Below are 72,089 nucleotides of genomic sequence, written 5' to 3'. Positions count from 1 at the left end.
CCATTGCGGTGCTTACTCCGGCAATCGAGCACTAGTCAGATGCCTCATACGATCGGGATACTATTGGCCCACCATGAAACAAGATGCCTCGGACTTCATGAGGAAATGAGAACAGTGCCAAAAGTACGCCCCAATGATTCACCAAACACGCGAACACCTCCACTCAGTCACCTCCCTGTGGTCATTCATCAAATGGGGAATGGACATCGTGGGCCCCTCCTAAAAGGGCGATGTAATGTACAATTTCTTTTGGTTTTAACTGACTATTTCTCTAAATATGTGTAAGCGGGAGCATTCTCCCAAATACAAGAAGAAGAGGTAATCACCTTTATATGGAGGAACATCATCTGCCGATTCGGCCTACCCAAGGAGATCAGCTATGACAACGGACCCCAGTTCACAGGAAAGAAAAGCGTCGAATTCTTTGAGAAAAGGCATATCAAGAGGATACTCTCAACCCCATATCACCCAGCGGGTAACGGGCAAGTAGAGTCCTTCAACAAGTCCATACTAAACACCATGAAGAAAAAGCTCGAGGACGCCAAGAGACTGTGGCCGAAAATATTACCAGAAGTATTATGGGCCTACCGAACAACTCTGAAGACGAGCAAATCAAAGATGCCCTACTCTTTGGTCTATGGGACCGAGGCAGTAACCGGTCGAAGTCGGACAACACGGCCTAAGGTACTCCCACAAAAGCGGTACGAGTAACGATGAGAGTAGAAGGCAGAAACTCGAAGAAATCGACGAACGAAGTGATATGGCATAAATAAGAACGGTCACCCAAAAACAACAAGCAGAACGCTATTACAACAAGAAAGCAAAGGGCCGGCCGCTTAAAGTCGGGGACTACGTGTTGAAAGCCAAAACCCAAGCGAGCAAACAACCACGGGAAGGCAAGCTGGGAACAAACTGGGATAGTCCGTACAAAATAACAACCAAAGCAAATAAGGGTTCATTCAAACTAGAGATAATGGAAGGAAAGCAACTACCAAATAATTGGAACATCAGCCACCTCAAATACTTCAACTTCTAAGAGAAAAAGTGTCCCCCAAGTCGTACTCTTTTTCCCTCACTTGAGTTTTGTCCCATTTGGGTTTTCTCAAGGAGGTTTTTAACGAGTCGACAAAGGGAACACTTCGAGTTGAAGTACCGAAGGAGGGACTGTTGTTACTCTTTCATTGCCCAAATCCTCAATACTCTCCAAGTTAAACAATGAAAGGACTAGGTAGACTGGGACTGGGACTGGAATGCCAGCCATCACCCAAATTCTATAACTCTCTCCAAGTATGTAACCAAAGCAACAATGTCGAAGTAATAAGAAACTTACGTTTATCATGACACCTTTTTGTATTAAGGTTATGTTCGACCCCGCTGGAACAACACCGATCGGCCCTCGGCCATGAGTACGAAAAGGTTATGTTCGACCCCGCTCGAACAACACCTATCAGCCCTCGGCCACGACTACAAAAAGGTTATGTTCACCTCACTCAAACAACGTCACTCGAAAAAACACCTACCGGCCCTCGGCCGCGATTTAATGAAAGTTTACGTTCGACCTCGCTCGAACAAACACCTACTCGATCGCTATTTAATGAAAAGGCTATGTTCAACCTCGCTCGAATAAACACCTACCTACCCTCGACCGCTATTTAATGAAAGGTTATATTCGACCAAGTTCAAACAAACACCTACTGCCCTCAGCCACGAATACGAAAAGGTTAAGTTCGGCCAAACTCGAACAAACACCTACCGGCCCTCGTCCACAACTTAACAAAAGGTCAAGATCGACCAAGTTCAAACAACACTATCGGCCATCGGCCAAGATCAAACACACTCGACCTATATAAACAAAGGGCTGATATGACCCATATATATTTAGCTCCAAGACCACGGCCAGCTAAAAGACAACAACAATGAGAAGGACAAAAAGCAAAATGAGTAAACAACAGAAGCAAAAAATATACAAGTACAGAAAATAAACCACGGGAATGGAAGATGATGGGCCAAATAGGTGTACAGCCCCTTAAACTTGGCTCTAGTTTCCATTTTGACACCTTAACTTAGCTCTTTTCCTATTGAATACTTTAACTGTACTTTGGACTATACCATTTAAACACAATGCATGACCGGGCTGTAAAAACTTAAGCGCCTGTTTTAAATGCTTCCCACGTGGAATAACATACTAATAATAGTCTGACACGTGTTTATTTATCCAGGTCGGATAAAAAAATCCCATTTTTACCTTACCCACATACCTCGCCTCACTTAATCGATCTTCCACCCAAAATCCCCTTTCTTTAGCCTAATAAACCCTAATAAACTACATTGAGACCGATTCCCGGTGGAATCTTCATCGATTTTGAGTTAGATTCAACTGTCCGTCAACTATTTGGCCATTATATTACTAATACGGGTAATCGTTTGCTTCTTTTGACCGTGGTGGTGAGTGGAGCTGGTCGTAACTAGAGCTGGTCGTGACGGGAGTTGGTCGTGACTGAAGTTTCAAGGGTCTAGACATGTCTGCAGATGAATATATTCTTGTTGATTTTCACCATGGTGGACATATTGTCAAGGATCCTATCCCGAGATATGTAGGAAAGAGGGGTGAGGATGGTCACATGATAGACAAGGACCACTTTTCTCTTTTTGAGCTTTTGTCCTACAAAAAGGATATGGGTTATGCTGAGGTAGAGGGTTTTTATTTAATTAATCCTAAATCTAATGACTTTGTCTTGATTGAAAATGATGAACAAATGTATAATATAGTTTGTCACCTTAATCATCTTGATCATTTAGATTTGTATATTAAGCATGTAGTTAATGAGCCTGTGTTGCTTCATGAGACTGTCCCATGTGGCCTTTTATGTGGGCCAGAAGTTGTTGAACCATCTACTGTTCCAGGGGATATAAATGTCCAAGAAAGTGCTGCAAATAACACATCTGTGCCTGAGGAAAATCTAGATGATGTTGGAGTTGCAGGTGAGAATTTACAAGGGGCTGAAGAAACAACAAACATAGATGCTAGTTTGGCATCAGATCTGTCAAGTAGTGAGTCTGAATTAGATAACATTCCTGATGAAGATGATAGTGATGTGAATGAAGAGCTCACTTCATTAAGGCATGAAAGAAGAAAGAAGAAAAAACAGAAGAAACAAAGAAATAAACCTACTCCAACTGAAGAGATTATTCTGGGAGAAGCTGGAATAGATAAAGGCTTTGAGGATATTGGCAGACCATCTAAGGAGGACAGGTTTGCTGGAAAATTAGGAGGGGATGAAGACTACTACACCAGTTCTGATATTGGAAGTGATGATAGCACAGATGAGTTAGATGTTTTAGCTGAACGAGGTATTGACTTACCTCCTAGAAGGAGAAGTAAAAAGGTAAGGTTTGACCCTGACTGTTACCTTGCTATTTTTGAGCTTGGTATGGTATTTGAAAATGCTGTAGAGTTTAGAAAAGCAGTAGCCTCATATGCTGTGGAGAACAAAGTGCAACTAACAATTAGGCCTAATGAAAAGGATAGGGTTAGAGTTAAGTGTAAAGGAGCCAAGTGTAACTGGGAATTGTATACAAGCAATTATGGAGATTCATGTGACTTTACTGTGAAGAAGTACCATCCAGCTCATAAGTGCAACACCAAAAATAAGAACAAATTATGTACTTCTAAGTACATTGCCAATAAGTATAAAGATAGGATTATTTTCCGGCCAAATATTAAGTTGTGGGAGATTCAGGATTTGGTCAGGGATAAGTTAGGTTTGTATGTTGGAAGGACTGTTTGTTACAGGGCTAAGTGTAGGGTGATAAGTCAATTCATGGGTGACTGGAGGATGGAATTTAACAGACTTGCTGATTATGCTGATATTATTAAGCAAACAAATCCTGGGAGTTCATGCTGGATCAGAACAGATAGTGAGACTATTCCTGGCAAGAATCTGTTTGTCTATTTCTATCTATGTTTAGATACTTTGAAAAGAAGATGGTTATAAGGGTGCAGAAGGATTATAGGATTTGATAGTTGTTTTCTAAAGGGAATCTGCAACTGTGAGTTACTTGTTGCAGTTGGTAGAAATGGGAACAATCAAATATTTTCTATTGCATGGGTTGTAGTTGATCAAGAGACAAAACACTCCTGGAGCTGGTTTATCACATATTTGATTGCAGATTTACAGTTGGGAGATGGTGTTGGCTTAACTGTTATGTCAGATATGCAAAAGGTAAAGTTACAATTAACTTTTAATTTTTCTTTTTCTTGCTTTATATATACTGTCCACTAACAGTTATTACTATTTTTTGTAGGGACTAGTACCAACTATAAGGGAATTACTACCAATGGCAGAATACAGAATGTGTGCTAGACACATTTGGTCTAACTGGTCCAAGAACTGGAGAGGTGAAGAAAGGAGGAAACAATTTTGGAGATGTGCCAAAGCATCTTATGAAGTAAAATTCAAGGAAGAACTAGAAGCAATGAATAAGCTTGGTTATAAGATATGTGAAGACTTGTTGAAGTATGATAAAGAGTATTGGTGTAGGGCATACTTTAGAGAAGATTCAAAATGTGATGTCATTGAGAATAATATTGTGAAACATTCAATTCTTGGATAGTAGGTCCTAGGCACAAGTCTGTTATAACTATGTTGGAAGAAATTAGACATAAAATCATGAATAGGACCATTGAAATGAGGAAGTTTGTTGAGACTTGGGTTACTGACATTGCAGCAATGGCTAGGATGATACTGGAAGAGAACAAAGCCCTTTCTAGGAGGTGTAAGGTTATGTGAAATGCAGAACATGGGTTTGAAGTTGATGAAGGTGTGTACAGATTCATTGTTGATTTTAGGACCATGACATGTACTTGTAGATCATGGATGTTGAGGGGCATTCCATGTCAACATGCAGTATGTGCATTCTATGATAGAGAAATGGACCCAGATGATTATGTTGCCCACTGGTATAGGAAGGAAACTTTCCTTAAAGCTTACCAGCATTTCATTCAACCAATTCCCAATATGAAGATGTGGTCGGATTCAACAAATCCATCTATAGAACCTCCGGAACCTAAACCTATGCCAGGTAGACCAAATAGATGTAGGAGAAAAGCCAAGGATGAACCAAGAAAAAATCATGGTAAACTATCAAATAAAGGGGTAAAGATGACTTGTTCAAACTGCCAACAAACAGGACACAACAAAACTAGATGCAGGGAAGGGGTAAGTTCTGATATTTGTAATTCTATCTTTTACATTCTTTTTTTGCAATTCTGATATTCTTTTATTTTACTTCTGTCAGCATGTTCCAAGAAGTGCTACTCAACAAAGTCAAAATATGCCACCACCTCCACCAAGATCATCTCAGAAAATACCATCTCAACAAAGCAATCCATCCTCTATATGTGAGGATACAAGTGTTGTCAAAAGACAAAGCAACAACCAATCAACTGGGCTTGGTAGAGGAAGAGGCCATGAACTAGGTAGGGAAAAAGGAAGAGGAACTACACTAGGAGGAGGCTCGGCTACTGCAGCAACCATTGGACATAAAAGGCCAAGGCATACTGGTTTTGGGATTTTCACTTACACTATGACTAGAACTACTATCCTGAATGTAAGGGTGTATAGTTTATTATAATGCAGTTTTGTGGGATGGAATTGTTCTATTTTTTACTAATTCATTGTATTTTACAGCCTAGTACATCATCTGAGAGAGTTATATCAGTTGGGACATTCAAGGATACATCTGCAACTAACATAGACATTGGATTTAAGTCCCCCGTATTGAAGTTTAAAGGAAGAAATGCAGTGACAAGGTCACAACTTCAGCAAATGAGTGCAGCAAGGAAAAAAGGTTCTTTAAGTCAAACAAGTTCAGATGCATCTACACTGTGAGGCAGACTAGTTTTTATTTATGTTATCTAAGATGTCACTACCAGTTTTTTATTTGGGCAGTTATGCTCTATTAGAGTTTACTAGTTTGGGCAGTTATATGTTTGGAAAAAAAATGCTCTATTTTTTTGTAATTTGTAGACCAAAACAATGCTCTATTTTTGAGCTTGGATGTAATTCTAGTCCATCACATTATGCAATGGAATGTTTAGGCAGTTATGTTTTCAATTCATGAATATGAATTTGCATTTCATTCATAACACATTATGGAAGTGCAGCTGAACTTAAATTTGCGTTAAAAATTGGTCATTCCATTTCATTCATAACAAGATAATGTATATTAACAAAAGGCCAAATTCCTAGTACCTACTTCCAACATATTACATTTTTCTTGAACTAATAGCAGGAACTACAACACTATTAGCACCAGCATATCATAAAAATACTACATTGTTCTTCAAACCACCAGCATCACCAAATCCAAATCCATAGAAACAACACCACCACAACAACAAATAACCACTTCAACCGCACAACTGTTTTCTCAGTTCTTTCGACTCTCTTCAACAGTCCCCGTATAACCCTCTTAGCTTGATCAGGCATTTCATCATCATGCCATCTAAAATATTTGCAGCCACCTCGACCCTACAAAATTCAAAAAGAAATGCGGCCAAAAAAATTAAAAACAAATTTCTTTATTAAGAAATTCAAGGGTCTAACAAAAATAATACGATCGACTTACCAATTTACAACCATAAAATCGATGACCTGGGTTTGCAGATGACCATGATATAGTCAGTGGCGCATTAAATCCATAGTGGCAAACTTCCATTCCATTGCGAGAAATTGTTGATTTTTGTGACATGAAACTAATAAACGAGAAAGATGAGGAAGAAATCACATCAAGATTCAAGCTTGGGTACCTAAGCTTCAGTAGAAGGGAAAAATGGCGAATTTGCAAGGGAATAAGACGAAAGAGGAATTAGGGCATTCTTGAGAGAGAAAATGGGAAAATCGGGTGTTTTAAAATGGGTCTAACGGGTGAGTTTTATTTTTACCGTTGGAATATCCACCTAATCAAATATTAATAACATTCACGCGCTTATCATGTGTTGACATAAGGCTCCTTTTGCCGGACATGCGTTGTGTTTAAATGGTATACACCAAAATAGAATTAAAGTGTTCAATAGGAAAAGTGCTAAATTAAGGTGTCAAAATGGAAACTGGAGCCAAGTTTAAGGGGACGTCTATATATTTGCCCAAGATGATGCAAGGAACAACTTTGATATTTCATACTTCAATTTTTTACAAAGGCTCTTAAAGATGCCGGTAAAAATACAAAAAACAAAAGTTAAAAAGAAAGCTACGGGCCATTGCCATTGCGGCCTTTAGTGCCCTCGCAAGTTCTGTCTTCAACGGAATCACCACCCAGATCACTGATACCCTCACCGACTCGGCCCTCAGCGCCCTCTCAATCCTTGCCCGGAGGGTATATGGAATCATACCAGGCCTCGTCCTCGAGGCGATCTATAGCATCATCATCGTCCTCATCTTCCTCACCAGGACGAGGAGTAGCCGAATCATAACCACAAGCAATCCGAGCCTTACGAGCCTTGACATGAGCACCCTCAAAATCTACAGCAGAAATGGAGCCCGCTACATGCAACTCGCGAAGCACATCCAATTGGGCTTCGGTGTGAATCCACTCTTCGTACAAGTCACAAGGAATGTTAGGAATCTAGAAGCCGTAGATGAAGAAGTTTGTTCAAGTAGTTTAGCCTTCTCGGCCTCCAGAGTAGCAACCCGATCATAAATCAGAGGTCTCTATTTCCAACCCCCCTATCCTTTCATCGAGCCACTCTTCTTTAAGCCTTGTCATTGACAAATCATTCTCTCACTCAGAACAGAGAGTTTGGATCACCAACTCAAGGGACTCCGCCTTCCTCAAAGCCTTCGGCCAAGTGGACTCCGTCTTCTCTATCTCCTCCGTCTTCTCAGCGAACTCGCCACTAAAAGCCTTCGCCCTGAATTAACACTCCTCAAGCTGACCTCGCAGCAAGACTACCTGAGCCTTGAGATCACTGCACTGGGATTCTACCCCCTTGCTAAGCTAGAGCTCTTCCTTTTTGCTCCTCAATATCCCTTCCAGGACGCTGCACTTTCCCACTACCCGCACCAGCTCCTCGTCTCTTTCCTTCAAGTCCTCCCTTAGTTGGCGCACATCGTCGCTTTCGCGGAGCCGGCACCGGAGCTTCCGGTACTTCTCAAGGCATTTGAAGTACTTATCCTTCAACTTCACATAAATATCTTTACGTATCTACTCCCTACGAGCACTTTCAATCTCTAGGATGACCATCAGCAAAATGAATGAAGAGAGTTAGAGCCTACAAAAGAACAAAATGTAAGGAAAATTAGTCTCATGTATAGAATGGAGACAGTGCTTAGTCTCGTGTGCAAGGAAAGGCAATGCTTAGCCTTTGTAATGGTAAAGGCAGTGTTTAGCCTTATGCAATAATGGAGGCAGTGCTTAGCCTTATGCAATATAGCGGAGACAATGCTTAGTCTCATGCAAAGGAAGGCAGCGTTTAGCCTTATATAATAGTGGAGGCAATGCTTAGCCTCATGCAAGAAGAGCAGTGATTAAATGTGAGAGGGTGAGGTATTTCTTAGCTTGATGCGTTTGCGTTTGGTGACCTCTATCAGTGTGAAGATTGTATATGCTTGCGGACGTGTTTATTTTGTCCCTCGTGCCTGCATCCAAAGAAAACTCATGAGTTTTGGGGGGGGAAGGCTGGTTCGTGCTCTCGATTTCTTGCTTTGCCTTCGCTCCTGTCTTGAGGTCCTGTTTGAGTCACCCTAGGTAACGTCTGGCTACTACAGAAAAATGAAATTTTTGATAAACATGCATTTGTGATAAATTGTTTATATAAAAATGCAGTTCGTTCAAAATATGTGATAATGCATTAAAGCAAATAATTTTGTCGAATCGGTGACTGTGACACGCTTTTGAGACATTGCAACCTCCTTAACTCGGAATTTTGAGGATCTTCCTCAAAATTCTGCCCCAGTTTAGATGCATACTTCTGGCAATATATTCCTTGGTGATCCTAAACACGATGAGATTAGGCAAACTCGAGATCTTGCCCCAGTTTCTGACCACATGGGGAATAAAGATTTTATTATGATGCGAACGAACTCACAGGGCTGCCTACATATCCCCTCTTAAATGGGAATTAGGTCAAGCGTAGTTCAGGTTACATCAAATAGAAAGTTCAAACATAATACTAAACATAATATTTCTTGACTGCTTCTGAGTTTATAGGTTTTGGCCATATCTCTCCATCCATATCTGCAAGTATAAGTGATCCTCATGTCAGTACTCGGTGAAGCATGTAAGGGTTTTTCCAGTTGGGTGAGAATTCGTAAGGCCCCATTAAAATTTCCTAATGACTTAAGATTTTAAAGTGCACCAGCGATATTTGGGAATAACGTATTCGATTATTAAAGAAGACCTGTGGGATAGATACACATCATTTTGAAATGAAAATTTATGTTTAAGGTGTGTTGGAACATACTAAGGAGGTTTTTGAATGGCAAGAATTTGTGTGAAACAAGTTGGATATATTAAGTGGAAAGGATGTCTCAATTAGCACAAGACCTGACTTCAAACGAATAGAACTCCCATAATATAAAGACTTAGGTGGTGATATACCTATAAAATTAAATCCCTCTGAGTCTAGTTTCCAATACATCAAATCGTTTGTCATTTGAATATGTATACAGAAAGTTATGACCATTTTACCAGACCTATGCTATATACGTGCCCAGAATGCGCGGTCGCGCATATAAGGGGGTTTCTGCCTCATGTGCGTGGCCGATGCGCGATCAGTTGCCCAGGTGTGCGGCCGCGTACGTAGGAGCCCTATAAATACCCCCAAGGCCGGGTGGAGAGAGGGGTGAAGTCATTTCTTTGAGCTAGGTCTTGCATATCAAGGGGAATCCGTCTAATACTTCCCTCCCATGAACCAAGATTTCCATTCAAATCCCCAAATTGATCAAGAACCCTACAAGGTTGGATTTTCAAGAGTCTCACCACAAGAGATTGAATTTGTTTAGTGTGGTGCAACATCGTAGTATTACTAAGGGGCGAATTCCAGGTATGTTGGCTAAACTACTCTTTTAGAAATGAATTCTATGATGTTCCCGTAAGTTTCAAGTATTGTTGACTCAAGTTCCTTATTCCCATGTTCTGGGTTGTTCCCAATAAATTCGATTGTCCCAAGTAAGCAACTATCGAGAATTATGGATTCAAAAGGTGTTCAAGAATGATATGTGTATTAAAATATTATGGCTTTGAGCTGTGTTTCAAATGAAAGTCCATTATACTTATCTAGGAAAGAATAACCCATGCATCTAAAACTTCTATTGCTCATATGTGTACCTAAAGTCTTGATTTGAAATGACTTGTTGTTGATAATCTATAAGGATACTTGAAAGTGAAAGAAGTGGGTTCGAGATGTAAAGCGTGGCCACCGTACCAATAATGAAAGTTATACTTGTGGCCAATGGTGCCAAGGAAATGAGATGATGTGAGAAAGGTAATGAAATTAACCTTGATTCAATTGTTCCAAATTGACTTCGAAAATAGATTTGCCTAAAAGCTAATGTCCTCAAGTCATGCCCCAATATGGCTGCTTTAACTGATGTTATGCTTTGTAAGTATTTCCAATGTGTTTTAAGCCTTTACATATTTATGAGTTGAAATTGTGCACTGCCCTTTTGGGAAAAATATTTCAAAAACAAATGGTGTATTGCCCGTTTATATTTTTAACGTGTGTATCTGTTGCCAGTCAGTTGCCCCATTCTTTGGGAAGAAACATATTGTGTTTAAAGTTTCCATTACTAATGAACTTGAAGTTGAAATTTTCGGAATATTCTATTTGTTGATATTTTTTATGATGATCTATGAAAGGAAAGAAATGAAAGTGTGGAATATGAAATACGGCCACTGTGCCATGAAAGAAGACTTATATGTATGGCCAAGAGAGCCCATGAAATAATAATGTTGTAAGTGGTTGAAAGTGCCAATATGGCTATATACAGTATAAAATGTTATGAGGTAAATGCATTTGTATTGTTGTTTCCTTTGTATGAAAATCAAAAAGGTTTCCGGGAGTATCGTTAGTCACCGAGGAAGGGTAGGTAGGAATAACCTAACCCCGAAACTACACGTGCCGGTGTAGGGTGCATTGTGATTATTCCCCATATTTGAGATGAAATTGTTGTGATGAGAATATTCCCCTTTATTGGGATGAGGTGGTTACTAGAAAAGGGTGATGTCGATCCACACAACATTGTGGTGAGACGGCCTAGCCGGTCAGGTCGTGATCGGACGCCATGTCGCACACATGGTGGTGATTGTGCTGGAAGTTATGATTGAAATTGTGCTTGAGATTGTGATTGAGATAATGATTGAAGTTCATGGTAGAAATTGTGATTGTGGTTGATGTCTTCGGGGAAGACGGCCTAGCCGATCGGGTCGTGATCGGACTCTGTGCAAAATGCACGGTGGCATATCATATCGGTGCTAATGATCTCCCAACCAAATAATGATATATCAACCAAAAATATATATTATTTTTGTATTTTGAAAATTGTTATGTTTTAACTGGGCATTTGGATATTGTTGATTGTGACTTGCTGTTTCTATGGTTTTCCCTTTCTTATATTGGCATTCTATTTTGAAAGGGGACAGTTAGCTTTACATACTAGTACTATTCCATATGCACTAACTTTCCTTTTGTCGGGGGCGCTGTATCTTCAATGGATGCAGGTGGTTTATCAGCAGGTAGCTTTGGTCCCCGTTAGCAGTCACTCTCTATTCAGCAGGTTTTGGTGAGCCCTACTCTATTCCGAGCTTTATGTCATTTGACGTTGTATTTTGTGCTTTGAGGTATAGCCGGTCGCCGGCACTTCCATTCTTTACTTCTGTTGCACTTAGAGGCTTTGTAGACAGGTTGTGGGTGGTGTTTGATGTTGGTAATTAAACTAGTAAGTGTTGGTATTTGGGCAAACCTATTTTTCATCATATCTATAAACTTGTAATATTTTGGAAATCATAAATGAATATCCTTTAGTAATGGAAAAAGAATATGGAATACTTGACTCTTCTCATGTCTATCACTTGTACTGATTATTATTATGTTGTTAACGGGCAAGGTTGGGTAGAAATCATCTAGCATGCTTGCTTAACCGGGGTATCTTGGTTGAGCGTCGGTCGCGCTCCTCGAGGCGGGGCGTGAAAGAATTTCCCCTTTGCTTCATCCTGATGTGGAAAGATTCGTTTCAGCGAAAATTGCCCTGGTGTGAATTACCTTGATCTAACCTTTTTGTTGAAAGCCCTTGCCATTTTGTTCTGGTAGAGTTGACCGTGACACACTGCGTTCATTCTTTTACCATCAATGAGAGCTAGTTGTTCATACCGGTTCCATACCTATTCTGTGTTGATGAACTCGGCTTCTTGTATGATTCTTAAGGAAGGAATCTCCACTTTGGTGGAAATAACGGCTTCAGTACCGTAGAACAATAGATAGGGAGTTGCCTTATTTGACGTACGAATGGTGGTTCGATACCCGAGCAAAGCAAACGGTAGCTTCTCATTCCATTGTTTATAGGTGTCCACCATTTTCCTCAATATCTTCTTTATGTTCTTGTTGGCGACTTCTACGGCTCCATTCATTTGCGACCTGTATGTTGTAGAGTTCCAATGCTTGATCTTGAATGTTTCACACATAGCTTTCATCAGGTCACTGTTGAGATTGGCGGCATTATCAGTAATGATTGACTCAGGTACTCCAAATCGACAACCAATGCGGTCCCGAACAAATTCTGCTACGACCTTCTTAGTTACAGTCTTATAGGATACGGCTTCAACCCATTTTGTGAAGTAGTCTATAGCCACCAAAATGAACCTGTGTCCATTTGAAGCAACGGGTTCAATTGGTCCGATGACATCCATGCCCCAAGTAGAGAAAGTCCAGGGTGAACTCGTTTCATTGATTTTGTTGGGAGGCACTCGTATCATATCAGCATATATTTTGCATTGGTGACACTTTTGAACATATTTGATGCAGTTATTTTCCATAGTCATCCAGAAATACCCTGCTCTTAATATTTTCTTGGCCAAAACGAAACCATTCATGTGAGGTCCGCAAGTTCCGGCATGTTTCTACGAGCAATCTAGATACCTCCTTGGCATCGACACATCGCAACAATCCCAAATCAGGAATCCTTCTATAGATAATTCCTCTACTTTGAAAGAAATGGTTGGCCAATCTTCAAAGTGTACGCTTTTGAGTATGTGTAGCATTCTCCGGGTATTCTCCCTTTTCCAAGTATTCCTTGATATCGTGGAACCATGGATTTCTGTCGAACTCTTCTTCAACATGAGCATAATAAGCTGGCTGCTTTTGAATTCCTATTGGGATAGGATTGATGAAATTCTTTTCTGGATGTTGTATCATGGAAGACAATGTGGCTAATGCATCTGCAAACTCATTCTGAATCCTTGGAACATGTTTGAATTCTAACTTTGTGAACCTCCTGATCAACTTTTGTACACAATGCAAAAATGGCAATATTTTAGTCTTCTTAGTAGCCCATTCTCCTAGTACCTGGTGTACCAATAGGTCAGAATCTCCGATTACCAGCAACTCCTGAACGTTCATGTCGATGTCCAACCTGAGTCCCAAGATGCAGGCCTCACATTCTGCCATATTGTTGGTGCATGGGAACTTAAATTTTGCGGATACTAGGTAATGTTGACCGGTTTCTGATACTAAGACAGCTTTGATGCCCACTCCCTTGAAGTTTGTTGCTCTATCAAAAACATCCTCCAACCTTCGTATGCCTCGGTAATATCTTCACCTACAAATGACACCTCGTCGTCGGGAAAATACATCTTCAATGGCTCATATTCTCCGTCAACGGGATTCTCCCCCAAGTGATCAGCCAACGCTTGCCCCTTGACTGCCTTTTGAGTTACATAGATGATGTCGAACTCACTTAGCAATACTTGCCACTTTGCGTGAACTTTTTGCTCAGATAATATATCGATTGTTATTTCCTCCCAGTTTCGTCATGTTGTCCCAGAACGCAACCAAAGGCTCCATCCAACACAGACAGGTAAAGTAGCAGAGGTCTTCCTGGTTCTGGCGGGACCAACACGGGCGGTTTAGATAAATACTCCTTGATTTTGTCGAAGGGTTTTTGGCATTCTTCAGTCCATCTTGTTGCAGCATCCTTCCTTAACATTTTGAAGATCGGCTCACATATCACCGTTGATTGTTCTATAAAGCGACTGATATAATTGAGGAGTCCTAGAGAACTCATCACATCCTTCTTGATCTTCGGTGGTGGAAAGTCTTCAATAGCCTTGATTTTGACGGGTCTAGATCAATACCCCAGCGGCTGATGATGAAACCTAGCAACTTTCTAGAAGGGACTCTGAAAGCACATTTTGTTGGGTTCAACTTCAATTTGTACTTTCGAACTCGATCGAAAAACCTTTTCAGGTTTGCTATGTGGTCTGAACTTCTTTTGGATTTGATGATGACATCATCCACGTACACCTCTATTTTCTTGTGTATCATATCATGGAAGATAGTCGCCATGGCCCTTATATAGGTGGCCCCAGCGTTCTTAAAACCAAACGATATCATTTTGTAACAATATATTCCCCATAGTGTGATAAAGGCGGTCTTTTTGGCATCCTCTTCGTCCATCCAAATCTGATGATATCCTGCGAAGCAATCCACAAAGGATTGGAGTTCACGCTTGGCGCAGTTGTTGATCAGTATGTGTATGTTAGGCAATGGGATATCATCCTTAGGAATTGCTCTGTTCAGATCTCGGTAATCGACACATACTCTAACTTTCCTATCTTTCTTCAGAACCGGCACAATGTTGGCTAACCAGGTCGGGTATTCCACCACTCGAAGAACCTTAGCTTTGATTTGCTTGGTGACCTCCTCTTTTATCCTCAGACTCATATCTGGCTTGAACTTTCTGAGCTTCTGCTTTACCGGTGGACACATGGGATTGGTAGGTAGCTTGTGAGCTACTATGGATGTGCTTAACCCAGTCATATCATCATAGGACCATGCGAAAATATCCTCATATTCCTTTAGGAACCTGATATACTATTCCTTCTCTGACGGTGATAGATGAATGCTTATGTGAGTTTCTTTGACTGATTCAGAATCCCCTAAGTTACCGACCTCGGTTTCCTCCAAATTAGACTTCGGTTTGTTTTAAAACTTTTCTACTTCTTTGACAATTTCCTCATGTATTATATCATCTTCTAATTCTTCCGAATCACTGTCCTTATGTTGCATTGTCTCATTACATATCACAGTCGTAGTTTCATCAGGGTATGTAATAATTACGTTGAAACGAATGTAGAAAGATAATAATAAATACGAAAAGCAATAATGCATTAATAAAGCTTAAAACTGTCAACAAGTACGACTCAATGGCTTGAGTAATTATTCCAAAACAAAATACTCGAAATGACTTAAATGCTCAAAATAATTTAAAAACAAGTAATACTAATTTTGTCAGGCTACCCAGGTACTCGGCGAGCTTGGATGGTGTAGCGGTCCAGTTCTTGAGAACAGCTCCTTCTCCCATTGTCTGAATGGTAAGTTCTTCCTTCTCCTCCTACTCAACAATTGCACTGTAGTCCATGTCTTCTTCATCTAGAAGCAACTTCCTCATACTAGCCAAAATCTCATCTTCCTCGGATCCTCACATCATGTTAGCTTGACGGAATGTCTGGTGCAAAGGTGGTATAGGTTGTTCCAGTGGGTAGTAATTGGCGCGCCATGGTGATATCCAATCCTGATACTCTTGCATGGTGTATTCATACCTGAATCCAAAGGTTGTGACCTGATACTGTGGTTGTACGGATTTTGTGATCCCATGAAGATTCCGGCCAAGACCCTTTCCTGGTTCATATCTTGTCCACAATAATATGCTTTCTATCTTGTTGCTCCACCATCAATCCTTTTCAATTGTGTTAACCCGATCAATGCGGTGATATGTTTCTCCGCCCAACTTCCTCTTATTTTATATGACTGGAACGGTCTGGTTGGTGTAGATAGGGTTGATTCCATCTCCATGAATGATCACCTCCTAATGATTCCATTCGAACTTCACAGCCTGGTGCAGAGTAGAAGCCACTGCCCCAGCTGCATGTATCCATGGCCATCCCAACAATAGGTTGTAAGTAGTAGATATATCTAACACTTGGAACTCAACATTAAACCAAGTCGGACCCATGTGTAGATCAAGGTTGATTTCTCCGATAGTGGCTCTGTGAGATCCGTCGAATGCGTTCACATTCATGCTTTCCATCCATATCTCGTGCAGGCCTTTACCTAATCTTTTCAAAGTGGTCAGCGGGCATATGTTCAGGCTTGAACCTCCATCTATCAGGACCCTGGCAATGAACTTGTCCTCAAATTGCACTGTGATGTGCAATGCCTTATTGTGACCCAACCCTTCTGGCGGTAACTCATCTTCGTGGAAAGTAATTTTGTGACTCTCTAGTACCTGTCCGACCATGTTAGCCATCTCTCTACTAGTGATGTCGGCGGGTACATAAGCTTCACTTAACACTTTCATCAAGGCATTTTTGTGTGAGTCTAAATTTTGCAACATTGATAAAATGGATATTTGAGCGGGAGTCTTGTTCAGGTGGTCAACAATAGAGTATTCCCTTGCTTGTATCTTCCTCCAAAGATCGTCACTACCTGTCTCAACAACAGGCAGCTTAGGTGCACCTTCTTTGCTCGTTCCTCCCAGATTCTCAGGTGTGTAAACTCTGCCAGTTCTAGTCATACCTTGCGCAGCACCTGTCTCTTCCATCTTGGCTTTTCCCTTTCTTCTTGCTTTCGCAACATAATCCCATGGGACGGTATCAGACTTATAAGATGGTGTGGGACAACAATTACAGTGAAGGGTGTAGCTACCTTGACCTCAAATGGTGCCTGGGTTTATACCACAACTGGCGTGAGGGTGACCAGAGATGTTTTAGGAGTGTCTCCCTCTCAAACGAGTCCGATGGACCCTTCCTAATCCCATTCCTCATCAGTTTCTATCACATTCACCCCCTCACCCCTATGATCCGGGAGAGGGTTATTACCAATATTCGGTGCGACTTCCTTTGCTTGCGACTTCCTTTGCTTGTATAACCTTAGTGTCGATCAGTGTCTAAATCTTGTCTTTTAATATGTGGCACTCCTCAATGGTATGACCCTTCATGCATGAATGATAGGTACAATTTTTGTTGGGATTTATCCACTAAGAAGGGTTCTCAACAGCATGAATAGGGGTAACGTAACCAGCGACCTTCAGTCTCTCATACAATTGGGCTATGGGTTCCGCAATTGGGGTGAATTGTCTAGGAGTTATGCGGTCAAAATTTAGGCGTGGCTTTGGGTAGTTTTGGCGGGAGGGTAGAGGTGAATGGTAGTATGCAGGCTGAGTGTTATAGGTATGGTAAGTGGTGGCAGGGTATTGCTATTTTGGGGGTGAGGGTTGATATGCGGGTGGAGGTGTTTGGTATGTGAGGGGAGACTTAGGGCCCTGGGCTACCATCACAGCACCCACTTCTTTCTTCTTTGAGATACCTCCTGATTGCAAGGCTTTATTTGTGGCTTGCAGTGCCTCGAAATTAGTCATCATCCCACTCTTGATTCCTTCTTCTATCCTCTCTCCTAACTTGATGATGTCTGAGAACTTGTGATTCTCGATGACCATCAACCTTTCATAATAGTGCGGATCTTGAGCTCTAACAAAGAACTTGTTCATTTGTTCTTCTTCAAGTGATGGCCTTACCTTTGCGGCCTCTGATCTCCAACGAGTAGCATACTCGCGGAAGGTTTCTGTCGGCTTTTTCTTGAGGTTTTGTATATAGAAAGCATCTGGCACCTTCTCTGTGTTGAACCTGAATCTGTCCATGAAATCTGAGGCCATACTTACCCAATTTGCCAACTTCTTCGGGTTTTGACTGATATACCAAGAAAAGGCATCTCTTGTAAGACTTCGCATGAACAGTTTCATGCGAATTTGTTCATTCTTACCCACTCCTACAAGCTTGTCGCAGTAGGTTCTTAGATGCACCTCCGGATCACTAGTGCCATCGAACATCTCGAACTTGGGAAGTTTGTAACCCTCCGGCAGTTCTACATCTGGCTGAATACACAAATTTTCATGGTTTAAACCTCAATGCATTTCCCACCTTCAACACTCTGGACTCTCCATGTAAGTTTCTTAAGCTCTTTTGCCATGTTTCGAATGAGCATGTCCTTCTCTGTCGGCTCAGGTATGTATAGGGTTTGTTGTGGGGTATGGGGTAAGGTTTCCATATATATCGGGTTATTTTGATGAGTTCCTAGAACTTGGATATATGGATGATTGTTGGTTTAGTTTTGGGGATCGGGAGTGGGTTGTGGTGCATTTTGGGGAGTGTTATAAGTAGTGGTTTGCGGGTATTGAGTTGGGTGATGGAGGTGTTGTTGAGGGGTTTGTACTGATGGTGGGTTGAGGTTTTGGGGAGGTATGGGATTAAGATACTGGTGTGGTGCAGGAGGATTCGGAGCTATGGGTGGTGGATTCTGGTTTCGTGCGATTTGTGGCGGTGTTTGGTTTTGGGTAGTTGGGTTTTGCTGATTGATGTCGAGAACAATAAGAGTAAGGGAAAGGTTTTCTAGATTTCTGACTTGTTCAAGCTCACCCTTTAGCTCCAGGATTTTCTGCTCCAAATGTAAGACCAACTCATTCTGCCCTGGGGTGCTTCAACCATCTGAAGTTTCAATATTCTCTGTCACGGTAGCGTTATCTTTCTAAACACCACTTATATCATCCATCTTCGCTTTGCCCTTGCCTTTTGTTTTTCGGGTTTCTAGGTGGAGGACCTCTGGATCTAATGTGGCATGTTGATGATTCCAGTATGCACGAACCAACCTTTGGGAATGCGAATAAATAAAGAAAATAAAAAAAATAAAAAAAAAGGTAACCAAGTCAGTAAGGTGAAATAAAAGAGTGTTTGAAATACTTAAATATGTCCTAATTTTAAAGTCATGCAATAATTTGCGTCCTAATTTGGGGGACCTCATTGTGCCTGAGGTACGCCTAAGCGACACATAGACTTGGAGAAAATCGATGCCAACGTTTGCTTCATCTCATTAGTGAGAAAATAAGACAAAACAAATCTTTCACTAAATCGACAATAATAATAAAGTCACTAATGGCATTAAGCCTTATTACATCGAAATCTAATCTAAACTAAAAAGCAGTAAAGAACATCTTCTCCTAATCTATTTGGTCCCTGAAGGACCTTCTCCATGGTTGGCTCTCTTGACCCTATCAATTATGTTTCCCAGATCGTGCATGTCCAGCAATAAGTAAGCCTTTGCCAGCTTTCCTCCTTCATCGTCGTCCATGCCTTGACAATCCCAAAATCTCTTTCTCATCTTCCCTTCCAGCTCCATCAGTCCTTGCTCCAAGTATTCTAATCTCTCCGTCGACTTAGTGGCAATCTCTTTCCATTCCCTTATTGCCTTCATGTTTACTTTATGTTGCTCCATATGCTTAGCTTCAGATTCGAACACCCGTTTGCGTAGCCTCTTATACTTCACCTGTACCTCCGCCACTTCGTCTATGATCCTATCCTTCAAATTGATTCCTGGTTTGACGTCCCCAGCTATATCATATTCTAACCATGATAGATAGTAGTATATATGGCCGGCGTGATACCTGTATGGCTCAATAGTTTCTCCTTCCATGATGATATTTTGGTTCCATATGTGTTGCGCTTCGAACTTAAATGGAATGACATCTCCGTTGAAATCTGCTTTGTACCAAAACTCGAGGTATGACTTGTTTTCTTCTAGCTTGCCTTATTACCCTTATAGGAGCGTAAAGGTAGATGCATCGTAACCCGATCAGTACCAAATAAGTAGTTCCTTTTGATCTGATGATGAACTCACTACTAGGAAACCATTCAAACATCCAATGCACTTGCTCGTCTATCAGATTGCTGAAGAATTTCTAGGCTTTGCAAATCTGTCCGGAATGAATGTCATTTTCTTTGGGTGATGATTGGCTATGTAGTCGTTCAATGGACTTCGCCAAAGCTCTTGACGATACTCTCCCCTCTGAAGGTATTCCAGCAGCCAAACTTGTAGCAATAGATTACAACCCTCAAAGTGTCCGAACCCCTGCTTGCATCGATCCAGAGCACGGTACATTTCAGCTAAGATCATGGGGATGATAGTGTAAATATATCCTTCGATGCCATCCATTATGGTCCTGGAGACCATGGCTAAGCGGGAATGAATCCTTCCTCCTTGTATCGGAAAGATCAACAATCCCAAGAAGCAGACAATGAAAACATAAACCCGGCGGTGCACCCATCCCAAAGAGGTAATGGCTAGTTCGTCATGATAAAGGCAATATGATTCGCTATGTCCATAACACTCGTAGAGAAACTCAAAAGGGATGTATGATTTCTTTAGACATAGTAGTTCATCATTCTTCTTAAAACCCAACATTTTTAGAAAACCATAGGGAGTGCGATTTTCTGGCACCAGTGGTCCCGGACTATCCCATGGTAACTTGGCAAAACCCCTTATTTCTTCTAGGAGAAGAGTCATTTCTATGTTTCCTGTTTGGTTGAATGTTCAGTAAAGACAGCAGGTTACCCAATACTCTCCTCACATGATTTTTATCACAAGGTGCGAGGTCTTTCCACCTGTCAATTAGCAAAGGCGAGATATTTTGGACCATACCGAACCTGGGGACTTCATGCTTCATTTTATGCAAACAAACAAAGGTTAGCCTTTTTCCCCTCCAGATTCGACTACTTACGCAATAATGATCAACATGTTGCCACATTTTCTCCAAGTAATGCACATAACATGATAATGTCCTTTGGGATTATGGAAATCCTATCGGACATTGGACAAAGTTTATCTAAGCGGATTGTTACGTCACTGACGCCTCAATCCGTACTAGGTTCAGCATGATGCATGTACATTTCAAATTATAGTGGGATTTCTAGAAGGGTCTATACTGGTACTCTCAAGTGGACAACTCGGGAGGGAAAAGTACGGGACCATCGACTGCACTGTTGATCGACTAATCTACCACAAATAAGTCTTTCTGATTTAAAAAGGTATTTTCAGGAAAGCGCGGACACTTATCAAGCGCCGCTATGTTGATAATAAGCACGAGTGGAGTATGATGTGGAGCATGCTGTATGCAGAAATAGCAACATGTTGTCAAGTATTTGCATGATAAAAGTGCATAAAACAGTAAATAATATGGTAAAGATAAACAAGAGAAGGAAAAAAAAGAGAAAAGAAAAGAAAGGCAAAAGAGAGAAGTTAGTTTAACTCACAAAAATGCGTGAGAACGTAATGAAGAAAGTAGGGAAATAGGGACGGGAAAGTCATGATATAGCAGTCTTTAGACAAGATTTGGGAAATGGAGAGAGATCATACATATCATAGCAATAAAGGGAAACATGGAGGGGATGTTCATGTCATAACAATTTAAGCAAATAAAGGAGAATAGGGGAAGGGATGTGCATGTCATAGCAATTTAGACAAATATAGAAAATAAGGGAAATAATCCACATAAGTCAATTTCGTTATGGTAGGAGCCTAAGTATATCCCCAGCAGAGACAGCATGCTGTCGCGCCCCATTTTCTCTTGCCAGCTAACGATTTTAAGGTGCTTTAGGGCACCTATTTGCAAATAACTTTGTTTGACTAGTCAATGCTATCAAAGATCGGGTAAGGGCTCAAATTACCTCAAAGAGAAGGTGTTAGGCACTCTTCGAGATCCACAACTGCGGGTCCCGGCTGAAATTTATACTATGTAAATTAGATAATTAAGCTAGGTGATCAAATAAGCAAAGAAAGAAGTAGAAGTTGAAAACTCTATTATAACATAAAAATTAACTATATGACTAATTGATACAAGTCTTAAAAAATCACAAAGAGTATAATTGTGTCGATCTATGACCAAGTGTGAACAACAAGTATATAAAAGGATAAGGGGGATCCTAAATTTTTTAACCTAAAGGATCACCCCGTGCAACATAAATAATACTTCGCAACTCCCTTGAGGTAGGAGTTGCTCATATTATTCAGTGGGCACAGACTATCATCTCCTGCTACTTAACTACTATGTTGAAGTTATTACTTAGAGGCGCTCTAATTCAATTCTAAACCGTATCCTATGTGTGCACTACCCGTAGACAATTTCAGAATTAAGACTTAGAGTCATTAAGTTCTATAGGCATGGTCTCTAGGTGATTCTGAATTCCAGCATCGTGCAAACAGCGTTGTTATTTCTCAATTCGCAGATTAAAGGTATTACAAATCTTATAGGCATGATCTCTAAATTGTTTATGCAATGAGGCAATAAAACTGTTAGAAAGCTCAGAATTAATAGCGCTGATTTTATAGATATGTGTCTTAAGCAGGCGACATTGTCCTATAGGCATGATTTCTAATAGTTGCATAATTAGGTAGTGAGACAGTTTTGCGAGTTAGGAATCCTGCCTATAGGATACTCTCACTCGCCTAAACGGCCTTTCTAGGCGAGTGAGAGTATCCTATAGGCAGGATTCCTAACATTTGACAATTAGACTTGATTTTATAACACTTCAACCCTATAGGCATGTCATCTAAGTGGGACAGTACAAAAGTAACATGAAGAAATTGACCAATTATTAAACCTCATAGTCATGGTATCTAGATTAGCGAAAATATTGCATTATTGTATCCTATAGGCATATTATCTAAAAGCGTTGAATAGTAGACATGGAAACAAGTATAGCATATTTGACAAGTTAAGTGAAGTGTGTTTGCATGATTCCTATAGGCATGGTTCCTATTAGTGTGCAACAAATAGGGCGTGCTAGATGTAATAGCAAATAGAACACATAGACCCTATAGGCATGGTTTCTACCCTTTCGTGCAAGTGTTAGAATACCCCAGCCCCTTTTATCAACTCCCCATTATTCGTTATACAAATTATTACAACTCATAATAGAATAACTACATGCCTAATCATAAATGTAAAACAACCTAGCGGTGCATCTGGGCCTTCAAATGGCTTTAAAATTCGGACAGGCCATATCCCAGGCGCAAATAGTGTGCTCGAAACCACAGTACCAAGAACCAGATTTAGCAGTCCAGGCCCAACAACAAAACAATTCTCTTGCCCATCCATTACCAGTTATAGATAATTAAAGCACGAATGGCAACTCATACAAACCCCAAATCATTAATATAACTCAAATTCTAAGGTGGATCGCATGCTCATTTGGACCCTAATACCACAACTAACAAAAGCAAGAATTCTACACGTCCCAGGGGTAAGACACACACTTGAACATCACATAATCATACATATGATATAGAGAGTCTGTAGAACATATAGGTTGGACATATACAGGGGTTTGCATATTAACAAACAAGTTCAAGGTAACAGGCTTCTTGGGATACACATGATTTGATTGCAGGAATCTATCATACAAGAATCCACAAACATAGGAGTTAAGCATGAGATTTCAAAGAAAGCAAGGTCATGAATTAATTTCCAGAAGGTTAACAAGTAGCAATGACATGCTCGAGAGACAAAGACCAACGGTGAACTTCACAATAAAATCTTAACCTAAGCATGTAGGGCAAAACATAACTTAGATTTGTAAGTCAGTTTATGACAAGCAGAAAGTATTTATAAGAAAACTTATTAAGAAATTAAAGGTCAACAATATTGAAAACTCTGCACAATAGCTAATTAGCAGGCAGGTATCTAATTCTGAGAATGCAAGTTTATAGCAAGTTCCATTGTACATACCAAGGATAACAATAGACATGAAACTGAGCAAACTAGCACTAGCAAGCATGGCCTATAGAACAGTATTGTAGAAACCAAAATGGTAGTAATACATGCAACTATAGTACAGTGTTGAGTCTTGCAAGTAGCATAGAAATATACAGTCTGAAAGGTTCAAGATTCATATAGGCATGATCATTTTAAGAAAGTGAGAGCAAGTTGAAAGTTGTATGTATGAGTGACATAGCATGAAGAGGGAAGAATACATTTGGAACAATTTCTGGGCAAATATGAATTACTAGTAAGTTTTAACAAAAGAATCCAAAGCAGAGTATGAAGATACACTCACACCACGCATTAATTAGTTTTAACATTCGAACCAGGCAAACAGACAAAGAGTAGGAATTACTTTAGTTAACTACTCATGATTCTAAGAGTAGAATCTAAATAGAATTAGGGCATTAAAACTCGAGAGAGACATTAAGGCAAACATGATTGAAAACAAAGATAGCATAATAGAAGGATCACAGAAGTTCAAGTAACATTTAAGAGGGCCAGAGCTTTATTGCACCTAGAAAAGAACAAGCTACCCATCTAGAAGCTTTGGACTTCGGTAATATCATAACACACAGAATGGTAAAAGAAACCTCATCGAGACTGATAGTCAGTAGAACATGTGATTATCATACAACATTAGAAATTTCATAAACAGCATGGAAATTGAGCCAAACAATAGTGGCACACACAATTCACATAAGCATCATCATATAGGAGGGAAGTAATTTGAATTGTAAAGGTAAACAAAACTAACATGTTGCAAAGATAAACGAGAAAAAGAGTGAGGAACTTAGAGTATCAGTATTGATTCAGCAACAGCAATTGAAGGAAGACAGTGAAACCTCAAATTCCCAGTGCTTCAGAGTTCACAAGAGCCTCGAGATGGGCTCCGAGCAGTGTTTGCATAGGACGAGGTCGTTTAATAGTATTATGGTCTTGGCTTTCAGCCGGCCAAGAATTTAACAGTTTCAGAAAATATTCGAGTGTAAGAGAGTAAGTGAATGAGTGAAAGAGGAGAATAGTGAGAGTAATAGCAGTAAAAATGAGGTCCGTCCAAAGGAAAAATTGGGGAGGGGTTATATAGTGGTAGAAATTAAACAATCAAACATGGAAAATAATAAATCAAACACGAATAAGGAAAGAAAATATCACATGCAATCAATAATAGAACCGGTAAAGAAGAAATCAAAATTTCAAACCCTAGTTGAGTCCAATGGCCATGAATCTGGTCGAAAATGCAAGAATCATTCATTGTAGAGTATATATAGATGAAACATCGGCCGGATCTTCATAAAATTAGAGCCAAATCAGGCCCGTCTTGAAAGAAAGCATTTACCAAAAATAGGTAAATACTAAGTAACACCATGAACGCATGAGTAGTAGCAGAATAAGGCAAGTGAATCACGAAAGGATTCCATATTGGGGCCGAATTCAGAGAGGATTTAGAGATAATGCGGCTAGGGTTTGTAAAGAAGAAGAGAGAAATAGAGAGAGTAGAGATGGTTGAAGTGGGGAATGGGTCTCTAGGGTTAGTGGGGGGGATATATGGAAAGGGGTCAGCTTAATTTGGGTCGTTGATCATTTGAGATCAACGGACAAGATTGAAATGGGAGCAAGGCAGGTTAAAGTCGGGTCGCGGCCGGTTTTTGAAGAGGGTTGTTTGGTTTTGGGCTGTTGAAGAGTGAACTGGGGATGGGCCAAATGCTTTGGGCTTGTTTTTTGTCCGAAAATTAGCCTAAAATTGGGCTAAGAATTAAATACACAAAATTGTTTAAATAAAATACTTAATAAATAATAAAATATTAATTATACAATAAAATGATTGAAAATAATAACTTAACATTATAAAAATATAAAAATGATATTTTAGCATGAATAGTGTAATAAATATAATTATGCATAGCATATAGGCTATTATTATAAAACTGTGTAAATAGCTTAAAAAATACCAATACAATTATATAAGATGAAGTAAAAATATTATGAAACATATATGTTGATGCAAATAATAAATTTGGATGATTAATTTGTCATAAAATAATTTAAAGGGGTAATTAATACATATTCAAGTAATTTAAATGCAAGAAAATCAATTTTAAAGCTTTAAAAATTATGAAAAATTATAGAAAATATTTATATGACTCTTGTAAATTGGTGATGATGTAGGAATGATATTTTAAAGCATATATGACATTTATAAAAGTATGAGGGCAAAATTAGGTATCAACAGCTACCAGCCCGCTCCATAGAAACTTTCGAGAAAATGGTTGATAAGTTCATAACTACCCATGCTGGAGCCAAGAAGGCCGAAGCAAGAGTAAACAATATATTCTCTATCAAGCAGTCCTTGGGAGAGGGACTGAGAGACTTCCTCGCATGATTCAACATAGTAGGGAAGATTGTGCCAAACATGTCCGAAGGGATGGCGATCGCGGTTTTCCAGAACGGGTTGAGTAGAGATGGTTCAAGAGCGACTAGAAAACTATTGAGTCAACTGATGAGATATCCTCTAACCACTTGGGATGAAATCCATAATGCTTATTATGTCAAGGTCCGATCAGACGAGGACGACCTTAACGGACCAACTCATCGGCTAATCTCGGTACAAACCGAATCCAGAAAAGAACGAAGAGACAACATCAGGAGGGATCACCCGGTCTCGCGACCCAACAGGGAACGGCACCAGCCATACGCCAGGGTGGCCGCCGCACCTCCCCCCCCCCCCATGAAAAAGGCCCATCCCGGCCAAAGACAGGGACTCACCGGAGCGACAGAGGTATGCCCCATTTATTATCTGCCCACAATTTTTATGTGTCACCTACAGAAATAGTCTACCCTCTTGAGAAACTCGGAACAAAGGTAAAGTGTTCATCAAAGATGAGATCCGATCCGAACATCAGAAAATCCGATGCCCACTGTGAGTTCCACCAGGAACGTGGGCACAAAACAGAAGATTGCATCGCCCTCAGACAATAAGTCGTAAACTTGTTGCGACAGGGATACCTCAAAGAGCTGTTAAGCGATAAGGGGAGAAACAACTTTGCTAGAGGACGTGAACACCGAGGCCCGCTGAAGCCGCCATCCCCAGCTCGTACTATCAACATGATCATCGGCGGCGACGATGATGCCCTTTATCAATGGTGCAAAGTTTACCACCACTCACAAGATCAAGTGGTCTATCACCCGCGAATGATATGACGGACTCGAAAAAAGTATCATCTTCGATGAGTCGGATGCTGACAGTTTGACTTTCCCTCATAATGATACCCTCATTATTACTTTACACATTTTAGATGCCGATGCCAAATGTATCATGGTGGACGATGGAAGTGGAGCGTGCATTATCCATCCCCGAGTCCTCACCCAAATGATACTCGAAGATAAGATAGTGTCGCGCTGCATCACGCTAACCGATTTTAAGAATGCAGTTGAGCGAACATCGGGGGAAATTACACTCCCCGTCTTGGCCGGCGGCGTGACTCTGGAGATGACATGGACCAGGGCACCGCATACAATTCTATAGTGGGACGACCATGGATACATACCATGAGAGCCATCCCCTCCATACTATACCAATTAATTAAAATTCACAACACCATGGGAAATATTCAGCATACACTGAGAACAGCGCACGTCCCGAGAATGCTACCGCATTGCCTTAGATAGCATGGTAACCCAACAGAAAAAAGATAAGGAAATAGAGGCATAGCAATCAACAGGGTTGAGGTCGACGCAAGGAGAGACCAGGGACGTCATCATGGATCCCAAAATGGTCGAGGATGCAGATTCGACCATAGAAGACCTCGACCCCATTCAATTAGACCTCAATGACCGTAGCAAAAATTCCTACATCGGCTGCAAACTCCGAGAACCAGGTAAATTAAGTCAATTCTTAATAACTAATGCAGATTTGTTTGCCTTCAACCATGCAAATATGTCGGGCATCCCAAGGGAAATCGCCACACACAAATCAAATGCTGACCCGTTCCTCCCCCCCAGTAAGACATGTTAGACATAAATTCAACCCCTCCATTAACGATGCAGTCTGCGAGGAGGTGGAGAAACTATTAGAGAATGGCTCCATTAGGGAGTCAAAGTACCCTAAGTGTATTGCCAACGTAGTGATGGTCCAAAAGAAAAATGGGAAATGGCAAATGTGCATGGATTTCACAGATTTGAACAAAGCATGTCCGAAGGATCCGTTCCCATTACCCCACATCGACCAACTTATCGATGCAATAGCCGGGCATGAGCTGTTGAGTTTCTTGGACGCTCACTCAGGCTATAACCAAATACTTATGGAGGAAGAAGACTAGGAGAAGACCATGTTCATCACCCACCAAGGAATGTTTTGTTATACGGTCATGTCGTTTGGGCTGAAGAATGCGGGGGCTACATATCAAAGATTGGTCACAAATATATTCAAAGACCAGCTCGGCAAGACCATGAAAGTATATGTAGATGATATGTTGGTCAAGTCCGTAAAGGCAGAGGACCACATCGACATTTGATGGAAGCTTTCGACATACTAAGACGATACGGAATAAAACTAAACCCGGAGAAATACGCATTTGGTGTAGCCTCGGGAACGTTCTTGGGTTTTGTGGTGTCGCAATAGGGGATCGAGGCCAACCCAGACCAAATCAAAGCTATCGAGGGGATATCGGAGCTCTTGATTACCAAGAAGCAAGTCCAAAGGTTGACAGGTAGAATAGCTGCCCTATCGAGATTCATCTTGCGGTCGTCTGATAGATGTCACAAATATTTTGGCATACTAAAAAGGACAACGGCCTCGAATGGAAACCTGAGTGCATCCAGGCTCTACGAGAACTGAAAGCATACCTATCATCACCACCCCTGCTTTCAAGGCTCGAACCTAGGGAGCAGCTCCTCGTCTATCTAGCCATCTCTGAAGTAGCGGTAAGTGTAGTCCTGATCCACGAAAACAAAGGTACATAATCTCTCATCTATTACATTAGCAAAACACTCGTCTACGCCGAGACGAGGTACCTGCACCTTAACAAATTGGCTTTGGCATTGGTCGTAGCTTCACGAAAGCTTAGACCTTATTTCCAGTGCCACCCCATCTCGGTCATTGCAACCTTTCCCTTAAGGAGCATTTTGCGTAAGCCCGAGCTATCGGGGAGGCTGGCCAAGTGGGCCATCGAGCTAAGTGAGCACGATATCACATACCAGCCACGAATGGCGATAAAGTCGCAGGTGCTCGTCGACTTCAGTGCAAAAATAATGCCTGAAGTCGAAAAGGAATCCGTCCAAGCTTCCCTCCATACACAAGACCTCTAGGTCCTATACACCGATGGCGCATCCAATGCATCAGGGTCCAGACTGGGACTCATACTCGAGGTCCCTATAGGCGAAGTAATTCGCCAGTCCATAAGGTGCCCGGATATGACTAACAACGAGGCCGAGTATGAGGCCGTAATTGTAGGGTTGAGGCCAGCACTCAAATATGAGGCGAAGCGTTTGAAACTCCGATGTTATTCCTAGCTCGTAGTCAACCAAGTCACAGGGACTTTCCAAAATAAGGAACAAAAGTTGAAAAAATATCAGACCGAGATCTGCAAGCTACTGCCTCAGTTCGAGGAATATCGGCTCGACCAGATCCCACGTGCATAGAATACCGAAGCGGACGGCCTTGCCAAATTGGCCCCAACTACCAACAGTATCAAGATCGGGGATAAAAGCATAGTCCACCTCCTCAACTCATCACTAGACCAAATCGAGGTAAGAACCATAAAGTTAACCTGGGATTGGTGCAATCATATTATCGCCTATTTGCAGGACGGCACACTCCCAGAAGACAAGAAAGAAGCCAAGAAACTAAGAATGCAAGCAGCCAGATACAGCCTCCTTCATAGCAACCTGTCCATGAAGGCCATTACGGTTCTCACTCCGGCAATCGAGCACTAGTCAGATGCCTCATACGGGCGGGGTACTATTGGCCCACCATGAAAAAGGACGCCTCAGACTTCATGAGGAAATGCAAAGAGTGCCAAAAGTAAGACCCAATGATTCACCAAACAGGCGAACACCTCCACTCAGTCACCTCCCCATGGTCGTTCATCAAATGAGGAATGGACATCGTGGGCCCCTTCCCAGCACGGCAAGGTAATACACTATTCCTTTTGGTTTTAATTGACTATTTATTTAAATAGGTGGAAGCAGGAGCATTCGCCCAAATACAAGAACAAGAGGTAATCACCTTTATATAGAGGAACATCATCTGCCGATTTGGCCTACCCAAAGAGATCATATATGACAACGGACCCCAGTTCACGGGAAAGAAAACCACCGAATTCTTTGAGAAATGGCATATCAAGAGGATACTCTCGACCCCGTATAACCTAGAGGGTAATGGGCAAGCAGAGTCCTCCAACAAGTCCATACTAAACATCATGAAGAACAATCTTGAGGACGCCAAGGGACTGTGGCCGAAAATACTACCAGAAGAATTATGTGCCTACCGAACAACTCCGAAGAAGAGCACAGGAGAGACGCTCTACTCTTTGGTCTATGGGACCGAGGCAGTAACTGGTCGAAGTCAGAGAACCCAACCTAAGGTATTCCCACGAAAGAGGTATGAGTAACGATGAGAGCAGAAGGCAGGAACTCGACGAAATCGATGAACGAAGAGATATGGCGTACATAAGAATGGTCGCCCAAAAACAACACGCAGAACGCTATTACAACTAGAAAGCAAAGGTCCAGCCGCTTAAAGTTGGGGACTACGTGCTGAAAGCCAAAACCCAAGCGAGCAAAGACCCCCGGGAAGGCAAGCTGGGAACAAACTGGGATGGTCTGTACAAAATCACAACCAAAGCAAATAAGGGTTCATTCAAACTAGAGACAATGGAAGAAAAGCAACTACCAAATAATTGGAACATCAGCCACCTCAAATACTTCAACTTCTAAGAGAAAAAATGTCCCCCAAGTCTGTATTCTTTTTCCCTCACTTGAGTTTTGTCCCATTTAGGTTTTCTCAAGGAGGTTTTTAACGAGGCGGCGAAGGGAACACTTCGTCGAAGTACGCGAGAAAGGGACTATTGTTACTGTTTCATTGCTCAACTCCTCAATACTCTCCAAGTCAAACAATGAAGGGACTAGGTAGACTGGGACTGGGACTGGAACGCCAGCCAACACACAAAATCTGTAACTCTCTCCAAGTATGTAACCAAAGTAACAATCTTGAAGTAATAAGAAACTTACGTTTATCAGGACACCTTTTTGGTATTAAGGTTATGTTCGACCCTGCTCGAACATCACCTATCGGCCCTCGGCCACGAGTACGAAAAGGTTATGTTCGACCTCACTCGAACAATATCAACCCTCGGCCACGACTACAAAAAGGTTACGTTCGACCTCACTCAAACAAACACCTACCGGCCCTCGGCCGCGATTTAACGAAAAGGTTATTTACAACGTCGCTCGAAAAAATACCTACCGGCCCTCGGCCGCAATTTAATGAAAGGTTACCTTCGACCTCGCTCGAACAAACACCTGCCGCCCTTCGGGCGTGATTTAATGAAAAGGTTATGTTCAACCTCGCTCGAACAAACACCTACCGTCCCTCGGATGCGATTTAACGAAAGGTTATATTCGACCGAGTTCGAACAAACACCTACTGCCCTTAGCCATGAATAAAAAAAGGCTAAGTTCGACCAAGCTCGAACAAACACCTACCGGCCATCAGCAACAACTTAAAAAAAGGTCAAGATCAACCAAGTACAAATAACACTATCGGCCCTCGGCCAAATCTCAACGAAGAAACACACTCGACCTATATAAACAAAGGGCTGATATGACCCATGAATATTCGGCTCCAAGGCTACGGCCAGCTAAAAGACAATAATAATGAGAAGGACAAAAAGTGAAACGAGTAAACAATAGAAGCAAAAAATAATCAAGTATAGAAAATAAACCACAGGAATAGAAGAAGATGTAAGGAACAACTTTGATATTTCATACTTAAATTTTTTACAAAGGCTCTTGAAGATGCCGGCAAAAAACACAAAAAAGTTAAAAACAAAACTACTAGACATCGCCATTGCGACCTTCAGTGCCCTCGCCAGTTCGGTCTTCAACGGAATCACCACCCATACCACCGATACCCTTACCGGATTGGCCCCCAGCGCTCTCTCCATCCTCGCCCGGAAGGTATATAGAATCATACGAGGCCTCGTCTTCATCGTAATCTATAGAATCCTCATCCCCCTCTTCTTCCTCACTAGGACGAGGAGTAGTTGGATCATAACCACAAGCAATATGAGCCTCGCGAGCCTTGACACGAGCACCCTCAAAGTCTGCAGCAGAAATAGAGCCCGCTACATGCAACTCGCGAAGCACATCTAGTCGGGCCTCGGCATGAATCCACTCTTCGTACAAGTTACAAGGAATGTTGGGGAAGTCGGAATCCACAAGTGAATAAGGTCGTTAACAAATCATTCTCTCGCTCGGAACGGAGAGTTCGTATCACCACCTCAAGGGACTCCGTCTTCCTCAAATCCTCCGACCGAGCGGACTCCGCCTTCTCTAGCTCCTCCGTCTTCTCGGCGACCTCGCCACTAAGAGCCTATGCCCTGAATTAACACTTCTCAAGCTGACCTCGCAGCAAGACTATCTGAGCTTGGAGATCACTACACTGGGCTTCTACCCCCTGCTAAGCTCGAGCTCTTTCTCTTTTCTCCTCAACGTCCCTTCCAAGATGTTGCACTTCCACACTACCCGCACCAGCTCCTCATCTCTTTCCTTCAAGTATTTCCTTAGTTGTCGTGCATCGCCGCTTTCACGGAGCCGGCATCGGAGCTCCCGGTACTTCTCAAGGCATTTGAAGTACTTATCCTTCAATTTCACATAAATATCTTTATGTCTCTGCTCCCTACGAGCACTTTCAATCTCCAGGACGGCAATCTGCAAAACGAACGAAGAGAGTTAGAGCCTACGAAAGAGCAAAACGTAAGGAAAATAACGGACATCAAATATACTTACCCAAAGGGCAAGACCAGCAATGTTATTTGACAGGGTGCTGTCATTTATAGTCTCGAGGGTCATACCCTCAATTTCAGAACAAAGAGGGCCGAGGGAGGGGATTATCTCCTCAGTTTTCACAAGAAGGTTGCGATTCATCGGGATCGCAATAGTCCTTGAACCCCCTTCCAACCTCACTTCGAGTTGAGTAAGCCCCTCATCGATCATCCTCAACTCATCTATATCCATGTCGGAGTCAGATCCAACGTCCTCCTCAGCAACAGCCTTCCTTCTATCACCACGACCCCATATCAACAAAGGAAAAATCCACAACCTCCCATATCAACGACCGCCGGCCCCTCTCCCCCCGTATCCACGGATCTCCTCTTACGAGGCATTAGACTACCGTCATCAGGAGAGACATCGTCCTCATTAACTAAATAGTAAAGTTGGGGAGCATGAGTTGCAGATGGAACAGAGACGGGCTCCCCAACTATGGCAGCAGAAGTTGAGACCGATACGGACAGTGTAGTAGTTGCAACAGGAGCCAAAGCCGATGATGCAGCGACCGCCTTTCAAAAGAGGGCACTGGTGCTCAGCTCCTCCGAGAACCCCTGCCTGAGAAAAAGACAGCATTAATTCAGCAAAACGAATCCGTACACAATAGGAAATGGAGCGGCCATGATCAAAGAAAAGAGATTAGAAGTCGAAGGGAGAGCAGGCCTGAATTTCTTGAAAAAACTTGGCCAATCACGGATCCTTACGATGTGAGGGAAGAGCCGCTCGACCCAGTCAGAAATATGAGCGTCCAAAGGAGGAGGAGAGCTCTTGGCTGCAAAAGAAGAAGGTAAGAAGTCAGAATTCAGGACCGAACACGAGAGAAAAACCAGATACTTACGAGTATAGTTCCAAGCCTTAGAAAAGTCGTTGACATTGGACACAACGTCCTCGGTTCAGACAAAAAAGAAGTTAAACCAGAATTGACGACTGGCCTTGTCATCCATCTTCACCACCAAGCATTTGCCACCTCGGTGGTGAAGGTTCAACATCGTTCCCCTATAAAAGCTAGGGGCAAAAAGATGTATTAAGTGTCGCAGTGTCAATTCGACCTCGTCCAGCTCGGCGAACTTAGTGAGCGTCTTTATAATTTTATAGACGTACAGCGCGAGCTGAGCAGGACAAATGCCGTAGTGGCGACAGAACTCCTCCACCGGCGAAAAGAGAGGGAAAGAATAGCCGACTTGGAAGGGGTAGGTATAGAGGGTGCAATATCCAAGACGGTGGACCTGTACCGTGTCCCTTTCGACCGGGATCAACTCGATATGATTAGGAAGGCCGAATTTGGCCTTGAGCTCCGCTAACTCCTTCACCGTCATCACTGATCGGAAAGCTCTAGGCTTGGCCTCTGGTGATTTGGTGAAATCGGATCTGGAGTCAGGGTTATGTGGGATTATTTCCTCCACCGACGGGAAGGTTTCATCCTCAACGGTAGCAAGAATGCTCTCCCCATGGGAGGGGAACACCATTGTCAAGGGAGCAACACGACTCCCCTCACTAGCATCAAAAGACACGTTAGACATGATTTAACACAGTGGACGAGAGTAACAAACGAGATGGAATAAAGAACAACACAGGTCAATGAAGCAGAGAAGAAGAGAGCAAGAAAAAGGTATGGTGCTTTGAAATGTTAGAGCGTTTAAACTCCAAAATCAGGTTCAAGGATCTCTATTTATAAAAGGCATGGCACTAAAACCAAAAAACGGTTCATCATGATTGGCACCGAAATCGAAACGGCAGGTCTAATCAAAGGTCACACACGAAACGGAGTGATGCATCGGGAATATACGTCATAATGACGCATGACATCATGACGTCATCCCGACCGTGGACAACATAACTCCAGCGAATCACCCAAAAAATTTGAAGCATTTGAAATACGCGGCCCACAGAGAGGGACATGTCGCCTGCTCGCTGCAACAGCCACAACCTGTGTAGTCCGTCTGGTTAGCTCAACCACCAATAACATGATCCGCTCATCGAACCCACCGCGAAGTTGGTCTCAATAAGCGGAGGAACTAACTGTATGGGTCAAAATCTATCTCTTAAGTCGAAATGGCATTAGTAAAACATTCACAGGCTGTCACGTGTCAAAGTGATCTAATTAACAATGAAGGTCGTGGTCGAAGAGTCAGCAGAGACTGACGTCGAGGAATCAAAGATCGAGGTCGAGGTCGAATATCCTTGACAAGGTTATAATGGCTAGTTTCAAGATAGGACATTAAAGAGTGAATATTCTCTGCACTTGTACTATTAGAGATTTTAAAAACATGTTCCCTATAAATAGAAAGAGACACAATGATAGGGGACATATATTCATTTATAAAGTATACTTTGACTTTAAAGAGAGAATCTGATCTTATTGCAAGCCTACAAAAATAACATTTTCACTAAGATTCTTGTCCACGCTTTTTCACTAGATCTGAGAATAACTCAGATATTCAAAGGCTTGTCCATCATTCATTATTGTCAGAAAGAACATCCACCGATTTCATCCTTTCTCGGGTGACTCGTTCGTTCTATTTACATAAATATTATTTATTGTTGTTCATCACTATTTAATGATACATTGCTTCTGTTTGGGTTCTTAAATATTAACTATTGTACACTATCATAGCTTTTGGAACAGATCAACGTGCTTATTTATTATATTAGCATCGGGAATTTTGTCTTTAGGATATTATTATTAACTAAGATTAACCTTCATTCGTATAAATTTAATTAGTTGAAATAAAATCTATATTTTTGGTCAAACAATGCATATTCAAAGTTAAGCCAAGGAACATTTTGTCCACGGAAGTAAATAATACAGAGTAAATAATAAGTTGGAATAAAATATAAAACTTTAAAAGCAACCAAATTTACTCGAATTGTGACAATAAACGATGTTACTTGCAAAACTCATATTTACATCATTGTCCCCGGAAGAAATGGAAAGAACCCGACGTGTCTCTTTGATTATTGCCTGCCTAGACAAACCAGGGCCACATAACATTGGATAACGATTCAATGGCCTGTTCCAAACCATTATCTAGCGAGTACCTGAAGGGGCTTTGATTAGACATGTTATCCTAATGTAAACATTATTGATTGATTTTATGACTCGAACATATGACATATAGATCACACGAAAACAACCTTACCATTACTCCAAGACTTACATTTCCAAAAAAAACTCAAAAATCATAAGTAAAATCTTAAAGTACAATTATTTTGATCTTTTCTTCATTCTGATTCTTGGATTAAAAGAAGTAAATTATTATATACTGAATGTAATCAAACAGATTTTAACCAAAGCATTGATCTGTAGGAAGTGGCCCGGGAATAGAACCCTGATCCAAGAACTGCAACCCAAACACAACCAAAATGGCTAACAATGACAAGTATGACAAGCCTTCAACTGCACCCAACAAACCAAATGGTCCATTGGGCAAACCTGAACCAGTTTTAGACTTAGTGTAGAGTGACCAAGCCACAATTCCAACCACAACTAAGTAACTCACCCCTTCAAGTGCACCTATTGAACCACCAGGTCCAGGTGGCAGACCACACCCCGTTGTTTTTAGAGTGTAAAGAGACCATCCAATTACTGGTGTAGATATTAATCCACTTACTATAGCAATTTTCTCTATGGAACTTGAGGTTTCGCTGCTTTCTTTAGCCATGGATTTGACATTGAATTGTGAAGGGGAGTGAGTTGTTTTGGGATTGACATAGTGATTGTAGTTGTGTTTTTGTGATGGAAGACACTTTGGAGACGATGGGGCTAAGAAGATTAACATTGTTGGAGACTTCAAAAAATGAGTTGGGGGAGAGGGGATAAAAGGTAATGAAATTTGAGTTGCTCTGAGGTGGAGAGTGGGTGTGCGAAATAACATTACAGAATTATTTGGTCGTGTAATGGCAAATTATCTGGGACGTCTCAATATATGTGCAAGATATTGGCATTATTTGCTATTTCAAAAGTAGTATAGTGGAGTATTATTTTATAGAACGTTTTTTCTTTAATCGCAACTTTTTAATATTTTTTATTATAAGAAGGTGTCAGTTATAATACCTTTTATTTATTTCTAAATTATGTGAATGTTATTTTTAAAGGATTTAAAAAGAAAATAGATGTCTGAATTAAGATAAAAATTAGCAAAAGATTTGAACGTCTCAAATCAAATCTTTCAAATTTTTAAACGAAGGGAATAGCACTTTTTAATGAAAATAATAGCACTTCATTTGGTTCCGCCTCCTTTATATTACTGTACTTCAACTTCATAAAAGTTGCCCGAGCACATATAAATAGAAAACGGACAACGTAAAATAATTACACTATAAACCAAAATGGTTTAGTGACCAATACATTACAATTCGACACGTAATGAGATTAAAATTCAGTAATTTCTCGACCACTACGTCGTGCACCTATTCTCTCAAGGAAATACCACTTTATGTAATGACAATAATCACCCTCATAGCATTCCCTATTTTTGGGGATTGGGTTGAGGGGGGCAGGGGCCCGGGTGAAGAAGGAAGAATGGAGGAAGGTTGTATATCATTCCTTTGAATTAAATAATCAAGGTTCATGAAATCAAATACAATCCACGCGCGCACGCGCTACATATGTTCGTAATTTGCTTTAAAATTACAAGTACAAATAAATAAACAAACAAAGAGGAATCCCATTCAGCTTGAAGTTCACGCGCATTGACAACTTGGACCAAAGACCCAAGCCAGGCCGAAGCCTGCTATGCTTAAGCCGGCCCAAATTCAGTACACTCACTGGCCTACTCTTCCCTTAATCACCTTCCAACGTAACAACTCAATCCATTCCAGGCGCACGTATCCTCTTTGATCATTTGACCACCCACCGTTTTGGGCTTCAAGCCCAAAATACTTTTACGAGGGCCAAAAATCCGGAATAAATATATACCAAACCGATGGACAGGCAAGTGGAATAAAAATTTATAGCAGAATACAAGCGCAGAATTTCCTTCTTTATTTGCCTATGGGACCATTGCTTTTTTCTCCTCTTTGTTTTTCTTTATTTAACGATATTCTCGACCGGTTGGTACCAATATCATGGCTCGCTCACATGGTTGGAAGACCAGCGATTAGGTGCAATCAATTGACATAGAAACAGCTGCCATCTGGCACCACCTGCAAGTTGCCAAAAAAAATTAGCTGTAAAGGTAGGCTGACAACAAATTCCTGCATGTGACATAATTCGATCAAGGACGGACTCATCACAATGATAAACGGTCACACTTAACTGAGACAACTATCCACAAGACTGTTTTACAAGCCAATTAAAAACTACCCCCCCAGGAAAAGCAAAGCGTCCTTTTTAAATTCAAGAAAAAAGGCGGAAAACAAATTCTATCACTACTACTATTGTAGAACTAGCCAAAGTTTTCTTTTAGCTTTTCCCCCAATTCAAATTCCCCTCCAACATCCTACTCATGGAGATCAACTGCCATTTGAATCACAAGGCAACGGCCAATATTTACTAACGACCTTTTGAACATTTGTATACCTCTCAGACCTGAACTTCCCACCAAAACTTGTGTCCTGTCCATGAAAAGATGTTCAACAGTCAACTAATTCCAGCCTCCAGACAAATCTATTCCTCAACTTAATCTCTTTCGTCAAACCCACCACAGATAAAGTCACTAACGGTGCTTGGATGACTTTGCATACTCTTCATCGTCGTCTTCTTCACCACCATCATCATCATCGTCGTCCCGCTTCCTCTTTTGAGAGGAGGAAGGTGGCAGCTCTTGAACTTCGCCATAGTCGTCCTCTTCATCTTCAACTTCTTCCTCCAACTCAGGATCTTCATCACCATTTACTGGCTCCATATCACTGCCTTCAGCATCATCTACTTCAATAGGACCAACTGGTTGAACAAGGTAGCCATTGCCATTATCTTCCTCCTGCCATTTAAATGAAAATTAGGCAAGTAAGCTCAGCAAACCTAGAAAAGGGTGGTCAACTGATATACTGCAAAACCCTAAGATGCAAAATTTTAAGGAGAAAACAAGATAATGATCACCAAATTAACCTTAAAACAATTACCAAGGTTCAGATAAAATTAAAAGGCCATAAAACACATCTGTGGAAGTAGATCATTTAAATATGCCAATAAAGCTTAGGCCAATAGAACTCAGAAAACATATCTTTTAGCAGCAAGAAAAAATATATAAAATAACCATTACGACACCAAGGCAGAAAAGTGGGAAGGAACGCAGTGAATTCAACAACGCATATACCTTAGCAGCAAAATTCAACAGCCCTTTCCGTAAAAAAAAAAAAGGAAGATAATGATATATGATGACAGAAAAGGGAAAAAACACAACGAATTTTTAGTCAGAAAATAGAAAACCACTTCATGAAAACTAAGAAAATGCAGAATAGCACATAAGCAGATTCGACAAGGTAACATTCCCTATACTTTGGCAATTGACATGGTCACCTCTACGTGATATGATGGCAGAAAAGTAAAAGTCCAAAAAATGAATTGATAGGAGATCCATTAAAGTACATCAATTTAAAACCAACAAAAAGATGAAAGACTAAAAACATCATAATCCAACACCCCTTTTGTAAGTAACTGATAATACTATCTTAAGCCAGGAGGAGATAACCCCCCAAAAAAAGAGGTTCAAGGAAATTTCTTTTGAGAGAAACAAGCTCAATGGGGACAGGGCAGATCACAGCAAACTTTAGATTCCAAAATTTTGGAAATCAAGAGATTGTGCATAAAAGCAATAAGCTATTAGGAAGAAAAGGAGGAACAAAGAGATGGCACAAAAGCAGACCCACAAAAGACAAGGAAAATTGTGAATCTAGATCACTGCACTTAGAGCCTTAGCATTCAGTTTGCAAGTATAAAAATTGAGAAAGAAACTTCAAAGAGAATTCTCACAAAATCTCTCACCAATCAAAATGTAATCCAACTGGAACCTTCTTTTGCAGGCATGTTTTTTATGAGTATTTGCATGCACATTACTCGAGTAGAATAACCAAATTATGGTCAAGATCTCACACAAATAAATTGTGCCAAAAGTTATTCCTCCCTTATAACTTCTGATTAATCCCCCTTTAGTCACTCTTCTGTAGAATAACACAATTCAAGCAGAAATAATATAAATATTCCACACCACCTTGATCTAACAAGAAATTACCACTTTTAAAAAAAAAAAAAAAAGGGATCACAAAATCAGCTTGGTTTCTAAGGTGGCAACGGAAACCACCTGTGCATCAAAACTTCCAGGTTCATACTAACATGAAATTAATATTTCTTTTGGGGGTAATCTGATATTACAAGACTTTCTAACCAGTATGCTACCAAAAATTACTGGTATTTCCAGCAACAATCGTGTAACAATCAAATTGATCAATGGTTATGGAGATCAAATAAGATGACAATTCTTCCGGCAGCAATAAGCACATGAATCACGCAGATTGAAGCAAGAAAATACCATAAATTAGAAAAATTGTCAAACATTGCAGGACATGCATATCTTAGAAAACAAACAGCAAGAGAAATTAACAAAACTAACACACAAAATAAACAATCCACACATTAGCAAATAAAACAGAATAAATTACGCTTAATATAGACTAGCAAGAAAGCCTTCTAACCAAACAACCAATTATGACATGTAACACATTAAAATGAAAACATAACTATATAAAACAGGAGAGATTTTCACCTCATCTTCAGCCTCCTCGTCATCATCAAAATCACCATCTTCCTCAACACCTTGCTCCTCCTCCCCTGTCTCCCCATCATCATCCTCATCTGCATCATCTTCCCCCTGCTCATGCCCATCAATCTCCCCTTCAGTGCTATTTAACCTCCCCGTGCTCTCTGGCTCTGCAAAATCCCCATCATCATTATCAACTTCCTCTTCATCCTCTTCATCATCGTCATCATCATCATCGTCCTCGTCATCTTCCACACCATCCTCCTCTTCATCACTGTCTTCTATTTCATGAACCTCCACTACATCCTCCTCATCACCCTCTTCATCTATCTCCTCCACAAAATCCTCATCTTCATCATCCTCATCATCCTCCTAGTCGTCTCCATCCCCAACCGCCTCTACTCGAAAACCATTTGAGTGGTGAGTTGAACTCGAACCATCATGTTTCGACCCATTAATCCCTCGAGTTATCTCCATTTCTTCCTCATCAGCATCACTCTCATCCTCATCCACATCTACAACTCCTTCACTCCCAACCCTATGTCCATTATTCATCCTGTAAGGCCGATCTTCTCCATCAACTTCCCCACTCCCCGGATCATCCTCTTCATCCTCCTCTTCATCTTCCTCCTCATCATCCGACTCCGGCCTCTCGTTCCCCTCCGCATCCATCTTATCCAAATACTTCAACGACCTAATCAATCCAAAAACCCTAGATCGATAGTCCTTAACTCGCGTAACCGGACACTCATAGAGATCAAGCGACACAAGCCGGAGTTCAGCCAACGGCCGGAGATCGTTGATATCCTGAATCCGATTATTCGACAAATCGAGGTCCCGGAGTGAATTTAAACCAGCATCTACGAGGAACTCGAGGCCTCCGGCAATTCTATTGTCCGATAAAATTAACTTCTGCAGATTCTGTAGCCGAGGAAACTGTTCTAGAGACGAAACACCGATGTTTGCAATCGACAGGTGCTCGAGATTCTGAAACTTCTCGAAAATCGACGGAGGAGGTAACTTACCATGAATACACTTAACAGCTCCGTCTAACGTTAGGGTTCGCACAGAACCGAAGTTTCTCTCGCCGTCTAACGCCGTCTCCACCGCTCTCTCCCAAATCTCGTCCATTAATCAGAGCCAGAACTCATATGATACGAACTTTCTGAAAACTATGGGACCAAATTGAAATATAGATAAAATTTAGGACTAGAAGTTAAATTCCTCAAACTTTTCCGGTATCTTCTACGGCAAAGGAGAATACATATAGAAAACCTAATTTTTCTTCTTTTTCTCTCTCTCTCTCTAATTTCTCTCTCTAAAAACTCTTTACTCTATCGCTTGATATATTGGGGGAGGCGAGTCGAGAAAACTCGAGGCCGAGTCAGGGTTTGGGGAACAAGAGTAACCAGGGTTGAGTTAACTAACCAAAGTATAGGGTTAAAATGTGTTTGTTGGGAGACTGATTTTTAGCCGTTGATTTTGAGAGACACGGATTGATGACGTGGATGGATATTAAACGGTAGAGATTGAAGGACGGTGTGTTTCTCTTTTCAAAAGGAAGGGTGTAGAGTGTAGGGCTTGGAAGACTCGTTTTGATTTCGAAATTGATGAGTCTGACACGTCACTCTTGACGTTAATATATATCGGCGGATATTTGAATATGTCCCTTTCTTTCTGTAATATCACGAAACTACCACTGACCAATAACACGAGAACCTTTTTTTTTATTTTCTTATTCTCTTAGTTTTAGAGCTCCTTTGGAAGGAATTATTTTAAGTTTTCTTTTTTAAACCAAAAAGATTTTAAGTCGTGTTTGGATAAAGTAAAAAATTACTTTTATCCACTTTTTTTTAAGTTAAAATGATAAAAATAAGTCAAAAATCAAAAACTAAGAGCATTTTTGGCCTAAAAGTTATTTCTGCTGAAAGTCACTTTTTTTAAGTCAATTCAAACAGGTTCTAAGTTGGGGTTGCCCAACTTATTTCTTTTGTCTTGTTTTAAGCAGTTTTTAACTTATTTTAAGCATTTTATAGATTTATCAAATACTGAAAAAAATTATAAAGAGCTTAAAAACCTATTTGGCCTCATTTAAAAGCCAATCCAAATACCCTCTAAATTTTTTAATTTATAGTTTAAGCTTAAAAGTCACTTAAAATAAGTTTATCCAAATGGATTCTTAGTTTCCTGACTTCTTTTTCTTTTTCCTTTTCGCATAGAGCCAGAGCAGTTCGCGTCCTTTTGGGTTTGGGCTGCTATGAAATTAAAAAAGCCCTTTGGTTTTTTCGGTAGAAATGGCGGTAGGTAGTCAATCTAAAGGATTGTTATCTAATAATTAGTCAGTAAGTCCTAAATTTTATTTTTTCGATTCAAATTTTTAGGACAAAAATATATTGAATTGTCTTAAAGTTAAAATTTTTAATTTAAAATTTCAGAATAAAAATAAGTATGAGCTAATCTCTAAATAGCATCCTAAGAATAGCTATACGTGCACTTGCCCATTTTTTCGCCTAAATAATATTTACCTTTATCAGAAAACATTTATTCTTTTTCCGATAATCTTATTTCATCTCAGTATTAAATAAGCATATAGGAGTAATTTAATTTCATATCATATCAGCGTGAAGTAATTAAGCATATTATTGGGCATAATAATATATTCGAAAATGTTTCTTCTTTAATTAATTTTTTGCAATATCATAGTTCCTGCAGTAACTTATTTAGTATGTTAATTTTGATGATTGAGTTAGACTTTGACCGCTGTTAGAACGAAAGTAGTAACGTAAACCAGCCTAAATATCTTTAACTTCTCTTCTTTTTTTCCGAATTTTGATGACAAGACAATTGTCTCGTTTGCACTGAGAATTTGGAGATGGGTTGAAGGAGTCTGTAACCAAAATATTAATTTTTTGGACTCAAAGCATCAAAATATGTAAAAAAAAAGAGGACGAAAAAACATAATTGTCCAATATTTTAAAATATTCTACAAAGTTTTAGTTACTTGATTAACATTTGCGGCAACTATTTATTTGCAATCATAACATAATCCAGCTGGTTTCCGATATTCCCATCGCCCTGACGCTCCTCCAAGCGAAAATCGCGTTTCAGAAACCCAAGCCTTTAGTTGCTAATTTAATGCTCAACATATGATTTTTATCTTTCCTTTCTCTTCTATGAATGATTTTGTATTAACTATGGTTTTACTGGTACTTTATCTCTCTCTCAATAACTATTTGGTGGAATAAATAATTTTTTATTGGTATATATGAATGCTTGTATAACGATTAACATTATAAATATTATATACATTTTATATAATTGGTATAATATATTAAATAACTATTTATTAAATATATTATGAAGTGTATATTAAAATATTTTTATTGGTATAATATTATATTATTTTGATAAATATAATACATAATTTTTTTCAAAATAAATATACACAATGTATATTTGGAGTATTAATATAATAATTCAATATATATATATATATATATATATATATATATATATGAAATATATTTTTAAATATATACAAAATATATTTATAATAATCCGACCGGTCGTTCTGAGCTTTAACGCATCATTCGGCGGTTTGAGGCCATAAGTAGCTTCACTTCAGGTATTATGACTTGTACGTGTGGTCGGAATTGAATTTCGGGAAGCTCAGAGTTGATTCGGATGAAAAATTCTAATTTCGGAAGCTTTGAGTTGGAAGAATTGACTAAGGCTTGACTTTTGAATAAACGACCTCGAAATCGGGATTTGAAGGTTCCAACAAGTTCGTATGATGATTTTGGACTTGAGCATATGTTCGGGTTGAGTATCGGATGGTCCAGTAGCATTTCGGCGCCTATTATGGAAGGTTGGAATTTTTGAGAGTTTAAGAACTTCATAAGTTTGAGTTGAAGTGGACCTTGGTGTTATAGATGTCCGTTTGGGGTTCCGAGTCTTGGAATGACTTCGCTATGTCATTTATGACTCGTGTGCGAAATTTAAAGTTATTCCGGATTGATTTGGTACGTTTCGGCACAAGATGTAAAATTTGGAAATTTGAAATTTATAAGTTGATTCGAGGCGCAATTCGTAATTTCGACGTTGTTTGGCGTGATTTGAGGCCTCGACTAAGTTCGTATGCTGTTTTAGGACTTGTTGGTATATTTGGTTGAGGTCCCGGAGAGCTCGGGTGGATTCCGGATGGTTAAAGGATCAAATTTGGACTTGAAGCATTTGCTGGAATTCTGCCTTCTGGTGCAATCGCACCTACGGAATTTTGCTCGCAGGTGCGAGCTCGCAGAAGCGGCCAGGCGTGACTGAGGCAGTGGTCACAGAAGCGGGTAGGTGGACCGCAGAAGCGGAGTCGCACCTGCGACGGGTCGATCGCAGAAACGAAAAGTGAGAGGGAGGACTGCTTCGCAGAAGCGGCAGTGTTGCCGCAGAAACGAGTTCGCAAAATCGGACCTTTTGTCCGTAGAAGCGAGGGAAGCCGCAGAAGCGAAGGGGAGCATCGCATCTGCGAGAGCGCATATGCGGCCAAGTGTATTGCAGTTGCAAAAACACTGGCAGTGTTAAAAATAGAAGGGTTCCGATATTTTTGTCATTTTGGAGTTTAAACACTCGGCTGGGGGCAATTTCTCAGAGAGAATTCACGGGAATCTTGAGGTAACTCACTTGTGACCATTTTAGTTGATAATATTGAATTATCATCGAGTATTCCGACTGGATTACGTGTTTTTGAGGTGTAATTCGAGAATTTGGGCCTAGAAATTTCAAAATAAGAATTTAAGATTTGGAGGTCGAGTTGATGTCGGGATTTGGTAAATTTGGTATGGTTGGACTCGTGGTTGAATGGGCGTTAATATTTTGTAAAACAATTTGGGTCCCGAGACGTGAGCCCGGATCGACGTTTTGTAGCAATTTTTTAATTCTTTTCTAAAGTCTTAGTTTTTTTATTTAAATAAGTTGCTTATTAGTCATATTTATAGTATGTAATTGTTCTAGCTAGATTCGAGCCAATCGGAGTTGGAAAAATCGAGGGAAAGACCTTCTTATTGATTGATTGAGCAAGGTTTGAGGTAAGTGACTTGTCTAACCTTGTGTGAGAGAAATTCTCCTTATGATTTGGTACTGTTATGGTAAATTGCAATACGTGAAGGCCAAGTACGCGAGGTGACGAGTGCGTACTCGGGCTAAAATATTGAAAATACGGTTTTTGCTAAATAGTTCCTTTTTATTCCCTTAATTGAGTTACTCTAGCACATGTAGCCATTTTGTTTAGCCTAATGTCACATGTCTATGTGCCTTATCTCTTACTTGTAATTTGTGCAACATGTTTAGTTGAATTACCTATTTTCTTGATTTCGTATTTATTATTTAACTGTAGGATTCCTTGTTGTAATTTCATTGTTCCAATTGTTATGTGTTAATTTCGTGATTTTTGGTTGAGATGACTGTTTGGTTATGGCACGAGGTTTCTGCCGTGCGAAGTGTTATTATGGCACAAGGTTTCTATCGTGCGGTTATCATTGTTTGCACGAGATTTCTGTAACGACCCGACCCATCGTTTTGAGTATTATAACCTTGTTTCCCCATTTACTACTCAATTTATGCTTTACATTTGTTATGTGACTTGCCGGGGGTAATTGGTTCGGGTCCGGTGAGACTTTTGAATGACTTGGAACACCAAGTTCCAAGGTTTCGAAATTCAATTGAAAAGGTTGACCAGATGTTGACGTATATGTAGTGATACGGAAAGTTTTGCTAAGGAAATTAAGTTTTTTTTATGGTGTTGAGGTAGATCAAATAGTACAAAGATTGTAGAAATTTCTCGCGGCGAGCTTGCGAGCCGCGGCTCAGACTTTTTGAGTTGAACAATGCACCAGGAAGTAAAGAAAAATTTTTAGCAGAAAAATATGTTTCTGCGATCCATTATGCGACCGCATAATCACTCTGCGGGCCGCAAAATGGCCGCAGAAGTGAGGCGGAAGAAGGCCAGTTTGGATAAAATCTGCGGTCGACTATGCGACCGCATAACTGTTATGCGGTCACTATGCGACCGCAGAACAGGTATGCGGGCCGCATAGTGACCGCATACACAAACAGATGTCTGCCAGTTTTGGACACCGATTATGCGACCGGTATGCGGTCTGCATAACCATATATGCAACTGCAACACCTGTTCTGGAGCTTTATTTTTCTGATTTTATAAACCCGACCTTATTTTTATAAAATACTATTGGGGGTCATTTTGAAGGGTTTCATCTGATATTTTAGAGAGAGGTGAGAGCATTTTAGAGAGAGAAAGTGAAGACTTAGTCATTTATCCATCAATTTCTTGTTCAAGGTTTGAAGATTTCACAAGGATCTTGCTAGGGCTTCAAAGAGGTAAGAATTTCTTTCCTCAATTCTTCACTTTCAGGTTTGGAGTAAAGAAGGGTGATTTATAATATGATTCTTGGGTGTAAGAGTATTATGTATACATACCAATAAGGTTATGGAAAGATTGTTACTTCTAGCTCAGCCCGAAGTCCTTTTGCTTCTCCTTCTCTGTGCTCACTGAGAAGCTTGAAGGCATCTTTCTCCTCAGTAACCCCTCAGATTTCGACTTCGTACCGGCTCAGCTCCCCTCGGGATCGGAGAAACACCTCGTGATGAAGCACAAAAGCCTACACAAATAGAAAGAAGGAATTATACAAGGAAAAAAATATAAGTATGAAAATACAAGTATCAACAATAAGAAAATGAACTTACCCGATTCACGGCATGTTGAGCTTCGTTGAAAAGACAAGAAACTCCCACCTCGCCCGAGCTCTTCTTCGGAGCCTCCAAATCACTCAGACCGGTGGCATCTTCTACCCTAACAAAATAACCACGGAAAGGATCTTCCTCTCTATGGGCTCCCTCCCCGTGACAAGTCTCTACGACCTGAGCATCACGTATCATCGACTGTGAAAATAAAGGAAACGATGGGGTATCCCCGATCTCTATTGCCCCAAGTAGGTTTTTAGGACGCCGCCTCTATCTTGACAAGCCTCAAGCCCGGTTTTTGCATCGGTATCTACCGCCTCTTCAACGGTCCCTTCGCCCCGAGGTAAAGCATCTTCGATTCTCCTCGGCCCGGGAACTTGGGCCGGAGTCTCCTCCTCAACCTCATCGAGCCTGGACGGAGCAGTATCAGCCCCCACCAGTCCCAAAGTTTTCTGAATATCGGTGCCAGCTCATGCACGGGCCACCAGCCCAGAACCACCTTCTTCTTCTTCTTCTTCTTCTTCTTCTTCTTCTTCTTCTTCTTCTTCTTCTTCTTCTTCTTCTTCTTCTTCTTCTTCTTCTTCCCTTAATCTTTGGACTGACTCCATAGTCCGTGGGATTGTGCTCCCCTTGGGTTTACGAGCCGCTCTCTTCTTAGGTTTTTGACCCTCGGAGTTCGAGGCCCTTTTTCTCATAATCACCATCGCCGGTTTCGAGACAGGTGGTAAAGCTTTTTCATCACTGGACAAGGGTCTCATAGCCGCATCCTTTCCGAGACCTACAAAAGGAGAAAGTAAATAAACTCATACTTGAGAAAAAAATGCTTGAACGATAGGCAAATCGGTAAGCCAAGAAGAAAGTTTACCATGAGTATGAGCCTCCCACCGGCCCTTTGACAAATCACGCCATGCGCGCTCGGCGTATGTTGACGTCGAAACCAGGCTCTTGGCCCAGTTCTCGAGATGGGGAACCGCACCCAGCATCCAAGCAACGGTTGCGTCGAGAAAAAACACTAATAAGGAAAGATGAAGAAGTAAAAACAACAAAAACTAAAAACGGGATCATACTTATGATTCATATTCCATTTCTCAGGAAATGGCATACTCTCAACCGAGATTAGGTCCGAGGTCTTCACCCGAATAAACTGGCCCATCCATCCCCGATCTTTGTCTTCATCTATACTCGAGGTGAACGCCTTGGTAGCCCGGCGTTGAAGCTTTATCATCCCACCTCGGTAGAGCCGAGGGCTATATAATCTTACGAGGTGGTCGAGGGTGAAAGGAAGCCCGTCGATTTTGCCCATAAAGAAACGGAGCAGTATCACAATCCTCCAGAAATAAGGGTGAATTTGGCCAAGACCCAGCATGAAAGGATAAGTGTAAACACTCAGGTACCCTTCCACGTGGGTAGTGATCGCTTCCTCCGGTGCCGCTATCACAACCTCTTTGTTTTTCCAATTGCAATCTTTCTTCACTAGATCGAGAAGACTTTTGGGTATCGAGCATATATATCTCGATAACGGCTCGCATCGACCAGCAACCGATGAGGGTTTCTCGACCTTAAAGTCAGAATCAATAACACACACCCCGAGAATAAGTTCTTCAAGGCGTGGCTCCACCACTAGTTTCTCGCCGGCCGGCCGAGATGAGGAAGCAACCTTTTTTTGCTGAACGGTTTTAAATGTTTTTGCCATTTAGTTTTTGTGAACAAAGGAGAATGGAGATTGAAGTATTTGGTATTTTAAGAAGAATAAGCAAAGAAATTTGAAAACCTGGAAATAGAGAGCTTTGGAGAAGGCAAAGAACTATGAAGATAGGAATGAAAAATATTTGAAAGTAAAAGTTTGGAATGACGAGGAAAGTAGCTATTTATTGGTTTCACAACGACAATTCAAAACCGGTAGTGGCCGACCATGGACTGGCGCGCATTTAATGCCTTGGCAACTGGACCGACGGGACGTTTGTCGCATACGTCACAATCGGGTTCGTCGATGATATCATCATTCACCAAGTCGAATTTCGGAAATTCATATCGTTTCTCGTCATCTTCTTTCCGAGAAACGATGGGACTATCTGTATATGGTCAAAATCGAGTCTGCCCTTCGTATGAATAATCGAGATTGGAACACGATGGTCCAAGGTTCATCATTGTAATATCAAGCCATGATACGAAGTTAGGTTGTCAAGCTCGAGACCCAGAGACCGATCAATACCGAGACTGGCCAAGATCGAGACCGAGTCAAGATCGAGCTCGAGACCTAGAGACCGATCAGTACCGAAATCGGCCAAGATCGAGACCGAGTCAAGGTCGAGCTCGAGACCAGAGACCGGCCGAGATTGAGATCGGCCAAGATCGAGATCGAGCCAAGAAACAAAAAAGACACTATAGCCGCATTTGGGGAGAGAATCTCGGCGTAAATCATGGCTTGACTCAAAGAAAAACTAATTTATTAATCTTTCATGGGATCCCCACTATGTATTTTTAATTGTATCCAAAAGTAGGATTCCCCCACTATATTAAGAGTGATTATCATCTGTACAAAGGGACATTCATTGATTCAAACATTCATTCTGAGATATACAGAAAAGAGAGCAAATATTATGTTTTTTGGCTTTTGATATTTAGTGATATTATTTTTTCTATCAATTGCTCTTCACTCAGTTTGGAGGTGATAAACTTGAAGGCTTAGGCCAACTAGTTCATTCGGTTTGTATTCATTTCTTTTATAACTAATTTCGATATTTATTTATATATTTTTCGCAATTTGTATCAATTTATATCACGTATCCTTAGAACTATGTATAAATTTAACTCTATTCGTTTTTCGGGTAAACAATTACATATACGAGGGAGTTTTTGGAATACTGGCTTGAGCACCTTTTTTCCTTTAACTGGAGTCTCAAATGTAAGAGACTTTATTTATCTTACAGATTTTAACAAAATAGTTTATGAACTAACAAAAGAATTCCCATAACCATATCTTTTCGGTGCACGCCAAAAAGATTTTCCGGTCGCAACGCATCTAGTATGTGAATAACACCGCACTCCAACTTCAACCGTTTTTTATGTTTCTTAATTATTTCATTCACTAAATCAGTAACAATATCGGAACTCTTTATTCTATTTTTCAAGGAAAACTGTTTTCGTAATCACAAATCAAATACCTTCCTACTGTTATAAAGTAATCAATATATTACATATCTTACATTTCGTGTCTCACAAACACTATGAAAACACAATCTTATTAGAGGCGGATCTAAAATTTTACTTCTATTAGTTCAGTATTTAAAGTTATGGGTTTAATATCTACTATTTATGTAATTTTACTGATTGTTTACACATAAATTTATACTCTGCGTCGAAAGTACTGAATTTAGTTGAACCCAGTAATTCTATGTTGCATCCGCCCCTGAATCTTATAATGTTCAGAAATCAAAACCATAAAACATATCTTAAAATAAGGAAAATGAAAAGAAAAATGAGTTGCAATCGAAATGGCAATTGGGCATGAGTAAATTCTTAAATCTTGACACATACAAAAGAAAATTGATTAGCAAGATTCACTTGCGTTCCGGAAGAGTATATTTTTAGCTGTTCTTACAAATAATTGTCAATAAAATATATATTATTTGTATGTATATAATATAAAAAAAAATTATGTAAATTTTATATAATTTTCGGCTAGCAAATACAAATAATTTTTAACTATGGGCCAGTTTTGTATTTTAAACCTTTAGACAACGCCACCCACTAGGCCCTGTAAGTGGATTAGGCAGGATTTTCTGTAAGTGACATTGATTTATTATCACAACCCAATTTGTATATAATTTTAATCTAGGACTGTGAGTACAAGGTTTTATTTTTTTACCCCAACTTTATTATATATTTAATGTTCTTTTGGTTGAACATTATCTAATGATACCCTTTATATGATGAATAATGATGTCTCCTTCTCTGACCCCACTTTCTTTCTACCAAATCTTCCGTGTTATTTGAAAGCAAGTCTCGGTGTAACTGGTAACAGTTACAGTCATGTGACAAGGAGGTCACAGGTTCAAACCGTGAAAATAACTTCTTACAGAAATGCAAGGTAAAATTGCTTACAATAGACCTTTATGGTCCGGTCCTTTCTCAGACCCCGCGCATAACGGGAACTTAGTGCACCGGGTTGCACTCTTCCGTGTTATTTATTACAAATTGAACAATCCACGAGTGGCTTAGAGTTGAGTTGAACTAGTAATTTTGAAAATCTTTCAAAGGGTGGAGGATGCGCAAGTTAGGCCAACATCCTTTAGAACAACTTGCTAGCTTGAAAATGGCAGTTATTGAAGTTTGCAAATCCAAATTCTTTCGTGATTCACTCTCTTTCTTATTTGTGCAAAGAAAAGGAAGAAGACGGACAAGTGGTAGTAGAACAAACACATAAGAAGCGGAGAAGAAGAAGCGAATGTCTGTTTTTAAGTTATGATTGTTTTTAATGCTGATTATATTTCAAGATTAGCTCTAAAAGTGGATATTCATGAAGATCAACCCAAGTTCGGCCAACATCCATCAAGTGCTAATTAGATACGACCAAATCGCAAAAATTTCACGAAAAACCTATTTGGACACTCACATTTAACTTATAACTAATTTTTACAACAACAAACCCAGTAGTTTTTTACGAGTGGGTCTGGGGAGGGTAAAATGTACGCAGCCTTACTCCTATCCCTGGAAGGGCAGAGATGTTGTTTTCGATAGACCCTCTTCCAGAGAACGACTGAAAAAGAAAAGGTAATTGTAACAAGTAGGAATAACAGCAAGATGAAATAAGATCGAATCCAAGAATGCAGTCAAACTCTAGGTAGTAATAGCCATCTATGAATAAAAGATAACATACTAACACTAATACTAGCGAACTGAGTAAGACAAAGAGAAACGCTCGATTACCTACTAACTTTCTACCCTAATTTTTGACCTTCACACCCTCCTGTCTAGGGCCACGTCCTCAGTTAGCTCCAGCGGCGCCATGTCCCGCCTAATAACCTCTCCCCAAGACTTCTTAGACCTACCTCTACTCCTCCTTCTGCCCACCGAGGCTAACCGCTCACACCTTCTAACTGGGGCTTCTATACTTTTCTAAACATGCCCGAACTATCTCAACCTCGCCTCCCGCATCTTATCCTCCGCAGGGGCCACTCCCACCTTTTCCCGAATAACTTCATTCCTAATCTTATCCAACTGGGTATGCCCACACATCCACCTCAACATCCTCATCTCAGCTACTTTTAGCTTCTGGGTATGAGAGTTCTTGACCGGCCAACACTCTACTCCATACAACATAGTCGGTCTAACTACAACCTTGTAAAACTTACCTTTGAGTCTCAGCGGCACATTCTTATCACACAAGACATCGGAAGCGAGCCTCCACTTCATCTATCCTGCTCCGATACGATGTGTGACATCTTAATCAATCTCCCCGTTACCTTGTATTATAGATCCAAGATACTTGAAACTACCTCTCTTGGGGATATGACTTGCGTAAGCCTCACCTCCATATCCACTTCTTGGGTACCGTTACTGAACTTGCACTCCATGTACTCCGTCTTGGTCCTGCTCAACTTGAAACCTTTAGACTCTAGGGCCTGCCTCCAAACCTCCAGCCTCTCATTAACACTACCCCGCGCTTCGTCAATTAAAACTATGTCACCAGCAAATAACATACACCAAATCTAAATCTTTGGCGAAAATCTAAATTTCGAATAGTGATTGTTTTTGTGTGATTCATTTAACAATAACAGGTGATGACATTAGAAATTTTTTGCTTGGACTACATATTTTGTCAAATCTTCATGTTTTGTGGCAACCGGCAAGTAGTTCATTTAACAGTAGCAAGCGATCAAGGTCTATGTTTTCGTTTTAGCCTTGGTCTTTTATAGGTCAACTGAAGAGCAACTAATTTACTTAACTTCAAATGCCTGATGTTATTGAATTATGTCAACTTCAAATAATTTTTTTTGAAGTTTCCGGATTATTAGGCCAAATTTTTAAAAAATGTCTGATGTTTAGCCTTGCCAATGCCAAACTTCAGTAAAACAAAAGTTTTGCGTTGCCACGGCCACAACTTCAGCAAACGATGTCCGAAGTTTGCCTTGATAAAGCTACTCTGAGGCAAAAATTGTCCGAAATAACTAAACTTTATACATACTATAACTTTTATAATTTTAGTCCCGTATGTTTGTTATTGGTCCAAAGTGGATAAATTTGCCAAAACATTTCAACCTTAGCTGCACTTTAAACAACGATCCCAAAATCGGATATTTATTTGTGCACTTCGCCCGAACAAATGATTAGCCCAATATCCATAGTGCTAGTTGGGCTAACCAAACTCGCCGACTGTAACCATATTTTACTACAAATCCAATCCGCACGTAATTCCAAACTCTTTCCATTCAACGTGGCTAGCCCGCAATTCCTTTTTCCGGTAACACAGAATTACAGATTCTCTCTCTCTTTCAGATTGACTCAACTTCAGACACAGAGTTTAAGAGTACGAAATACTAAACAAATTTACACACATAGGAGTATATCATTTTGGAAATGAAGGATGACGAATCCATACCAGTATCTACGCCTACAACACATTCGAAGATTTCCACATCTGATGCCTCAATATTCGGTCGCCGTCGGTACAAGTTTTGGGCATTAGCCGCTATTCTTTTGCTAGCATTTTGGTCAATGTTTACTGGTACTGTTACTCTCCGATGGTCCGCCGGCAACCTCAACGGTCTCTCCGATTACTTCAACCTTCCTCTCTCCGATGATCTCGACGTCATCGTACGTTTACTATGCCCTATACTTTTACTTTTTGTAAATTATGTCATCCATTATTATTCAATTTTGACTATGTTTTTCAATGCAGTGAAAGGTGTCAAAAATATATACACGATCATGTCACTTAATAGTTAATTAATTACATGTAAATCTTCTGATAACATTAATCGGTAATTTAGTAAAAGAAGGTAATTAACGTGCTATCACATGTTAAAATTCATTCATAGTGTACAAACTATTTACATTTTCAGTTTAGAAAATATTTATACAGTCGGATCACTTACTGGGTAATACAGGTAAATCTTTTGATAATCTAGTAAAAATGGTTACTAACCTGCTATTATAGGTTAAAACCCACTGATACTTTTAAAAAACAGTATGTATGTAACTTAACTTCTTTTTTTTCCTTTTCATTTTGATATGAGAAGAATTGCAAATTTTTAATTTAAAAACGAGGAATTAATCTAGTTCGATTTATCTAGGAGAATTAGTTAAATTGATTATTCATAAGCTAAAATTGTTAAATATATTTTGGATGCAGGGGGTAAATTATAATAGTGTTTGATTTGATTCTTTGAGAAAATGATTTGATCTTATTTGGTAGGAAATGGAAGAGAGGGAGAAGTTGGTGAAGCATATGTGGGATGTGTATACTAATACTCCTCGGATCAGATTGCCTAAGTTTTGGCAGGAGGCATTCGAGGCAGCCTATGAGGAGTTAACCAGCGACCTTGCTGATATTCGAGAGGCTGCTATCTCTGAGATCTCTAAGATGTCTCTCCGATTTGTTCATATGGAGCCGCCACCTCTGCATTCATTGGTTAGCTCGCTCGCTCTCTCTCTCTCTCTCTCTCTCTCTCTCTCTCTCTCTCTCTCTCTCTCTCTCTCTCTCTCTCTCTCTCTCTCTCTCTCTCTCTCTCTCTCTCTCTCCAATTATTTGCTGTATTCTACATGTGCCTGTTGATCCCGCAATTTAACCTTTTGTTTAGGCCATCTGGGAATTGTTTCTTTCTTAGTTTTCGAGAACCCTCCAGTTTGTTATAATTATAAAGTATAGGAATGAAGCGGACCCAAATGGAGTGTAGTGGATGTAGAGGATTCATGTAACTGACCGAACTAATTTAGGATTGAGTCATAGTAGTAGCAGTTGTGGTGCTTGGGAATTGATCTTATTGCAGATTGGTGTTTTTCAAGGAGAAGTTGCGAATCAAAGTTCAGGAATTAATTGAGTGCCTCTTGTTCACTGAAAGTTGTTTCCTTTATGTTATGGCTTCTGAGCATGCCACTTTGAATAGTTAGTAACAGTCCTTATAACCTGAGCTGCTGTTATATGAGGATATAATAAGTTTCAACAAGAATCAGTTTGTGGAAGCTAACATCGAATATACATGACTTGCAAACAGCCTTGCATGATAAAAATTAGATCTTGTAGGATTTTGAGTGCATAGGTTATAGAGTATTCGGTGCAAGTGCAAGTATCCAGTATAATATAGGTAAATATTCAAAAGGCACCGAAATATTTCAGGTAAGCTGCATCTGCACCACAGGACTTTGTCTTGTGGAGCTGTTGGTGCCTGGTGGAACTTGATCCTTTGTGCAAATGCATTTACACATCAAGAAAATGGTTGAAATATTACTATTAATTTGAACGTTGTTCTCAATTTGCCTCACAAATTTGACCTTATTTGTCTCTAGTTTGATTTGTTATGTTAATTGTCCATTTACTCGAGATGCTTTCTTGTGAGATAGAAAAGTGGATTTCCCATTAGGAAGAACTTCCTCTTTCCAAAATTGTATAATTTGGTGACTTTTCTTGTCTATTAAAAGAATAACGTTTTATTGAGTTACTATTATATTTTGTTAGGGTTTATATGTTATTTAGAAGAATTGAAGTTGGTATAGAGATTGCATATAGATTCTAAGTAACAGATAACAGTGTCATCTACGTTAATTTGGCTTTCTAGATGATAAAATTTTCCACATAGAGAAAGAGGTAATTTTTTCAGGACAGACCAAAGGTGAAAGTCAAACAAAGTGAGGAGGTAGTAATATTCTTCTTCTTGCATGTCAATGACAATGTAGGATTGAAGTGCGTAAGAACAGTATACATCTCAACAGTATCACTTCTTCCGAAATTGATCATTTTGAAGGAATAGGAGGGAAAGGAAAGGAATGAAAAAGAAAGGTATTGTACCTTTACCAATCCACATGCTATCTTACTTTTTTTCGTACTCACTCATATTTTCGTGATCATATCTAGTTGACCCTTTTGTAACTCGTTCAGCTCCAGTTACCTTCTAAATTTCCAAAATAGAGCGCTGCTACACTTTCTCATCCTTCTGCTTGACAGAAAAGTTTGTTATCATCCTACATATATATTTATCATGATGCAGATATCGAGTGTGTCTATGTTGGTGCAATCCGTGATGTTAGTGGTCATAAGCCCATCACTTCTAAATTTTACTAAAAGTCTTGATAGGCGTGTAAACATGATTATTTTGCACAAATTTGAGAGGAAGAGAATGGACCCCGTTCCCTTTGTTGGCACAAGACCAATGCCTCAATTTCAAACAAGTTGGAGTCGGCTATATGAATCCTCACTGTCCATATCGCCCGTTTTTGTATGAGTCTTGTTGGCACATGACTCATAAAAAATTTCTTCCTCCCTCATCATTTGACAAAAAATTTCCTCCATCCTCACCATTTGTCATCATGCACACCATATGATAGCAAATAAGAATCCAACATTGATGCCTTGATTGTTGCTGCTATCACAAATCATCAGTACGTGGCATAACCAATTCCAACCAACTTTAGTAGTAAACTGGCATCCACATTAGCACTTACCATCTAAACATTGTATCAGCACATGACACAATACAGAGGCACCAGCTAGATCAACTACTTTCAAGTTCCCAAGTGGAAGGCTGAGTGGTTGATATATAGAAATAACTGCGTGGATCTCGGGTTCGACTCTCATTATGATATTCATTGTGAGTCCATCAGCTCTAGTCTTGGCGGACAAGATTACCTGCACCTCTACTTATGTGTTGTAGCAGACTGTCCTAGGGATTTAGTCGAGGCGCGCGCCCAAGATTTGGCCCGGACATCACTATTTAACAAAAAGCAACTGTTTAGTCCTTTTCCAGCTCTACTTGAGAAATATGTTCCTGTGTTGCATGTTCACCCCTGTATCCAGATTCTATTGGGTGATAGGAGAGTTATGTGGACAGTGAAAATCAGGACCTAGTATATGCTGTAACTGTGATAATGGACTAAATATAAATCCTTTGCTCTCCTTCCATTTCCTATGAGGATAAGATTGTGAAGCTGATTGTTTTCTTATTTAACTTATTTCATGTTTGTTTACAATTTTGTCAAATTACCTGCTTCCTCTCGTAATATATAAACCTGAAGCATTCTCTGATTAAAACAATGAATAGGTATGAAGCATTTTTACTACTTTTATGTGACGACCTGAATTAATGTATAGTGGGAGAATCCGGGCTAATCAAGTAATATGCCTTAAAAAAGCTTTCAGATATTCGAAGCATCATCTCTACCACTTCATTGTAATTATTTGGGTTGTCGTCTAGAAAAAGATTATTCTGAGCTCTGTGCTGAACTGCTGATAAAAGAAGTAATAGGCACCAGTGAAAAAGAAAAATAGGAATTTTCTTTTATGTTGTTCTGTTTTCTCAAAATGGTAGAAACATAATACAAAAAGCGTCAGGAATTCAATATCTATCTTCATGATCTCTCACTGAATTAGTGTTCATCTGTATCCATGAATGTTAGGTGATTTTTTCCCTATTGAAGTTTGTGTTTGGCATGCAAACTTCTCTTCAAAAATTTTCTGCATTTTGAAATTTTGTTTGGCCGGTTATCTCAAAAAAAAAAAAAAGATTAACAAGCAAAAGAAAGTAATTATTTGACCACATTTTTATTTGTTTAAAATTATTCAAAAAGGATTCTCCAAAAAACTTTTCCAGAAATGTGTTTCAATGCCACTGAAGTATTATTAAATCAAAGTCCCTGAGGATTAACACATGGAGTGCAACCTAATTTGGACTTTCCTTTTTGTAATTTTTCTTCGTTTAGTTGAGATTTTTGAAATCCTTCGTCATCTACAAACTTTATTAGTTCAATTGCTTAGTTCTTAAATAGTAATTCAAAGTTTGTCGAGTGAAATACAGTCTGCAACCCTCTGTCTGTCTGTTATGCTTCTTCATGTCTGCGTATTGTTCAGGATTTTTTTTTTTCCGTAACTAATTTTTCTTCATATTTCTAAAATCCTTGGATGATAAAACTAAATTTTCATCTTTTAGCCAGCAGTAACCTTTTATGCTCTGTTATGGAATCTGGATACCTCTTGATTTTTGTTTTACTTAGTGGTCTGTCAGCATTAACAGTTACTATCATTTATTAAACCAAAAATTATCCTCTAGCTGTTCCTGTGCAAAGGCGTGAGGTCTAGCTGTATATTCCATCACTTGTAGGAGTTAATGGCCACTCTTGATTATGATGGTTGAATAGCTCAGTTTGTTCTGTCTTTTCATTTTTATCTTTAAATTGAGAATGCATTTTCTTTTTGATCCAAAGTCTGCCTTGCCTTGCATCCACAATACTCGACTCTACTTTTCTGAGGTGGTTGTTATTCAGTGTAGGACTTAGTCGTCTTTAAGTTAATATACAGTCCGGGCATCAAGAGAAGGAAACAGCTTACCCGCACTCGGTGTTTGCACCAAGCAAATGAATGCAAGACATGTTTCTTGGATATAAATTTTTATCACCTAACTATGCTTAAGTAGTAATATATTTTTAGCTTAATCTGAATCTCTTAAGGTTCAATTGCTTGGTTTGGTGTAAGCACTGGTGCTGATATGTTTCATTCCATCTGCCCCATTGTGAGTTGCAGCTAATTTCTAAGTGTTGCTAGAGTTGCTTATAAGGATGTTGTCATCAAGTGGTGGCATGATACTTATTGCTTCTATATTTCTGTCTTCCTTACATTAGAGAGCTTGGAAATTCATCCGTTCTTGGGATGAAAATCACAAAGGAGTTAGATAAGTATAATATCAACCATTATACTTTTGCTGAATCGTTCTTGGAGTTGCTAAACTGCACTTTTACCAAGTTAACTATTCAAGTTCTGCAAGCAAGCAAATAGTCCACATTCAGAGGAGTTATTATGAATTTTTAAGGGAAAAAGGTATCATTGCCACACTTGTGATCTTTTAAGGATGATACTACTTTCAGGGAGAAACAAAGGAATTTATATCAGGAATTCAGTGATGTAAAGATGTATGTAACTAAATGAGAATAGATCTCCACAACTCCATTTCCATTCTCCTTCTATTCCTCTCTAGTGAACTTTTACCATCCTTAACCCCTATTATCCACCTTGACATATTTAAGTGCAGGATACTTGCAGGGAGAACTTCCTTGTGAGTGCATTTGTCAGATGTAGTAAGACTTGTGGAAAAGGTTACATGATCCTTTTGTCGATCTACTTGTTACTTTATGCTAAATGATCCGTGGTTGATCTTCATGAAGGTCTCTGTGGATTTGTTGCCATGTGCCTATTTAGGTTTGACAGATGAACCAACTGCTGCTTGCTATTACTTTGAAATTTTTTTGTTAGTTTTTTTAGTTAAGATTTATAAATTGATTTTTGGTCAGCTGCTCTTAGTTCTCTCCATAGTCCCTTCAACATGCTCTTTCACCCTTGTTATCCTGCAATTGCTCCTTGAACATTTTCAATCATTGTAATTGACATGCATATGTGATCTTTTCATAAATCATTTCAGGCAGTAAGAGAATCAAGTCAAAAACAAGCCGAGGACAAACCGAGGACTGCAAAAGGAAGTAAGTTATGACTAGAAGAATATCAAGGATCCAAATTTGCGCGGTCGCCACTTATTTATACGAAATATACAAGATGAATGAAAACATACAGCAACCTCCTCTGGTATTTTGACTAAAAGGAGCATTTGCGAACACATTACATTCAGGTTCCTCGCACTTTTGCAACAGAGATAAACATAATTAACTTTTTGATACTTCTACCTCTTTTTTCTCTCTGTACCCATCTCCCCAGTGAAAGCTCATACGAGTGCAGAATTCAACAGTATCATGATTTAATTGATTAATGCAAAGAAAATGGAAGTTACTTCCGAGGTTTTTACATTGGAAGTCCCTTACTAATTCGTTTGTTTTCCACTTGAAATACCCATTACACAAACTGGCAATGGAATAGAAAGATTATATTTAGTTCTTGTGGTGTAACTTTCTCTACATTAGCATCTCAAGTATTTTGTGTAGCACCCAGCCTTATCTTAGGGGTTTTCTTCCTGTATAATTATGTGTTTTTTAGATCGAGTTTTGGATTCTGTTGATGCCCGCGCTATTTGTTTTAACGACGGAATGTTGTTCAGGCCAGCTTTCACGCATCTTTTTCTCTTTGCCTTTTTACCCTTCTGCATTCATTAATCATGCAAAAGGTTCCATTACATGCCTAACTGCTGGCTTTATAATCCTCCTTTCGTCTTGACTACCTGGACCACGTTGAAATTTGAGATGAGATACACATGAACAACTAAACCAAGAAAAATTAGATGTAAAGGGGCTATATCTAGAGCCAAAGTTTATTTTCTTGTCAATTTCGTCTCATATAGTGTATGCCTAAATTATATATTTTCCAAAAGTATTTTTTGCTACCTAACCAAACACTAGAAAATAAATAAGAAACCACTTATTTTCCAAGAAAACATTTTCCAAGGAACACATTTTACTTCACCAAACACACCCTGAGGGTAAAAATTCAGTTCCTCTAGTTTTTGCTTATTCTGGAATCCCTCTGCCCCTGCGCGCTTCTACCCCTCCCATGAGCTTCCGTCCTAGCCAGTTCATTTAGCCAAATCATAGCTTTTCTGCTTAGCACAGAACTATGTGATCTAAATTAGATTATGGCCACAGTTTTCACATTATTATTATTGGATGCAGCAAAGACTCAACGTAAGCATAATGCTGCCCAAGTGGAATCATATTTTGGCTTAAACTTACAAACCAAACATATTGTCATCCATTTGCATCAGTTTGGCTAAGGGCAGTCCTTATGGAGAAAAAAGAAAAAGAGAAGAAGAAAAATGGACTTGATTAGATGAATAAACTAGCTTAAGACAAGCTGTGTACACATAAAGGAGAACGGTATAGTCAATCTTGAAACTCATTCTATAATTCGTATTTTGGTCTTCAGTTATCGCCCATCTGCCACTGATACAGTCATATCATTAACGGACTGAGCTTTGCTGCTTTGTGATTGAAGATCAGAATACAACCATCTTTGAAAGATAAATGTAGGCTGCTTTGGTTGAGGCAGATCCATCTCGCTACTACTTAGCATAAGAACAACAGATGACATTGATGGCCTATCAGCTGCATTGTCTTGGACACAAAGCAGGCCAATATGTATGCATCTCAGTACTGTCACAGGAGAAAATGAGCAGGAAAGTGTTTTATCCATTAAATCTAATGCCTTGCTTTCTGTCAAAAGCTGCCATGCCTGAAATTATTTTAAAATTGGAAATAAGTAGATGGTCTTACAATAACAACAAATCCAGTATAATCTCACAAGTGAGGTCCGGGGATGGTAATGTATGTGCAGACCTTACCCCTACCTTGAAGGTAGAGAGTCTGTTTTCGATAGACCGTCAGCTCAAGGAAAAAGAAAGCAGTAACAAGATAATAAGAAAACGAAGCGAAAGGAATAATATATTGTAATAGAAATCTAATAATAATAATAAAACACAAGACTAACACTAATACCGCTGGTATGGGATAAGTAGATAACCTTGAATACTGAATTTGTTGAAAGAGGTCCGGCTAATTTTGGACTTACATAACTAAGAAGGTTCGAATGCCTGTCGTGGTCATAAAATCCTCTGTTTCTTTTGCCACTAACAATCTCCAGTACCAAAACACCAAAACTGTAGACATCAGATTTCTCAGAGAATAGTCCTCCCATGGCATATTCAGGTGACATATAACCGCTGCAACATATTTGTATAAATATGTGTCAGTATTTGATATTATGGATATTATGAACTATTCATAGTCTAAAGCTACAAGATGAGCGAAAAGAGAAACTTCTGCTTGCAAAATCAAAGGACTTTACAATGTTCCCACAATTCTCTGAGTGTTTAGTTCTTGAGTCACTTGAAAGGTTCTGGCCAACCCGAAATCTGAGATTTTTGGAGTCATATCATCGTCCAAGAGAACGTTGCTTGCCTTCAGATCTCTGTGAATGACCCTTAATGAAGAATCGCGGTGAAGATAAAGAAGCCCTCTAGCAATTCCATGAATCATGTTGAAACGTTTTGGCCAAGAAAGTTCATGGCTTTTTTTTGGATCTAATGATAACAGCACATCAAAAATAGTTATACAATTGAAGAAAGCAATGAAACTCCAAAAAAAAAAAGTGCAGCCTAGTACTAAACTCCCCCTATGCGCGGGTTCCGGGGAAGGGTCGGACCACAAGGGTCTATTGTACGCAGTCTAATCCTGCATTTCTGCAAGAGACTGTTTCTACAGCTCGAGCCCATGGCAACAACTTTACCAGTTATGCCAAGACTCCCCTTCTTCCTTATCATAAGATATATTACTAATTTTTGGAACCACTTACCAAACAACAAAGTGTCTAAGCTTCCATTAGCCATGTACTCATAAACTAGTAACTTCTCTTTCCCATAAACGCAATACGCCAATATTCTAACGAGATTCCTGTGTTGCAGTTTGGAGATTAGCAAGATTTCATTCTTGAACTCTTTAATTCCTTGTCCAGAGTAACTAGATAATCTTTTCACAGCTATTACTTGTCCATCTTCCAGTTTTCCCTGTATGATATCCGCAATGATGGCTTTAGTTTTCACATCAGCAGATGTTATTCGTCTGTAAATCACTCGACAAACAGAACGGGTATTACCTTATAAACAGGTCCAAATCCTCCCGCTCCAATCATATTTATTTCACTGAAATTCTCAGTTGCGATTGCCAACTTAGCAAAATCAACAAACAGTAGTTCTGATGAATCTTTTCGCAATACTTGCTCTTCCCACAAATTGTCCGTAGATGTATCAGCCGGAATGAGGTCTTTAACTCTATTTATTCTATTTCCTGATTTTATTTTGGTTCCACATGTGAGCAGACATTGTAGGTCAAAACTATAATATAAGAAAGCAGTTTAAAAGTTTTATAATGGTACTAGTCTATGTAATTACTATGATCTGCAATAAACTCTTGAAATCACGAGAATAGTTTACCTCTTTGACTTGCTTTCCACCTGTAGAAAATGCATCCAAAGATACCTAGTATGAGAATGCTTGAAACAGTTGTGAAGCCGATGATAAGTTTTGCCTTCCTTTTATCTTCATCTGAAACTGTATTATGTTTTACGGTCAAAACTCTCTATAATATCCTCGTTCTGTTATTTTTTTGGCTGCTGTAGTGAAGTACTGTTATAGAGGACATATATTATAACATAACATAAAACTCAGTTTCAAGAGAAACTTGGCTTTTATAGTGAATGACTATTATATAAGGATGCCGTTATAGAAGGTCTGACTGTACTACAAAAAGGCGACAACATAAAAATTTCAAACATCCGAGCATAATGGTGAGAACTGAATTTACCTAGTTCAGAATAAGCAAGACGAACAAACAAATCCGCACCATCATATGAAAACTGCTGAACATCCATAAGTTCTTCTGCAATCCAAACCATGCAGTTAATTCCATCTGGATATGCGTAGGCTGCACAGGAACAGTTATTCAGGCACCACTCTTTGCAGTTCTGAGAACCATAATCATACAAATATGTGTAGCGATCTGGCAGTTTCATCTCACTCAACTGCAAAAACTTGTCATTTTTGGATCCCTTTGGCGCTATGCCACTTGTAACGATTTCACATACAAGTTTAGTTCGCCTCACACAGCCACCAGTCCAATTTCCTCTACTCCATTCCTCGGTCGACTTTGGTCCAAATCCTGTCAAGCAATTACAGATTGGAGACTTATTCTTATCACAAACACCATAAGGACCACAAGTTCCATAAACATCACACGGATTATCTGGTGCCTCCCATCTGACTTTCCACGCGTTCAGTTCTTCTTCCCATTGCATCATCTGCAATATCCCTGATGGTTTTAGGACCATGATTTTAACATACGAATCGTTAAAAGTATTCAAACTGAGAAAGGCAGATTCCTGTTGCTTATTTGATACTATATTTATACCACTTGCATACCCCTTTTCGTCATCAGGTACGCCTATAAAGTTCCCTCCATCCCACGGGCCACCTCTACAGTAAGGCGTTGAGTGATTAGTCCAAGTGAAGCCTTGAGGTGGCATTTCTACCGAAAGTCCAGCAATAAAATTTCCAGGCGACGGGTCATCTTCAGCTTTCCACGACGATAAGACTAGTTTCACCCTGGTCCTGCTGCTGTATCCTATAACCATTCCTGATAACAAGGTATCACAAGGATAGTTAAAACCATCCCATAAAGATGTTCCAGAGCCAGTATCTTTAAGAATGAATTCCCCTTTGTCTGTTAGCACAGCAATTGTATTGTTAGACTGGACACTAACATTTGTTGACCAAACCGTATTTTGGTTGCCATCTACAATTCTGAGGTTCCCTTCAATTCCAATCTTCAAGATTGCAGCAGAGTCAGAAGCTGGTATTGGATTTTCTTTGTTTGCTACCCATACAATCCTCTTACCAGGAATATTCTTGAACCATATACCGAGATATAGTTTGCTCGAGTTACTTGGATTGAAAAAGCCTAACTCAAATATTTTGCCAGCAGAGACAAGCGTCTGATCCAACGACAATTCTTGTGACTGAGTTAAGGTATCATTTTCAGCAAAAACTTGCCGTAAAAGCATCATTCTAAACATCAGAAACAGAAAAAATACCCATATTTGCCATGCCATTTTCTTTAGTAGCCTGAGCTTCTCTGGAAATTCAAACAATAGGCTTCCTAAAAGTATATGTTCAAACATCCCTTTTGGTTATTCAGTCCCATTTCCTTTCTTTTTCCATAGAAGAGGTTAGGAAAACGTGAATCATTTGACAAATATAGTTTAAGAAATATGTTCAACAACAGTATACCTTGTAGTTTGACATTTTCCTTGTTTAATACTTATTTATTTTGTTTATTTCATTATTTATTGATTGATGATTCATCAATCAGCCCATTGGCTATTAACAAATATATGAAAATGATATTTTTTTTCCCTTGACTTCAAAATCTCTAGTATTATCTAAAGCTATTGTTCATGTCTGCTTTCAGGTCATGAAGAAAGAGAACTAAACTATCCAAGTAGATAGCATATTGTTCTAATATTAAATATCAAAGTCAACATAACTTGAGTATTTACTAATCCAACCGCAAAGTAGATAGCATATTTTTCGTCAATGGTTTAACCATTTGCTATTTGAACCCCACTGATCCATAATAAGGATTCACACCAGGTAGATCTCCATTATTGAGTCCCTTCTAAGCAGGCTCAGGATATGGGCAGCGCATATGACAGACGATCAGGGAATTTTCTTCTTAATAGAGTACCAGACTTCTCACACGGCTATGGCTATATGACCAAAGATCAGGTCTCCGACCAAATGCCAAGTGCCACTACTGAAAGATTCTTTACTCCAATGGTTCTAATCCGAAATATCTAGTTAAGGGTAGAGGCAGGGGCGTAGGCGTAACTACCCTTAGAGAAGGTGGTTCAATCAGTGTTTTAAAAGGTGTTTTCGGGGCGAGGCGCACCAAAAACGCCCCGGGGCGATGGTGTGGGGCGAAAGTCTCAAGAGGCGTACGCCCAACAATTCGGGGCATACGCCTGGGCATTCAGGACGAGTTTTTTTAGTGAGGCGTAAGCCCTAGAGATTTTTTCAAATTAAAACAAAATTTGTTGAATAAATCCTTCATAAATTTTAAAAATTCAGCTTAGTAATTACTCAAAAGTTTTAAAAAGGAACTAAAATGTATTAAATTTAAAAGTCAAGACTTTTTTTATTGATCGAAGCCCCAATTCATGGTCTTTCCCAATTCTTTATCTTGTCCGCTAGTCTACTAATATCTCTCAAAAGCAACGAATATTTAATTTTTTTTTACAAATACAAAGAGAGCTCTATTTTCCTTCATAGCAGCAAGTTCAAAGTTCAAATTGAAAGTTAGTCATCCTTTTTGTTCCTCTATGTAGAAAACTTTATTCTTTTCGACTCAAGTTACTTGAGCTTCTAAGTAGCGTATAATAGATTGTTTTGACTAGTTTTTTGTGGGGATGAAACACATCTATATATATATTTACACACACACATATATATATATATATATGTTTCACATATTTATAGTTTTCTTTATTTTTTATGCAATTTTACTTGTTTATAAATATTTACTGTAATTATATTATTTTATAAAATATTAAAAATCAAATACCTATGGGGCTTACGCCCCGTGCCTCGGGGCTTACACCTCGCTGAGGCATATGTAAAACGTCTCGCCTTACGCTCACGCCTTTTAAAACACTGGGTTCAATTGAATCCTTTTTGCCAGAAAATTACACTATGTAAAAGGTACAAACAAAATTTTTCTGAGATCAAAATTAAATAGGGATATAATTCTCCTATATCCAATAGTTAAAGGGCAAAATTAACCAATCAAAGAGCTTTGCTTTGTTAGCATTACCAAGCGACACTAAATATTAGGACTATTGAAATGTTGTATAGTCTCCAAAGGACATAAAACACTCCCATTTTATTCGTGAAATCCTAACTATTTTCTCTATTCATAGTTCAATCTAGGGAGATAAATCACATCTACAATTAAATTAGACTTGTACATTTCAGAAAATCCAATTAGTTAGTTAGTTTATTTACCGAACTTGGTAAAGGAATGCGGTATGCGTATGTGACGCACTCTTAAGATTTTGTAGAAAACTGAGCTAACTTTGAAAATAAGGCCACTCAAACCTCACCAAACTCATGGATAATAATTTGACCTTTAAATAGAAGTTGTCATATATATGCAATATAGTTCTACTGATCTATTATATTTTTTTTAAAAGGTTATTGTACATCTCTGGAAAGATATCTAGTAGTTCTAATTATAGAGTATCCGTCTAAATTACCCTTCAACATTCTACTATGAATAGTGAGGGTAAATTAGAAAAAAAATTAAAAAAAATGTGATTTCTTATTATTTTTTTTTTTTAGAACGTCAAATATTTGAAACAAATTTTGTTGATAAAATCTACTAATATCTAGAATACGAGATAATATGTAATTGTGACAATTTTATTGTCAAAGTCGCAGTGGTCTGTTCATACAATGTCCCCTGCAATTTAACTAATTTCAGCTCATATTCTATGGTCCATGCTCATTGCTCCATATATATATTTGGTAGTAATCATATATTTATATTTATAAAGAGAAAAGTCAATGATACACATATTTTGTCGCATCCTCTGTAAGATAAATATATGTGTAGTCGTGGACCAGCAATTAAAAATTCTTGACCAGAAAGAATAGATAGTATTGTTAGAAATAGCAATGGAAATGGATCATATATATTAGGCTTGAAAAGAAAAGGAGAAAAATAAACAGCAGTGGCGGAGCCACTTTTGTTTAAAGGGGTTTTAATTGATATTCCTTCGTTGGATAATTATATTATTTAGTTAGGTAAATTTTTTTTTTGTGCATATATAATATAATATTGAATTCCTGTAAAATTTTAGCATGGTAATTCTTATATTTTGATTCCATTGGTAAAAAGTCTGATTCCGCCCCTAACTACATGCGTTGGCAGCACTTCAACAAGGACTAAACAACATCACGAAACTAATTTATACATGTATAAATCTATATTGCAACTAGAATGAGTTTTATCCATATATTAAAAAAAGAGGGAAAGGTCAAGGTTACTCATGTATTATTCGTTATTGATCTATTTTATCTGCCTTTATACTTTTAATTCAATCTTACCTTTGAAAAAAAAATTCTAAAAGAATACCAAAAATTTGTTTGGTTACCAAGACCATTAATTTTCTCTAGAATAAAATTAATCCTAAATATTTAAAAAGAAGAGAGGTTATTTTCTGTTTTGAATCAAATCAAACTCGCAGAAAACCCACAAACTTTTGAAGATACAGATTTTTATTTTTTAATAAATATCTTCAAATATTTATTTTTTCTTAAAATGTTTGCATGTCACCTCTTATCGTCTTTTAATTTGATCATCCTCCTACCGCAGTTTGTGCATATATATATATATATATATATATATATATATATATATATATATATATATATATATATATATATATATATATATATATATCGCGCGCGCGCGAAATGCTATCGAACTATACTTCTTTCGGACTAATTAGTTTCCTGGAAAAATCAATATCGCTAAAATTGTTAAGCGATGGTTTAGCTCACTAATTTTTGAAAAAATGCATCTCGACTTCTATATATTGTGTAGATTTGACCATTTAGTCTACTAAAATATTTTATTTAGAATCAAAGTAGAAGTCATCTTCAAGCCTGCATGTCATGAATTAGGACCAAATTTCACCAATATTTTAAAATGAGAAGAGGAGAATGTGAAACAGGACTTAATTTCTAAAGCAATTGAAAGGAAATATTTGTGAAAACTTTCAAGCTTTCATTTTCTGTGTGTTCTTCTTTTACACTTTACAAGCCTATTCTATTTATATACTACAAAAGGAATAAAATGGACTAGGCTGGAAGAGCCCCGCCGACCCAACAAAAGAATATAATCATCAACTTCCTAACAACCTACAAAAAAAATAAAAATAAAAAAAAAATACATGATTACAGCTACCTACTAAATATTATAAAAAATAATATCTTCTAGAACATTGGACATTTGGCTCTTCCTTTAGCATATGATACTACTACCCACGCGTCTTCATCTGCTTATCTCCAAATTAGAAAATATAACACTCTGGTCTTTTTACAACACCCTATTTCATATTCATATACCAGATCGAAAAATGAATCAGCCACATTCATCACTGGAATTAGATTCACTAGAGCTCGAGATTGCCTTTCTGTCAACACCCACCCTCAAGTGGGAGGCCGGTATACGGACACCCAACTTTCCCAAAAGAGATCGGGGAGGAGGTCCAGCCAAAGCTTTGGTGAAGGGATCGGCAAGCTGGGAGGAAGAAGGCACAAACAAAAGGGATATAAGACCATCTAGCAATTTTTCACGAAGGAAATGGTAATAAAGCTCAATATGCTTGGTTCGTTCGTGAAAAACTGGGTTTTTTGCTATATGAATCGTTGCCTGGCTGTCACAATGAAGCGGAATTGGAAGAGAAGGCAACACAGAGAGACCGTGGAGAAGGCGAACAACCCAGGTGAGTTCTGCAACAAGGCGACACATCGAACGCTATTCGGCTTCAGTAGAAGAGAGTTCAATCACTGGTTGTTTCTTGGATTTCCATGAAATTTGACTTCCGCCAAGTCTCAGAAAAAACCCACTAACAGAACGCCGTGTGTCGGAGAAAGAAGTCTAATCGAAGTCAAAAAAAGCAAGTAATTGAAAAGAAGTCCGGGGACATAAATATTCCAAAACCCGGATCTCGACAAATATATTTTAAGGTATGAAGGGCATCTTGAAGATGTTCCTCACAAAGAGACTGTTGTAACGACCCGATCGGTCGTTTTAAAAGTAATAGCCCCGATCCCCTCTTTACTGTTTCTCCCACATATATTTTTGCTATTGTGACTTGTCGGGAGGCTTCGTTTTGGTTTTTGGAATGTTTCAAGATACTTAGTCCCTAAAACGGGAGCTTAAGTCTTAGGACTTTGACCATAGTCAGAACTGTGTGAAGATGACTTCGGAATAGAGTTTTGTCGGTTCCGTTAGCTCCGTTGGATGGACTTAGGAGCATGTTCGGAATGTGTTTTGGATGTCTGTAGCTCATTTAGGCTTGAAATGGCGAAAGTCGAATTTTTGGGAAGTTTGACCGATAGTGGACTTTTCGATATCGGGGTCAAATTCTGATTTCGGAAGTTGGAGTAGGTCCGTAATATTAAATATGACTTCTATACAAAATTTGGGGTCAATCGGACGTGGTTTGATAGGTTTTGGCATCAGTTGTCGAATTTGAAAAATTCTAAGTTCTTTAAGTTTGAATCGGAGGATGATTCATGATTTTAGCATTGTTTGAGGTCATTTAAGAGCTCGACTAAGTTCGTATGGTATTTTAGGATTGGTTGGTATGTTTGGTCGAGGTCCTGGGGGGCCTCGGGTGAGTTTCAGGTGCTTAACGGATGGAAAATTTGACTTGTGCATATTCTGAAGTTGCTGGTTCTGGTGTTTTCGCACATGCGGTGCGAAGTCTGTAGGTGTGGTCCCGCTGAAGCGAGAAAACGTCCACATGTGCGCTTTTATCTTGAAGGGCAATGGTCGCAGGTGCGACGAGTAAGCCACAGAAGTGGAGCCGCATCTGCGGAAGAGAGGTCGCAGAAGCGAATTTGGGGAGGAAGCCAAGTTCCGCAGAAGCAGACGATTGAGCGCTGAAGCGCATCCGCAGATACAGATATGTGTGCGCAGGTGCAGAGCCGGGGAATTTAATGAAATTTTGCAGGTGTGGATCTTTAGCCGCAGAAGCAGTTAATGCACCGCATGTGCGATTTAACTGGCAGAAAATGGGCCAAATCGAGGGTTTGATTCATTTCTTCATTTTTGGACTTCGGAGCTCGGAAATTGGCGATTGTTTGAGGGATTTTCAGAGAGAGCTTTTGGGGTAACGATTCGTAACTTGTTTTTGGTTGTATTTCATTAATCTATAGTTGTTTCGTCCATTTAATTTCGGATTTGGATTGAAAAGTTGGGAAAATGGGGGAAGAGTTCCCTAACCAAATTTCTGAGTTTTGATTGGGATTCAGACATCGGATTTGGTTAATTTTGGTACGAGTGAACTCGTGAGTGAATGGGTGTTCATATTTGGTAACTTTTACCCGATTCCGAGACGTGGGCCCGAGGAGGCTCTTTGTAGGATGGATATTTTTATTAAAATCTTGATTTCATTAATTAGATTAGTGTATTATAGTTGTATTTATGATATGTAATTATTTTTGACTAGATTTGGGTCATTCAGAGTTGTATATTCGTGGAAAAGGCATTGTTACCGATTGATTGATCTTGGTTCGAGGTAAGTGGCTTGCCTAACCTTGTATGGGGGAAATCCCCTTAGGATTTGGTACTGTTTTGATATGTGAGTGTCGTGTATGAGAGGTGACGAGTACGTACACGGGCTAATTATTGTAAAAACCCGATTCCTGCTAAGTAATAACCTGTTTCCTTCTTATTTGAGTTACATCAGCATGTGTAGTATCCTGTTAGCTTATAATAGCATGTCTACTTGCCTTAATTGCTTATCTGAACTTCGTGCAGCATGTTTAGTGAATTTCATGTTTTTTCTTGACTTGTACCATGTCTAAATTGTAGGATTTCGCGTTGTATCAGTTAATTCTATTATTTGAGTTGCATATTTACTTTTGGGACTACGGAACGATATTCCGGGAGATCCCCCCCGTACTGCATATTTACTTTGGCACTATGGGATGGTATTTCGGGAGTTCCCATGTACTGCATATTTACTTTGGGACTACAGAACGGTATTCCGAGAGATCCCCCTATACTGCATATTTACTTTTGGACTACGGAACGGTATTTCAGGAGATCCCCCTGTACTGTATATTTACTTTGGGACTACGGAACGGTATTCCGGGAGATCCCCATGTTCTGCATATTTACTTTGGGACTACGAAACGGTATTCCGGAAGACCCCCTGCACATTTACGTTTGGGACTACGAG

General features: G+C 39.4%; 3 protein-coding genes and 1 pseudogene across 3 annotated transcripts; 1 reads left to right on the top strand and 3 right to left on the bottom strand.

Moving 5' to 3' along the window:
• Window positions 1-36,193: 36,193 nt before the first annotated feature.
• LOC107786379 (uncharacterized) lies at window positions 36,194-36,571 on the bottom strand. Its single transcript, XM_016607845.2, has one exon. It carries the CDS (start codon window positions 36,569-36,571, stop codon window positions 36,194-36,196), a length of 378 nt encoding a protein of 125 aa, XP_016463331.2.
• A 1,541-nt stretch (window positions 36,572-38,112) lies between these two features.
• Window positions 38,113-41,887, bottom strand: LOC107786380 (acidic leucine-rich nuclear phosphoprotein 32-related protein-like; annotated as a pseudogene).
• An 11,881-nt stretch (window positions 41,888-53,768) lies between these two features.
• LOC107783937 (uncharacterized) lies at window positions 53,769-60,231 on the top strand. The gene is made up of 3 exons (XM_016604961.2): window positions 53,769-54,172; window positions 54,774-54,989; window positions 59,980-60,231. The coding sequence occupies exons 1-3, from the start codon at window positions 53,936-53,938 to the stop codon at window positions 60,046-60,048; spliced, it is 522 nt and encodes a 173-aa protein (XP_016460447.1). The 5' UTR covers window positions 53,769-53,935; the 3' UTR covers window positions 60,049-60,231.
• Window positions 60,232-61,180: 949 nt separating this feature from the next.
• Window positions 61,181-65,265, bottom strand: LOC107783936 (G-type lectin S-receptor-like serine/threonine-protein kinase SD1-29). The gene is made up of 7 exons (XM_016604960.2): window positions 63,860-65,265; window positions 63,490-63,606; window positions 63,153-63,343; window positions 62,853-63,063; window positions 62,346-62,580; window positions 62,070-62,220; window positions 61,181-61,733 (listed from the first exon to the last, which is right to left on the bottom strand). The coding sequence occupies exons 1-7, from the start codon at window positions 65,229-65,231 to the stop codon at window positions 61,428-61,430; spliced, it is 2,583 nt and encodes an 860-aa protein (XP_016460446.2). The 5' UTR covers window positions 65,232-65,265; the 3' UTR covers window positions 61,181-61,427.
• Window positions 65,266-72,089: the final 6,824 nt, after the last annotated feature.

The sequence above is a fragment of the Nicotiana tabacum genome, chromosome 14, assembly GCF_000715075.1.
Source record: "Nicotiana tabacum cultivar K326 chromosome 14, ASM71507v2, whole genome shotgun sequence".
NCBI classification, from domain to species: Eukaryota; Viridiplantae; Streptophyta; class Magnoliopsida; order Solanales; family Solanaceae; genus Nicotiana; species Nicotiana tabacum.
This window is presented reverse-complemented; position numbering and strand designations above follow the sequence as displayed.

Bases quoted from the DNA above. Each gene is read 5' to 3' on its own strand.
- LOC107783937 (XM_016604961.2), top strand. From the start codon at position 53,936: ATGAAGGATGACGAATCCATACCAGTATCTACGCCTACAACACATTCG. The intron at 54,173-54,773 runs GTACGTTTACTA...CTTATTTGGTAG, and splicing joins CCGATGATCTCGACGTCATC to GAAATGGAAGAGAGGGAGAA. The intron at 54,990-59,979 runs GTTAGCTCGCTC...AAATCATTTCAG, and splicing joins CGCCACCTCTGCATTCATTG to GCAGTAAGAGAATCAAGTCA.
- LOC107786379 (XM_016607845.2), bottom strand. From the start codon at position 36,571: ATGGCTAAAGAAAGCAGCGAAACCTCAAGTTCCATAGAGAAAATTGCT.
- LOC107783936 (XM_016604960.2), bottom strand. From the start codon at position 65,231: ATGTTTGAACATATACTTTTAGGAAGCCTATTGTTTGAATTTCCAGAG. The intron at 63,344-63,489 runs GTAAACTATTCT...AAATAAAATCAG, and splicing joins GTGGAAAGCAAGTCAAAGAG to GAAATAGAATAAATAGAGTT. The intron at 61,734-62,069 runs GTAAGTCCAAAA...AAATAATTTCAG, and splicing joins ATTCGAACCTTCTTAGTTAT to GCATGGCAGCTTTTGACAGA.